General features: G+C 36.2%; 7 protein-coding genes across 13 annotated transcripts; 4 read left to right on the top strand and 3 right to left on the bottom strand.

The window, feature by feature from the left end:
• Nucleotides 1-15,676: 15,676 nt before the first annotated feature.
• Nucleotides 15,677-18,244, bottom strand: LOC119067907. The gene is made up of 11 exons (XM_037171199.1): nt 17,881-18,244; nt 17,562-17,804; nt 17,295-17,501; nt 17,102-17,229; nt 16,857-17,033; nt 16,726-16,795; nt 16,588-16,664; nt 16,457-16,522; nt 16,319-16,393; nt 16,138-16,260; nt 15,677-16,070 (listed from the first exon to the last, which is right to left on the bottom strand). Exons 1-11 carry the CDS (start codon nt 18,046-18,048, stop codon nt 15,968-15,970), a joined length of 1,437 nt encoding a protein of 478 aa, XP_037027094.1. The 5' UTR covers nt 18,049-18,244; the 3' UTR covers nt 15,677-15,967.
• Nucleotides 18,245-20,821: 2,577 nt separating this feature from the next.
• LOC119067906 (mothers against decapentaplegic homolog 4) lies at nt 20,822-24,803 on the top strand. Of its 3 annotated transcripts, XM_037171195.1 has the most exons (10): nt 20,822-21,209; nt 21,269-21,525; nt 21,589-21,928; nt 22,049-22,114; nt 22,239-22,367; nt 22,484-22,705; nt 23,622-23,816; nt 23,901-24,322; nt 24,389-24,512; nt 24,581-24,803. In XM_037171195.1, the coding sequence occupies exons 1-10, from the start codon at nt 21,101-21,103 to the stop codon at nt 24,793-24,795; spliced, it is 2,079 nt and encodes a 692-aa protein (XP_037027090.1). In that variant the 5' UTR covers nt 20,822-21,100; the 3' UTR covers nt 24,796-24,803. The 3 variants fall into 3 exon arrangements, with proteins under 3 accessions (XP_037027090.1, XP_037027092.1, XP_037027093.1); XM_037171197.1 differs by lacking the exon at nt 22,049-22,114 and having other exon boundaries at nt 20,831-21,209; XM_037171198.1 differs by lacking the exon at nt 23,622-23,816 and having other exon boundaries at nt 20,832-21,209.
• A 4,731-nt stretch (nt 24,804-29,534) lies between these two features.
• On the top strand, nt 29,535-32,435 carry LOC119067903 (vesicular glutamate transporter 2-like). 3 transcript variants are annotated; one of them, XM_037171192.1, is made up of 11 exons: nt 29,535-29,730; nt 29,789-29,981; nt 30,040-30,159; nt 30,639-30,763; nt 30,823-30,908; nt 30,976-31,050; nt 31,109-31,349; nt 31,413-31,546; nt 31,611-31,753; nt 31,812-31,932; nt 32,131-32,435. In XM_037171192.1, exons 1-7 carry the CDS (start codon nt 29,696-29,698, stop codon nt 31,144-31,146), a joined length of 672 nt encoding a protein of 223 aa, XP_037027087.1. In that variant the 5' UTR covers nt 29,535-29,695; the 3' UTR covers nt 31,147-31,349; nt 31,413-31,546; nt 31,611-31,753; nt 31,812-31,932; nt 32,131-32,435. The 3 variants fall into 3 exon arrangements, with proteins under 3 accessions (XP_037027087.1, XP_037027086.1, XP_037027085.1); XM_037171191.1 differs by lacking the exons at nt 29,789-29,981; nt 30,040-30,159 and having other exon boundaries at nt 29,595-29,730; nt 32,131-32,411; XM_037171190.1 differs by lacking the exons at nt 29,535-29,730; nt 29,789-29,981 and having other exon boundaries at nt 30,117-30,159.
• On the bottom strand, nt 32,335-36,648 carry LOC119067904 (cysteine-rich hydrophobic domain-containing protein 2). The gene is made up of 3 exons (XM_037171193.1): nt 35,985-36,648; nt 33,631-33,841; nt 32,335-32,968 (listed from the first exon to the last, which is right to left on the bottom strand). Exons 1-3 carry the CDS (start codon nt 36,095-36,097, stop codon nt 32,801-32,803), a joined length of 492 nt encoding a protein of 163 aa, XP_037027088.1. The 5' UTR covers nt 36,098-36,648; the 3' UTR covers nt 32,335-32,800.
• An 837-nt stretch (nt 36,649-37,485) lies between these two features.
• Nucleotides 37,486-38,831, top strand: LOC119067905 (short coiled-coil protein B). Its single transcript, XM_037171194.1, has 3 exons — nt 37,486-37,669; nt 37,977-38,159; nt 38,219-38,831. The coding sequence occupies exons 1-3, from the start codon at nt 37,609-37,611 to the stop codon at nt 38,359-38,361; spliced, it is 387 nt and encodes a 128-aa protein (XP_037027089.1). The 5' UTR covers nt 37,486-37,608; the 3' UTR covers nt 38,362-38,831.
• Nucleotides 38,832-43,121: 4,290 nt separating this feature from the next.
• On the bottom strand, nt 43,122-44,196 carry LOC119067902 (isochorismatase domain-containing protein 1-like). The gene is made up of 4 exons (XM_037171189.1): nt 43,968-44,196; nt 43,675-43,884; nt 43,441-43,541; nt 43,122-43,377 (listed from the first exon to the last, which is right to left on the bottom strand). Exons 1-4 carry the CDS (start codon nt 44,100-44,102, stop codon nt 43,218-43,220), a joined length of 606 nt encoding a protein of 201 aa, XP_037027084.1. The 5' UTR covers nt 44,103-44,196; the 3' UTR covers nt 43,122-43,217.
• A 1,123-nt stretch (nt 44,197-45,319) lies between these two features.
• Nucleotides 45,320-68,482, top strand: LOC119067874. 3 transcript variants are annotated; one of them, XM_037171141.1, is made up of 10 exons: nt 45,320-45,922; nt 59,490-59,644; nt 59,736-59,921; nt 59,992-63,219; nt 63,327-63,848; nt 63,941-64,609; nt 64,741-65,615; nt 65,706-65,804; nt 65,878-66,016; nt 66,101-68,482. In XM_037171141.1, exons 1-10 carry the CDS (start codon nt 45,799-45,801, stop codon nt 68,111-68,113), a joined length of 8,010 nt encoding a protein of 2,669 aa, XP_037027036.1. In that variant the 5' UTR covers nt 45,320-45,798; the 3' UTR covers nt 68,114-68,482. The 3 variants fall into 3 exon arrangements, with proteins under 3 accessions (XP_037027036.1, XP_037027035.1, XP_037027037.1); XM_037171140.1 differs by having other exon boundaries at nt 59,989-63,219; XM_037171142.1 differs by lacking the exon at nt 45,320-45,922 and adding an exon at nt 58,114-58,525 and having other exon boundaries at nt 59,989-63,219.
• The last annotated feature ends 2,544 nt before the right edge of the window (nt 68,483-71,026 follow it).

The raw sequence follows: 71,026 nt of genomic DNA, 5'->3' as shown, positions 1-71,026 counted from the left end.
TATCGCATGGTCAGAACGTGAGGCATTTGTTGTACGCCCACAAAAATTGCTAGAATGTCCATCGAAATTACCACAAACGTGAAATTTAAAACAAATTGTACAAATGACCATCGTCTTTTAGCATGGAATTGGAATGCATATCTTCAATTCACTAATTATTTGTATAACATTGTCCATATATCATCAGAGTCAATTTACCCACCAAGACAAACCAACAAACAAAGCAACACATTGTTGTTATCTAACAACAATAAAAAGGAAGCATTGCATTCGTTTTATTTATCAAATATATCGCAACAGTCGCATTTCAGAAGAACTAAAAAGAAAATAGAATATTGTTAAATACAATAACTATTTCGTGATATTGGAATTTGTTGTATATTTCAGAATTCTTATCTATATAGTCTATTTTGTGAAATGTAACGTTCTATATCGCCAAGCGCGGCGGTGCGCAAAATTCTCTCAATTTCTATTTCAATGCAACAACATTTAACATTTATGATTATCTTTGTTTTGTGCATCTTTGCTTTTTGCGATGTGTTGTTTGAATTTGCAGATAGACTGAATAATAGAAGTTTTCGTTATGGTTTTACATGAACGTGTACATACTGCATAATAATAGTACGAGGTTACAATGTGTATTTGGTTACTTAATGTGATGAGCAGTGACGACGATCCTACCAATATTACATTAATAAGAGTGTGTCAATTTCGAGCTATTGTCCTTTACATCCGTGATATTAGTGTATCATAAACAAGCAATGCATTTTTAATGATTTCAATGGTCATAATTGCAAATAACCGAATTCATTATCAAAGCTTGTTTTTGTACAGTAAACTTTTGTTGGCCACAGTTTTTTTCAGCACTCCATTCTTTAACCTCTATTTTCGGGTGAAATAATTTCACTATGGCAAATATCCCAGATATGTCATGGGATATGTTCACAAAAATAGAGCGATAGCTCAAGGTTCTGAAAGAACAGGTTAAAACACTTACGAAGGCGGGTGAAACACACATCTTGACAATTTAGACATGCATATTGTTTGAAAAGACATATAAAATTTTCCAAATCTATAGTTGGCGCTACAGGAAAATTTTGATTTCACCGCTTTCGTGATCAACTCGAAAGTGTCTTAACCTGTTCTTTCAGAACCTTGCGATAGCGGACATTAGTAAGTCTATGATGAAATGTACTAGAAATGTAATAGAATTATCTAGAAAATCTATTACAATTGAGCTCTAGTTTCTAAACACCATTTCCCTTTATATCGCTCATTCCCGTGTTACCTTCATAACATTATAGAAAATTCAACAGACATTCCTTCTGCTCTCGTAGAACTTTGTGGTACTTCGTAGTATTCTGAGAATTCATTATATGAACGCTTGAATGAGCCATATAAACCAAGTTGACAGGTTTTCAAAAGAACAAGAAACTCCTATTACTCAAATTATATTAAACGTCCTCCCATTGCTACCATGTAGAATTTTTATACTAGAGTGTTGACAAGACCCAAAATTTAAAATACCATCTTTTATGGAGATCCATGTCATCTGTTATCGAAAACAAAGATAAAAATAAGCGACGAGCTTCAGCTCTTGCGGTCTTTATAAGCAAAATGTATGTTAAAATTAGTGAAGTAAAAGATTTTGTACCAGTTTGTCAAAAGACTTGCATCAAAAGAAGTTACAGATTCAATAATTAGCGTGTCGCCCGTAGAATATTAAGAACATTTTAATGAAAAACGAAATGGGTCGACACACGTCTGACCTGGAGTTTTAAATCACACAGTAAAACATATTAAAACTTAACAAAGGCTTCGACCTGTTAGTTCCTAACAACCAGGTCAGAAGTGGATCGATCCTTAAAAGATCAAGATCAAGATTATAGGTTTCATGAAAATGAGGACGGAATTCAAATTCCAATCTAAAAAGGCTAAGATCTTGATTTATATTGGGATATTCGTTACTTGCCGAAGAGCTTGGGCTAGTGTTTGGGAAAGAACAAATGATTTTCCCTCGTTTGGCTTAAAAATTTGAATAAAATGTAGTTCTCGGTCTGTCCTCGCTCTTTTGTGGTGGTCAAATTAGTTGCATGTTGAACTGAAGAAAATTGAGTCACATACAACGAGCGTGAATAATTTTTAGTTTACGCCACACACGATTAAACATTTGCAGCCCAAGCTTTTCGGCTAGCACACCTCCAATCTTCATTACTCCGTGAAGAACACTCCAAGATCGTTCAGTAAAAGCATTTTGCTTGTTTTTCTGTCTCATTATTATTTACAAAAAAAAATCCTCAACAAAACATTTATAATTTTATTTGTATGAATGATCCAACTGCATACCTACACACATTTGACTTAATTCAATTTCTCTGACGAATAATAAAATTCACGAACGGATCCCCTGCGGTAAAATATTCGTTCAAAAAAGAAATTACTTAGTCGAATCAAAATTCATTTAATATGCATAATTTGCGGATGCCTTGCTCGAAAATATAACTTTCTAATAACGAAAAATTCTTTCAGTTCATGTGAAAAAGAATCTTTTCAAAACCGTCGCGAGTTATAAAATGCCTTTTGCCAATTTTATGTATTTAAAACAAAACTGAAAGAAAAGCGACGTAGAAAATATTAACATCTCATTGTTATTTTACGGTAGCGGCATTAAACAACGTATCAGGCAACACATATATTCGAATATTATAAATTATAATGATTCAAAAGACGGCAATTAATATATCATTCAGTTTTGACTGAAGTCTCATTTTCATGCACATTCTGTAATTTCGTTAAATTGATTAATAAGTTCAAACGATTCTCATACTCTTTTTTTCGAAGAAAGCCGTCATTGAGTATATTTATCCGGGTGCTGTTTGTTGATGCCGATTTCAAAATAATCCAAACAATTAAAATACAAAACATAAACTCACAATGCACAAATGCATAAAATAAAATAAACTAAGAAAATATGATAATTAAATATAAAATTAACTACTTCCGATGTAAATCTCTAAAACTTCGAACCACTTCATGAATTATGCCTTCCTTTCTTTACACGCCGGAGTGTATACCCATGATATAAATGTACAATGTAAAGCGCAAAACTCTAACCATTTCGATACATAAATTTAATGTTTTATCTGAAAGTTATTAGGTATGTGGAAGAGGCTTCTTCCTTCTGGGGGCAACATTTTGTTGTATAAATTATTATTGTCACGGTATGGTCTGTTCCTAGTTATTCTAATCTTTCGTTTTATTGTTTTATCAAGGTATGTAGCTTGTATTTTTCATTTATTATCATTTAATTGGCTGAACTGTAGATGTTAACCAATTTTTTTTATTTTTCTAACAGAATGCGAGTTACAAATGAACATTATTATATACCACCTCGCTTTCGGTGGATCGGCAAGTAATTTGCAATATTAAATTATTTACTTTTTTATTTTTTGGATTGCAGCATATAATGCCCACCATACGTGAGTTATAAAAAATAAAATATAACAATTCAGTGCTGTGCTGCTTTGTAGGACGTAGATTAATTTTTTTTTTGTGGCTAAAAGATTTTACAAATTTCTCTTAATAAAAGAGTCGCATCGTTAGAAGTACTAAATAAATTACATCAAATAGTTTTCGCATTTATATGCATTTCGGTTCTCTAATAGGATTACATTTCTACAGCCAGTATAGAATGATAAAACTGCAGAAACTGGTGATTGTACGTAGAACACAAATGAATGTACACATTTGTTATGTTGAGAGAAATTTCTTTAATATAAAAAAAAAACGAAACAAAACAAAACTGTACACTAAAGCAATAAATTCCAATGTGTATAAGTATTAATATAAATTATTACAGCTCATACAGCCGTCGCAATTATCATCGTTGAATATTTGTTATATCTATAAAGAAGCGTGGTAAACTAGACGTGTATTTGTTTTTAATCAGTTCATTACCATGGCTAAACACGTGTTCGCTTTACGTCTAATATAATTATCTGTAATGACACAAGAAAATACTACCGAGAAGAGTCATTGTATGTAGTACAGAATAACTTTTCATTTCCATGCAAAAAATGAATTATATGCACAGTAAATTGTTTTTGATTAATATTGCGTCCATTAGGTAAATGGTTGTAATGGCTGCAATTTCTCCGTCATATACATATTTTATATTATAATAATGTATAGAAGATCAATGATCTTGAAGATGCTAATAGTCTTCGTCCGCACCTAGCGGTCGAATATTTAAATGTAATTTATTTCAACAAAAACTACGCTGGTACATTTCATTGTACGTCCAATTTGTAACACTTGTACTCGTTTTCCATTTTTATTATATCGTATACGGTGTGAAGGTGTTGTTAACGTAATAAAAAATAATGTCCCAGTGATATAATGAACTTGCAAAAGCACAATTATATTTGTAGATAGTTTAAGTAACGTCTGACTGCGGCGTAAAACTATCTCATCCATCACGCACCGAAGCTCATGCTCGTTATGACCTTTCACAGCTGGCAAACATATCAACAGTTTTACTATCGAATCTATTACTTCATTTGATCTGTAAATATTTTCAATAGATTAATTTCAAATCTTTTACTTCACTTCTTTGAGCATGCTTTTTGGTGTAGACGACTTCTAAAGTCATAGGAGAATGGAGTTTAGAAATTAAGGGTAAAATCTATTACAATTTAGTGCTTTTCTTCATAAAAAGACTGAATTATTTTTTCATGAACAAACTTCACTGCTGTGACATTTCATGGGAACGAATCAATGTGAAGTTGTTACACAAAAAAAATAGTACAGTGAGATTGAAGTACTATAAAAGAAAATGTGGCACCTCTACAGGCCAACCGACTAGGCGAATAGCTTTTCGTTTATTTTGCAATTCTTTGTCGATGACAGATGATAGCCGTCCGTCCGTAACTGGCGGATACTGATATTCGTTTGTCGTGTTATGTATCTGTGGTTCAACGACAATAGTGGTCATGCACTATTATTTCAAAATAAAATTACTCGATGTATTATCCATCATCTTATAGGGAAATGCTGTTTGGATGCTAAAGCTTAGATGAAATAATTCATTGACTAGAAGTTATATCGCTTGTTTGACCAAGCAAAAATGAAAACTGCTTTGTTTACCAAACTTCAATTTCTTTTATTGTTCGACCCCTTGCATTCGGTCATAAAACTGACCATAATCATGGCTAAAAACAATAATGAAAAGAAATGACAATGGTGGAGCATCTACAGGCCAACGTAGAAAAAATAGGATATTGGCAACCGACCATTAGAATATCATATGAGTAAGTGTTACATAGAAAGCGAATGAAGAAAAAATCATCTTGCCCAGCCGCGGATTTGAATACGGGTCCTCTCGAGAGCCGAGAGCTCTAGCGCCAAAGCCACTGGATCAGACAAAATTATATTTACTTCGAACGCCTTTATGAATGTTGTGTAGCATGCTAGATTGAATGTGTAGTGTGATGTGTGAATTGTCTGAGGTAATTTTGAAATTACCCAAAATAAAAATGACAAAATCCAACCAGACAATTCGAAAAATGTGTGGAAAAAAGATTACAAATTATCGCAGCAATGTAAAGCATAGTAATAAACCAGCTTCGAAAAAACGAGGGTTGGAAGAAAACGTGCTCATGTCAGTTCGATGATTAAAATTTAAAATTAATTTGCAAACAATTTGTCGACCACTGTGTGGCATCGATTGACCTGGACATTATTAAAAAGCGGAGATGCACCGATCTGCTGCATCCATAAGTCACAGCGTTCTTGAAAATTAATCACTCTGGATATAAGTATATACGGTAATACCGGTGTCTAATGTATTTACCTGATTAATCCAATTATATGGCTATACCGCAGGCAATTTCTTAACGAAAAGGATTGTGTAGCTGGAATTATTAAACAATCCATTGTAGAAAGTAGGTATACTCCATAGATCTCCTAATAATAATCAGATAATTTCTGATTATTTAATGTATTTTCCGTTGCATGCAACACTGGGAAAACATATTAGACCACCATTTGCTTGGAAAGAAAACAAATTGCCTATCACCCACAACACTCCTCTTTGTGTTATTGGCAAAAAAGAATCACCATGATTAATTGAATGAATTACCGAGTCAAGTATTATACTCGGATTTAACTAAACTAACAACGTACAAAACTAACCGATGAACTACTGGCTAAACCAATTTAACGTGAACGCAAAATCTGGCACGAGTAATATTCAAAATGTAATAATATTTTGCTGTGGTTTTTTTTTATGGGAAAAAGTTTGCTGTATTCCATTGAATTGGTCATATGAAAAAATGATATTTATAGAAAAACAGCAGCTTAGCTGCTGTTGCCGTTTGGTTAAGATAATAATTTCAATTTACGTGAAACCAATTGTAGGCGTTATGTCGTTCATTTATTAAAAACTTTAGTTAAAGAATTCATAAATGCCTATTCTTCACTCAACGCAATCACTCTTCTGTAATTAAATTTAAGTCCAAAATTTATGATCTCTCATTTATTTTAACATAAACATTAATATTAGATTATGTTTGTTTGCAATTATTTTGGTCGGAGAAACAAATTTTTGTTTGTTGTTGCGTTCGCTATTACTTCTGCTTTCAATTTTGCTGTGCATCACCACAGAAATGTTCAATGTAACGTTTGATGTGCAATGGCTAATAAAATGTTCGCATAAAATGAAATTCCATAACACAATGCATTTTCCATCTAAATTGTTTGAATGGTTTTCCCATAAAATGATTACAGTTTGTTTTGGAACGAAAATTGGTGTTTAGAAGTGATTTTTTTGCACTAACCGTGATTGACAATGGTCTTACCTAAACTTACCTTATTGACAATGGTCTCACCTCTATATGAGAAAAACCGATTTTTAAACGAATGAAGCCTCAAATTCTTTCCGCCGCCTTTCCAGACATATGTGTTGTAGAGCGTTGGAGGATTTTAGCATATTATGTTGAGAAGAACTAGCTCATCATCTAGTGTATCTAAGCAAGATACAGCTGCGAACAGCATCAATATCATCATCTTTTAATGCAATTTTCGGGAGTCGATTGCATTACAGAAGTCCAATCAGCAAGAGAGATGAAAAAAAATCACTCACTAACCATTGAACAATTATATTACCACGGGTTATGTAATAGTAGCTACGTAGATGTGCACACAGCATTACTGGCTACCTGACGGATGATCAGGCGATCTCTGAAGCGAAAGCGACAGTTAGAATATTTTCATCACCAGATCTGCTAATATAACACATGCGGGTATTGTGGTATAGCGACCACTACGCTGGCTGATTTATACCAACAAGAGCACTCGGATTAACCTTTTTTTGTAGTATGAAAATAATTATGTGTAAAAGTCTGAACCTATATTAAGTTAGTTAAGTTAAGTTCGGTTTATTAGTTAAAATAACTACTCAAAATTCACATTCTAGACTTTACATATACACTATTCATAAGAATACTTTATTTTTACGAATTCTGTACAAAAATTCTTATACAATTTCAAATCATTTTCATTTTTAACACTCAATGGTACTTCATTATACATCTTGACACCATCGAACATTAGGCTCTTTTGCGTTAAACTCTTTCGAAACAATGGAAGCCGTAGATTACCATGATTACGCAGCACATAGGACCGTCCTTCCTTCGATTGGAAACAATTGGCCAAATATCGCGGAAGCAAACCCTTTTGTACCTTGTGGATAAATGTCACCACGTCCATAGCAATTTGTTGTTGTACTGACATAAAGTTCAATTTCTCCAACATCCATTTGACGCTCGTTCTCCTCATCTTCATCAGAATGATCCGCATGCATTTATTTTGCAACTTTTGGATGCGATCAGTGTGCGTTTTGTCAGACAGGAAGAGAATCGTTGAGCAGTATGTCACATGTGGCTTGATTATTGTGTTGTACAAATATTTAATTTCCCTCACTCGCTCGATCGCTGCCTGTCCAATTTTTAGTTCGTTTACACTGTCAACCTTTTTATGACCCAATATCATATACTTGGTCTTTTTCGCATTAAGCTTTAGTTTGTTCATGTTTAACCAAGAATCAAAACCAACCAATTCACTGTTCATCGTTTCGACCATCTTGTGCATGTCTTCATGTCGCCCGATGGCCCGTCCGGGCCTGGATGTAGTAATACTTGCAATTGTATATTTCGACTTCAATAAAGATAAAAATTGGAATTTCATTCAAAAACAATTCATGACTCACTATTTAATGACCTTTGCCGATCGGAAGATGGGGTCATGTAAATTGTGATGCAACCTACGTAAGCATTCAGTAAGATAAGACTCTATAAATAGGAATTCTGCCACTCACATGTGAAATTTTATCGAAAACGTGCTTTTGGTTAAGACCGGAATTATATCGATTTGCTATTTTTATTGTTCGTTTATCAATTTTATCGCCAAATGTTAATCACTCCAGAAGTTCAATTTTTTTTAGTTAAAAAACAAATCTTTATCGATAACTTAGCAGTATTTAATGAAGACTAAAAGAGACAATAAGCAACAGCCGTAACAGTACAACGAAATAAATCAAAACAGAATGTTTCTACGGATACTATTAGCGAGTTTGATATTAGCAACCGTAATTGTTGAGGGAATACCAACTAGTAGAGAGACACTCGGAAACAAATACACTGAGCCTGAAAGTTTTGTTGAATGGTTAATTGAACAATGCCAAAAAACGAACGAGATAATTACCGATCAAACATTTCAACCACTCATTTCGGATGATGTAGCTGCATATTTGGCTAAAAGGTGCAAGAATTTAGTACCGTTTGAGCCTAGAGATATTCAGGGCTCAGAAGAGTTCACATCTGAAGAACAACAAGCCTCTACTAGAAGAACAGTAAGGCCAACGAGAACAGTTCCAACCACAAGAACGACAACAAGAACGACAACACGAACAACAACGAGAACGACAACGAGAACTACGACGAGAGCCACCCAACCGAGCACACAATTCACCTCAACGATTTCTACCAATGCGACGAGAACAACTGGTAATACCACACCATTTCCAATCGTCACGCCAACAACTCGTAATCCCACACCATATCCAATCGTCAATCCACCCACTTTTCCTCCGAGCAATGCAGCGAAACGCAAATCCGTTAATTTGAAAATCATTTCTACTGTTTTCATATCAGTGATTGCTAGTGCGAAGATAAAATCTTTTTAGTGCGGACCGATTGATAAGATAATGCTTAGATAAAATGTAGCAACACAGTTTTAATAGAAATACATACAGTGTGAATAGAATGCAAAATCGAAAGGCGAAACATTTTTTTACGACCTCGAGAGTGAAGATGCAGAAGGAATATAGTGAAAAGTCGGTTTGTGATTGCTGGCATATTAAGACAGAGAATTTCGCCTCAGGTGGTGACGACATAAAAGACAGCCCGTGGTCTACCATAAAAACATTTCAACTGCACACCCAGAACCCGACAAAAATCCAAAAACTAAATTGTAACCTAAAATTAATTAAATTGAATTAGAGGAAACTGCAACCTGTATCTAATATTTCACGTGGACTCCAAACTTCCATACAAATCACACATCAACAAATCAGCTGAATAGCGAACACAAGTCCACAAGTGTTCAAAAGCTTATTCGTTCTGTCATACTGGCATGAATATCCCGACTGTCGATCATCAAGAAAAACATTATCTTTAAACCAATATTCGGACTGATAGTCACCAGTTTAGCAACAAGCAGCTGGTCGTGCAAAATACATGATTTACAATGATCAGTGCACATCTCTGGTGGTAACGGGACTTCGCAATTAAACTGAATATCTTAGGGTCACAGACTTCATACAAGCAATATCAATCAGATTTACTGACAAATGTGCCGATTCTGGAAACGAATTCATTAAGGATTGGATTATCGGATTATGACCATGCCTTATCATGATCATGATCAAGCCGTTTACCTGGCTACGAATGGAACTTCAAGGCAGAACTTGCTCGACAAAAAGTTGTTTTAAAGGATTCGGCTACTTATGTCGTCTTTTTTTTGTAATGTTCACGCACCAGACCAGCAGCTAATATCGTAACTAAAAAAAAACTTTTTCTTCTTCAACTATTTTGATTTCCCAATAAAATGTAAATGCGTTTGCCCGCACAATAAGATGTTTGTTTTACTTTTACTTATAACCGCCGTAAGAATTCCATGTAAAGAATTTTTGAAACAACATAAAAAAACCTTACATGTTTCATAAAACTGACCTTTCCTACGATCATCGATTTCCGATAAAAATCGTACATTATTTTCAAATTGAATTCGTGAGATTTAAATGGGTCAATATGACCATATCAAAATTCAAATTAAATGCTGAATTCGTTTGTTTCGACCATACAACTCCCGCAACATTAATATAATACAACGGAAAAGTAGATTTTATTCGGAATAAAACTTGGATTTCGGATGGAATTATTCAGTTGTTGCAATTTTTTTTCAAACTATCATTAACCACATTCCATCCCGTTGTTTGGTTTCGATGGCAAAACAGTGCACTCACAATAACAATAATAACATATTTTTAAGTTGTATGCTATTAACCTTCATGCATATAAACATGTTATTCTCTTTCACCTGTACTAGAATTAGCAAAGATTCAATTTGAGCTCAAAGCTAGCGTAATAATCGATGAATAAATATAAGTATATGTATGAAAATAAGTTGGTGGCACAAAGCGAGTCTGTACCGTTTGAATAACTTGTTCTCCTATATGGCATATTATTAGAGAAACATATCTCACTTTAAAGTTCACTTACATTTTTTAACCCAGAATATGGAAAATCGGAATCGCTGAATATTATGATTTACATTTATAAAATGCCTGAAATGTGCATGTGAAAATAAGGTTAATATTAATGGCTATCTTAATGGAACAAAATTATGAGATTCGGTGCAATATCATACATGTACGGGTCTTTGAAATTGAACCGACCGAACATGAATGCCTTCTTGTTCGAATTACTGTACATTTCGTTAATGATTTTACTCAATTCGAAGTCATTTTGATAATTCAAATTTCTACTCACTTCAGTTTGAATGATATGAACAAATCGTAATGTGTTTGTCACATGATGGAACGCTGCAGAAAGTGTGAACGGTTGGTTTCGGAAGCATCTCCACCAGCATAACCTCTTGTGAACAAAATATTCTCAATAGATTATAACACATGTTTTTCACAACACTCATATTTCAAGGCGAAGAAAATGCAAGGAAATTTTTCGAAATATAAGTGAGCGGCAGTCAATTTTGTACGGAAATTTGTATGCAATGAGTCTGATTGTTAGAGGTACATAAAATCAAGTGTAATGCTTGATTTCCTCTTACGCCGTTTACATTCCGTTTACTCTTTAAACAATCAAAAAGAGGCGTGGTTTAGTTAACGGGGTAAAAGGAAATGCTTAAGGGAAGGTAAAAGAACCTAAAAAAATTCAAAATATTTCAGACTTTCCTAAAAACATGCTCTGAATAGCACAGTTGATGTGAAAATCCATGAAAACTTTTCTGAATTGGAATTGGAATAAAAGTTAAATAGTTTCCAGACAAGTTCAAATCGACAGCTGAAATCAACAAAATTTATTTAAAAAAATTTACTTTGACAGGTTGACACACGGATTGTACGCGCTTACAAGATTTTACTACCTGACTGCGAAAGTTTTTTTTATTTTTATTTTTTTCCATGTGAAAATCAACTTTTGCATGAGACAGGTAGTTAACCAGAATTGGATGCTGCTACGTACTTTATTACTTCGTATACTTCGGACACAACTTTGCGTAACTTGCAAACTCACTCATGTGTTTTTGAACAGCTTGCTTCGGCAATTGTAGTTATATACCTCGCCTTCGGCTCGGATCTACACTTGCCGTAAAGACAATAACCGAAGCTCTTTGCACAAAAACACACTTACTTTCGCAGCCTCGACAGACAGAAAATTACCAATATCATGACTTTTACGTATGTGTATGTGTATCTGTATTATATCATGTATATCGCATGTTAATTGATTAAAATCAATTTGATTGTATTTTTTCAGGCCCGGACTGGCTATACTGGGCGATCGGGCGATGTCCTCTGCTTTTTGGCGGTACTCAGACCACTAAAGTTTATTTAGGTGCCTCTGAGCTCTTTTCAGCCATTTCGCCCGATGCGCCCTTTGGTAGCCAGTCCGGCCCTGTGTATATTGAAAATGTGATTTGTTTATTTTCTCGCAATATACAACCAGGCCTGCTCTGCCTCCAGAGAATGTGGGTAACATAGGTTTCTTCCAAGTAACGGTTAGGCCGAACAAAATGAGCCGAACACGAACTGATGTCATCCATAGAACTACAACCACAACTTATTTTCCCTTGTTATTTTGACAATTGCATTGTTATTAATGTAGAGCTTATGGCTCTATGGATGACAGTTTGACATTTCATTGGACCCGTATCTTTTTTTAGAATTTTAAAAAATAGTTTAGGCATTTAAAAATTTGGAATCTCGGCCGTCATGTATTGCTTGACCTTAACTGTAATAAAAAAAAATTGGAAATCGTATAGGAAGTTCTCGAATTATCGTTAACAAAATTAGGATTTTCTAGCTGTACCTGCTAGATTGGTGAAAGACTGTGTTGTGAGTCATTTAAAAAAAACTATGGAAACGGTTGGAAAACTTACAACTTCCATAGAAATTCATGTTGAAGTCATTTACATTAATCAAAGAATTAACAGCATGGTGCACACAGTGCACTGTAGTGAACGATGATATCTTCTTGAATTGAATTAAAACAATTAATGTAGTTTGGAACGTCAAGAACGTAATAAGTACTCAATCTGACCGCAAAAGACAAGTAGAATACGAACACTCAAGTTCAAGTTGAAGAGTTGATTTTGTATTCAGACATTTTTTGAAGTCATGAGTCCTTCCAATTTCTACAGAACCCTATTCAATCAATTCCTCAATCTGGAACATTGTCAGGAAAAATTATTTCAGTAAAATTAGGAGCGAAATATCATTGCAAAAATGTTCATATCGAACTACTGATGTGACCCATCGGAGTAAAGTCTTTTTTTAACCAAACAAAAAACCTTTTTTTTTAAATGACGACGTTGCTCTATAAAAACTGACTAAGAGAAAAAAAACGAAGACGAGAAGAATCAACAATGGAAACGAAACGGTTTTTTACGACAAATTCATCCCACATTAAACAATTTTTATTCTATTTTTGTTGCACGTTTTTGCATAAATGTAAATACAATATTATCAGTAGGTGCATCGAACTTAACTGCAACAACTTAAGTCACTTTATCAGATTCATCATCCACATTAATTTTCTTAAATCACCTACGATTTTAAAATGCTTAAACTCGATCTGATTTCTTTATTATAAAATTCCTAAACTAAACTCTCTCGTACATTTATACATACTCGTACTATAATGACCAAATAATTCAATAAAACGCGTTATACATCTTGACCAATGCTATTCCGAGTGCTGGAAAAAGTGAAAATTGCATAACACGTTAACGCAGATAACAAAAACGGAAAATAAATAGCTAAACTACCACCGAAACGTATATATAAATAATGTTCTATTAAGTTCTGGGACGGATTCAACAAGTCGTGTAGCTCGACTCTCTACACAACACTAAACCGAATTCAAAAAAACAAAAACAAAACAAAAAATGCAAACGAATTACGTTTGACGTGTCACATTATTTAGATCGGGAATTCCGATAAAGATCTGGAAAATCAAATTGTTGTTGAACATAGTCAATAAAGATAAGGTGTTGACAATACTAATCGAGGCCATAAACATATTTGACAAGAACAATGAAATAAATTAGTTTTAGGACTGAACGCTAAAATATTTATTGCATTTTGTTGAATTATTTTCTGATTCGAAGAGTTAATGTTCTATACCATACACATATCTGAATGATGTTTATATTGACTCTTTTCCGAACTGTTGTTCATGGGCGATGTAATGAAGTTGTGTCGGAATGATACAGCAAAAAATTGTAAACACGAGCAATTTTTTGTATTTGGATACACGGATCGGATGGATACAAATGACAATGAGCAATATTGAAGTTCTGATTTTTTGGTGCACAAGTCGGACTATTATTACACAGAAAAACCACCCGAAGTGATAAGGTCCCAGATTTATCCATACCGTTAGCTCGTTGTCTTGACTGGACTTCATGCATTCAAAACTAGTCTGCGCACTGTGCAGAGATTTGACTCCGCAACGTCAAAGAGACTTACATACTACTTGTTTCCTAACAGCATTCTTTCATTTTTAGATGATATGGACCTTGCCATACGTTGGATCATCGCACAAAACAAATCAGAAACCAGCAGATTTTGATGTTTAACATGTTGGGTAGACCACTACACAATATACCTACCATAATGTCACATCGGTTATAATAATGGACGATTTGAACAACCTTAAAATTGTTATTTCTGGTGCTTAAATATTTGTGATCAAAGCTCTTCTTCGAGCTCTTCATCCAAATTTAAAACTAAACTATCAGCCCCATGAGAAAGTTGACCATCACAAAGAACTTTGCCTCCAGCGAAAGTGATCCATTATTTGACGAATATGTTCGCTTTATCTTTCGTGAATTTCTACGTGATGCAAACCTTCGCATGGGGCAGTTAGTAAATCAGAATACATTGGATGCTGCTACGTAATAAATTCCGACAACAATCTTATGATATTCGATTCACAAACTCACTCGAGCGTTTTTGATCAACTTTGCATCGGTAATTGTTTTTCGACAAGTATAGCTGTATGCCTCGCTTCCGGCTCGGGTATACAAAACATCGTATCGCATTTGTGGCTGTGCTTTTAAAGAGCTTTCGAGAGCTTTAAGCTTCTCTTGCATATCACAGAAGGATCTCACTTTTCCAATGGAATTCAAAAGAAACTCAAAGCATTTGAAAGATCACCAAAGCACACAAACAGTGCGATACGTTGTTTTGGCTTAACATGTCAGTTATTATATAGTAATAGGTCAAACTGATCTTGATCACGTCTGAAGCATTAAATAACTGAAGACTGCATTGAACACAACCATTGGTCCTTTTGTGAAGATGTACAAACACAAAATTGACATGAAGACAAAAGAAAGAGAGACTAACAGTTAAATTAAGAATGATTAAACTTAACAGCTAAGAGGATTTGCTGTACCTCTTCGTGGCTTACTCAACGTGGCACTTTTAATTTGCAAAATCTGTTACGTACGGACGGATATCATCGATATCATCTGTTATCGATAAGGGCTCAGGAATAAACGACAAGTTTTGACTAATGCCGTCATATGTACCTAAAATCATAGCATGTTCAAGGAAATGAAGTAAAAGATTTGAAATCAACTTCTTGACATTATATGAAATGAAGTAAAAGATTCAATAGTAAAGCTTCTGATAATTCTTGCCGCCTCCGAAAGGTCAATGCTATCATTTCCAACAAATCATTGAGAAAACATTAAAATCGAAATGGTTTTGGCGCCGAGAATATACAAATGGAAGCACTAGTCTGCGACCAATTTCATAAAGAGAAAACTGATTCCTGTTCGTCCCATAAAATTTCATTGTAAAAACGTCGAGTTCAAACGGAAAATTAAAATATTTATTTAGATCCATACATCAGGAGGATTAATGTTATTTTTTTCTGACGGGGCATATACCGCCCCATTCAACAAACAGCACTACAAATTTTATTGTACTAATTTTAAAATTGGCGAAAAAAGGAAGGAACAATCAAAAATGAGCAAATTCCAAAAGTGTGGCACTCAACTTAAACTCTACGTGGAATCGAACGAAATTAACAGAAATTAACGAAGAATAAAATGGAATTTTTTTTGAAAATAAAATTCGAATGCCGATTCGCTTTCCGAATCAGTAGACCTTCAACAGATTATTTTCGTCAAAGCCGGCTGATTGACTAGCGTTGCGCACAACAAATGAGTAACCGTCGAAGTGGACCCGTTTATCTTGGCGTCTAAAAATTATAATTTCAAATAAAAGGCGAGAAGATTTGAAATGAACGGAAAAACGAAAGTTCTTACCTCACGAACAAGTGCGGAGTCTCGCTTAGCGAAGCAGTACAGTGAATTTGTGGAGTGGTTAAGGTGGCACAACAATTTCGAAAACTTGTTCGGATCAGCCACTGGTAACTTGAACGTACCACACTGAAATTTGTCGGTAAATAAATTGACTTACCGAGTTTAGAATGTCTACTACACTTACTTGACAACGCCATCACCTGTTTGTATAATGCGGAAGTCGTTGATATGAAACTCTTCTGTTCCGTCATCGGCACACCTAAAAAGAGGTTGAAGTTTACCAAGATGTCGAATCATGTATGTTGTATTTGCGCAAGCTTACCAGTAAGTTGAACGACCGATGACTGAGACAGCATCTCTTATATACATAGAGCCATGTCTAGAACCACTGAAATTTACAATTGTGTCAGTGTCAGACAATGAATGATCTGTTAAACTTGTAGTAGTACTCACGCTAAAAACACTGGAATGCTATAGTCGGTTCTCATATCAGCGAATGTATCACTTGTCGTACGTGTTCCTGCTGAATCCTAAGAATTTAAAGACAATTTGTAGTTCATCTGGAGAAGCAACGAAATCAACGAAACTTACGACCAAATAGACAAGGGCGCTACTCTCACTTGTAAAGCTGATTCCTTTATGCCACATCTTAGAGTAGCGGCTGAAAATAACCAAAATGACTTAGCCCAATAAAATAAGTCGAACAGGCAAGCGATACTCACACGTAATTATTTCTCTTGGTTCCGTCATAGGCGACAATTTCAACGCAAGTCCCAATCTGATGAATTTTACCATTAGGATGAATCATAACAGCCGACGCCCCATTACAAGACAATGAAATGGTTATCCGACTCCGGCTATCAATAACACATACAGCTTTGTCCAGCGTCATATCAACACTTGAAAATTTATCGAGATCGAATGAGAAGATGATCTCTCGGAAATGTAACAACAACAACCATCCTACCTGATACCGTTGCGTAGACGAACTTTAATAGTTGCATTGGGCAAGATGATTGGACCGAAGGAACGGGGTGATTCCAAGAAGTCGATGTTATTACGTCGTCCAGATAACAATCGGGATGGGGATTCCACCTGGAGGGAGTGTAGGAAAAAACGATATTTTTTCGATGCCAAAAAACACTGATAGTTGGACCCACCGCATTCCTTTCGTTGAATTGAGGAGAGGATTCGCCGGTCGAACCTTCATCAAGTACAGAATTGGAATAACTGCGACTTTGCTTCACATCAAATTTCACAGATGACGGACATCTATCGCGAGACACATCATCACGATCAAGTCTAGGTACATTTGGAGTACTGCAAGCTTGACGGATAGTAGACCGCAAATTTGTCTTCGACTCGGTCTAAGCGGAAGAGATCCGTAAAAAACGTTAAAACAAAGACAAAGTCAGTAGAATTCCTACCCCGGATAGTGTGAACAAAGACTTTGGCTTCAGCTGACCAAGATTGCTTGTTTCAGTTTCAGACGAACGTGCGGATATACTCTGCCAAATTCGAGGATTGCATTTGATGGTGAGACCATTAGGAACAGTTAAAATTGGAGATGAAACTGAGTCTTTGGCAGGATCCGTAGTGGTTTCATCTTTCGCACAATAACTGACTCGTTTCGGAACGAATGGCAGAGCGTTCACATGATAGTCACCGATCTAGTTTTTGAAATTCGTAATTCCATTTTGAGTAAATAATTTACGAAAACGGTTCAACTAAACGATAGCGCCTCACCTTTGATTTAACCTTTACACTGGGGTGATCCCCGTTATCGCCGCCTCCATTTTGAACGTTTTCCTTTTCCACGGAATCAACCAGATCTTGTCCATCACCGCCATTTCGATGTTCAGCAGTTTCATTTCGTAATTCTTCGGTTACTTCCAGTTTATTACTTTCTTCCATTTTTTTAAGATTTTAGACAATCTTCTGAATTTATTGAACTAATTTTCAAGTTATTTTTAACTGATCGCCTTAAACGACAAAATTTCTGGATTTTTTTTTATTTTTTCATTTCTACACTCTACACATAGCCGTGCAACTGTGATGTTTGCATCGGGAATAACTGCTAAGTGAATTTTCAAATGAACGATTTACTTTTCAAAGGCTACTTGGATTAAAGTGAGATTATTTTTGAACGTATTGAGAATCGAGTTACCTTATTCTGGCATACATTAGGGAAGATAATGGGTTGATTTCGATTTTCACTTAAGTAGAACGTGAAATTATAAGTAATGGAGAGTCAACTTGTAATTGTCTAGTCTTATGTACGTCAATTACTAATTCCAAGTAAAAATCTCAATATCCATGATACTGAGAAACATACGGATAACATTCGATAACAATTTACCAATTTACGTACGTACATAAATGCATTTTAAAATTAATAAAATATTCATTTCATTAACATAAAAACTGACTTAGCCATAGATTTACACTCGAGAGGTGGCATGGTGGCGCTGATGTTAATCGGCACCCAAAAATTGCATAAGCACCCAGACATGTTTAAAAATGACAGCGCCACCATGCCATCTCTCGAGAGGCTGCGCTGATGCTAATCGGCAACCGAAAATTACATGAGCTAAATAGCCTCAATACGAACAACACACACTCTCCGTAGAGTGTGTGTTGTCTGTATTGAGGCTATTTAACATCCCAAGTAGCATTTCAGAAAAAATAACTTATTCGTTAAAATAACGTTGTAGCAACGTTGTCACAACGGTTTTGCAACCGTTGTTGCCCGGTTATAGTTTAACCTAGGTCAATTAACCGTTGGATAACAGTTAAACAACGAAAAAGTTAAAAATTTAAGGTAGAGCAACTATAATTTTTAACTTTTTCGTTGTTTAACGGTTATCCAACGGTTAATTGACGTAGGTTAAACTATAACCGGGCAACAACGGTTGCACAACCGTTGTGGCAACGTCGCTACAACGTTATTTTAACGAATAAGTTATTTTTTCTGAAATGCTACTTGGGATGAGCACCCAAGAATGTTTAAAAATGATAGCGCCACCATTAATACTATCTTTCTCGAATGTAACTCTATGGACCAAGCAGTACAAAATAAAATTGTTCTCATCACAGCATGAAAATAGAAAATATTTGGAGGCTGATGAAATCGCAGTAGCCACTGCGCTTTATTTGAAAAGACAGATGACTTGTTTTCATTATATGTTTTAACTCAATCTAAGCAATCCTAAGCGGTAGGCAATCCTACATGGTAGCTTACAAACGTGACGCTTGTCAATTCAGTGTTCAGTGCTGAGAGCAATGCCGTGTGTTCATATGTATTTTTCTGTACGATAGCTCTCACCATGAATTACAACTACAAACATTTCGTATCAAGTCCTCCCGAATTGACAGAAGTTCTGAAACGGAATTTGGATCTACAATTGCTCGTACCGAATAGAAATCCATGTATATCTGCCGTAGCGTTCTACGGACTTGAACCGATTGGAATGGCCGTCGCTTATAACGAAATTGGAAGACATTTGTACATCAGCGATATTCGCGTTGATAAGTGCCATCAACGTAAAGGTATCGGTACCAAACTGTTGCGAATGCTCGAAGAAGTAGCGAGGAAAAAAGGCATCCACTTAGTTACGTTAACCGTACACGAAAAGAACGCACGAGCCAAGCGTTTCTACACCAAACTAGGATTTTCAGAACGAGTACTTCATGCTACCCCTTGGGCAAACTGGTATAAAAACATAAAATAATTCAACATTTTAATTTGAAATATTATCTTTGTCACGTTTCTGACATTAAATTACAAAACATCTGCGGAAAATTATAAAAATTACAAAACGTCTTTTAAAACCCCCCGTTTTTGGGATAAAAATACAAAAGGGGGGATATGGCTATCAAATGGAACATTACGAAAAATTTAAAGTTTAAGTTTAAGTTTTAATACTTTTCAAGCCCGGCTTCAACGTCCTCGTCGTGGTAGCTGGAAACGTTAGCAAAGTGATTCAATTTGAAAGACGTTCTAGACAGATTGTGTCGACGGTACGCTTGTATCACGAACCGTAAAATTGTTTCCAAATACTAAAAAGTCATTCATCCGGAAGCTGTCGAGAGAATGGGTGCGTGGAACTCGAAAGTCGTTCTGAATGTTACAGGAGATCGTTTCAACTATGCGCTCGTATCGCGTATATGATTTAGGAATTTCTTCAAGTCAATAGCATCTGCGTATAATCAATGCGCCGAATATTCGTCGAACCAAATAATTTGTAAAATCCACATTTCTTAACCGATTTCGATGATCGTGGGAGTTATGGATTTGTGACGACTGTCAGGTCGAGTATTCCGTTCATATCAGGTCAATATAATTTCTTCCTTCTGGGCCAAAGGTGAGAGAATTTTGGAATTGTTCTGTTATTTATTTGCGCGAAAAGCTAGGACGATTGATTTTAGGCACTTTTAGTCACTTTATTCGGGCTACACCTCCAGAACCTAAAATTACCTAAAAACAACGATGTGACGTGTCCTGATATTTTCAGGTTGACAATACCTAGTGGTAAGGTCGATGCGATTATTTTCTAAATTCAATTCAAATTTTTCGAATAAAATGCGCCATTGCACGATATCAGAAACATAAAACTTATTCACCAACATTTTTCTGGTGATATTTTTTGCAGCATTGGTAAAATTGTGTGAAACGTACATTCGTCTCTTTCTTTTTCTGTCAAGTTAACAACAAGATAAAGAATTATTCTCCATATTGTTTAGCTAGAAAGTGTAATTGCCAATTGATGGTGGAGTGAAATCATTCGCATTGCGAAATCAAAACACAATATTGCCGAACGGTGATAGGCTTTGGTATAAAAAATTTGCTATCGTTCGACACCGATTGTCGGTCAACTTTGGTTGTACGGTGAAAAAGCATCACGGTCGTGGAACCGTTTTAGTTTTTATTCCGAACCGTTCCATCTACACAAAAAACGGGCCGTGGATGGATAGTAAAAGCGGTGGTCTGGGTGGTATTCCCCAGGACTTTGCCGGAATGGTTGGACTGTCCAGTGGCGGACACATTTATGCCACAAACATGCCACCACAAGAAAGTGAGAATCTATTTTCTTATGCACAGCCGAAATCGATTTGACGCGAATTTTCTTTGTAGTACGGGATATAAATCCTATGCCAAATACTGCCGCACCAACGTCGGCCGATGCATGTTTGAGTATTGTACATAGCTTGATGTGCCACCGACAGGGTGGAGAGAGTGAAAGTTTCGCTAAACGCGCTATTGAGTCCTTGGTCAAAAAGTTGAAGGAAAAACGAGATGAATTGGATTCACTCATAACCGCAATCACCACGAACGGAGCACATCCCAGTAAATGTGTAACCATACAACGAACTCTGGACGGCAGATTACAGGTATGTACACGAGAATTGTGATTGTTGTAAATCAGTTACATATCATATCAATTGTGACGTTAGGTTGCTGGTCGGAAAGGTTTTCCGCACGTCATCTATGCTCGAATCTGGCGCTGGCCCGATTTACACAAGAACGAGTTGAAGCATGTCAAGTACTGTCAGTTTGCGTTTGATTTAAAGTGTGATTCGGTGTGCGTGAATCCATATCACTATGAGCGGGTTGTGTCGCCGGGTATTGATCTATCGGGATTGACATTGCAGTCGGGACCGAATCGAATAATTAAAGATGAATACTGTGCCGGTTCGGTTCTCAATAGTGGAATGGACATAGACGGAACTGATATCGGAACGATACAACATCATCCGGCACCGACGTCCGGATATGGCTATCAACAGGGATCGGGTAAATTAATAGTTTCGCATTTCTGTAAATTTCTTTCTCTCTATTTTTCCTTTATTTTGATCTTTGTTTGCAAAGTACTCAATTTGCGGTTTTTGATTTCTCAATTTATTGATTTTGTAGCTTCAGAGATGGGTGACAATTTTAATCCTCACAGAGTTCTTGACAAGCTAGGCCGAGCCCTACATCGTAAGAGATTTTGTTTTGCTTTGTACTTTTAGTTTTGTTGTTGTTTTCGCGTATATCTTATATACGTTCACCCGTTGTCAATGCCTAACCGTGCGTATAATGTAATTCGATACTCTATTTGTAGCAACAATTCCCCATACAATGACAAATGTACCGATACAAAATACAATCAATTCAAATACATCCATGCAACAGCAACCGTCTACGGCGACAAACCAAGTGTCAATATCCCAAAATGTTACTGGAACATTAGGCAAGTAATATTCCATCATTCATATTCATAGTTCAGTGTTCCATACGGACACGGGGCATACACGAACAACACGTCCTACGTTATCGGGTTTAACAAATTTTGCAATCAAATTGTAGGCACAACTCAGTCAACGTCTGCTTCGTTGATGACATTAATGCCGGCAGCACAGGTGCCACAATCTCAGCAGCAGCAACAACAACAACAGCAGCAGCAACAGCAGCAGCAACAACAACAACAGCAGCAGCAAGAACAATCACAACAACAAACTCAACAGCCCGCCCAAACGTCCACCTATTACGATCACCAACTAACCGATGGACCCGTGGCTGGAACGATATGTGAGTACGATCAATATTTCATAATTATGCATGTCATTTGCGTGCTAATACAGAAGTCAAATGGTCAGGTCAGACGGAAGTTTTTCGTTCTTTATTTTCATTGCTAGTTTTACTATACCATATGATGCCCGAGTTCGTTATGTGCAATTTAGCACTATCTTAAGTTGAAAGAAAAAGAAAAGCATTTCGCGTATGTATAAACAAACATTGCGTCGTAGTTAATTCGCTTATAATTGTTTGTTTACTTCAGTTCATATATTTCTTTGCCATTGGTCATGACTCAGTGACAGTTTTTTGAATGTTTTTTTTTTTTTTTGATCGTTTGGTTCTGTGACGCTGGTTATCTATTCTATTGGTTTGCATTAAGAATGAATCATACTTGACAACGAATGTTAAAATACGGAGTCCTAATTCGGCAAATCGTTCTTTTGAATAGGAATCAATCCCTTCGTTTATGCGACACGAAAAAGATTTTTTTTTAAATTGAATTATGTGCGCAAACTAAATGGCAAAGGCAGACTTTACACAAAGCATGTTGGATGCCATTAAAGACCTTTTCTTTAGCGATTTCCTTTTAATTATTTTTTTCGTAGATCTTTCAAACTGCTTCTCATCCTTGACATTTCCTTTCGAAACTGGTTTTAAACCATTCCGAGCGACTGAGACTACCCAGATGAGAACTATTTTTTTTTGTCGTTGAATATATTATTTGGTGTACCCTTTCAGTTCCCTTGAAGGATCGTACCCTTCACCAATTTTTTTTATATTCATTTTATGTTCCCAATGTATCCGCCAATTCCGATTTCTGGAATGATTTTTTATTTGAAATTTGTTTTGTTATTATTTTCCGCAAACAATTTTTATCATTGTTTTCGTTGTTGTCTTTGTTTCTACAAAGTTACTGAACATTCCACAGTTAATTCGCCAGTTTCACCGCATTTGCAACAGAATGGCTATGCATCAGTTGCTAATAATCAACCTAATCAAATCCAACAACAGCAGAACTATACCCCAAATGGCGGAGTTCAGGGAACATGGAAAGGTTCAAACACCTTGACTTATACGCAATCAATGCAACCACCTGATCCTAGATCTCAACACAATAATTACTGTAAAAATTACACACAATGCTTACCACCTCTGCAACCATCACACTAACCGTCGATGTATTTTTGCTTGTTTCAATATGTTTTAGGGACTCACGGCAATCAACCGTTGTCGGGTGAATTGGCCGGTCAACAGCGATTGCTGTCCAGGCAACCGGCGCCCGAATACTGGTGTTCCGTGGCATATTTTGAATTGGACACTCAGGTCGGTGAAACATTCAAAGTACCATCGAGCAAACCGAATGTCATTGTTGACGGATATGTGGACCCATCCGGCGGTAATCGATTTTGTTTGGGTGCGTTGAGCAACGTTCACCGAACCGAACAATCTGAAAGGGCTAGATTGCATATCGGTAAAGGTGTGCAATTAGATTTAAGGGGCGAAGGTGATGTGTGGTTACGATGTCTTAGTGATCATTCGGTGTTTGTACAAAGTTATTACTTGGATCGAGAGGCTGGCCGCAGTCCAGGTGATGCTGTTCATAAAATTTACCCGGCTGCTTGTATTAAGGTAATTAATCGCAGAGATATATGACCGTTAACTTGTTCACATCAATGATTGTACTCTCGCCGATAGGTTTTTGATTTACGACAATGCCATAGACAAATGCAATCACTGGCAGCAAACGCACAGGCAGCAGCGGCGGCTCAGGCAGCTGCAGTCGCAGGAATACCTGGATCTCATCAAGCTCCTTTGAAAAGTAAGTCCAATCGTTAGTTGGTTAAACATTCAACCGATTCAATCGTGTAAATTGTCGACTGATTTCAGTTGGACTCAATGCAGCGGCTGGTATTGGTGTCGATGATCTACGACGTTTGTGTATACTACGGTTAAGTTTTGTAAAGGGATGGGGACCAGATTATCCACGTATTTCAATAAAAGACACACCTTGTTGGATCGAAGTGCATTTGCATCGGGCTCTGCAACTCCTCGACGAGGTTTTGCACACAATGCCAATCGACGGACCTAGAGCAATTGAGTAAGATAAAAACAAAAATGATGGGGATGTTTATTCGTAAACTTTTAACGCATCTACACCATTCACTTATTTGTTAAGTCATGAGATCATGAAACGAAGATTTTATTTAATCTTTTTCAATGAGATTTATCCGGTAGAAGACAAAACTTCAAAATATGTGCTCGAAATTTTGTATTTAGGTAAGGTAAGCCGTAAGCTAAAATGTGTAGTTCCGAGTTAAACTTGTTGTTATATTTTATTGAAAAACATTGATAATGAAAACCAAATTTAACGTAAGACAAGACAAAAACACAAGAAATTTAACATTCAAATTAAATGAAATGGTTTAATCGAATATAATGGTTGCACTACATTTAGCGATTAGCGCAATAATTAGAACGTAAAATTCCCTTCATTGGTTTTTACAATATTCGATATTTTAATGACACAAAGGACAAAATCTACCTCAGAGCAACATTTTATCGTAAATTGCGAAAGAAAATGTTTAATGAAAATAGTCGAGTAGACACAGAGGAATCGTTGCCGTTATTGTTAGGTTTCTTCATTACAGTTTCCGTATTAGTCATTTACATAACAAGGGATGAAAAGTTGAAAAGTCCAGTTTTCGTATGTATTTTATTGATCCGAGACGAAGCCGAGATCAACAAACACACGAACGTAATAAGTCACTTTCGACCCTAAGGAAATGGTACATGATCTGTGTACTTGTGCTTAAAGAAGATACCAGCTGATAGAAAGTCTGTTGGTGCCGACGGTCCTTGTATAATTTTTAAATGTACTCTTCAAGCATTCTCCACATAAGAGAACTTAATATTGTGTTGAATCAGCTCTTTGAGAAGCACAAAAGTTCATTCTTGTCAGTGCGTTCACATAGAGGCAACACACCAAAGCCGCTCTTACTGGAATGGATACAAAGGATCAACATATCTGTGTTTCGAGTTCTTCACGATCGTCCCAAAGTTTGGGACCCAGACTGATAAATCTAGGCCGCTCTTACTTAGGTTCTACTTCTTGGTTTAAAGTGCGTTGATAAGGTTTCATCTTGTCAAGAAGAAATATTATGAGAATTGATTTCAACAATCAACAATTGAACTAAGAGAGCTTTCAAAATGATAGAGGACATTCATAAAAGACGTGATGAGATGAAACGTTTCATAAATTAGTTTTTCTATTGCTACAATTTTCATGAGAAGATTTTGTTCAGATGCTTCGCGAAAAGTTATGTCACCTCGTTGAAAATCCCAAAATTAGTGTCCTTTCACAATAGGAACAATTGGAACAGTCTCAACACGTTATTCGTTGTTATTGACAACAGCTTCAAATTGGTTCCGTTCTCAGTGAGACAGGAATCATCAGTCTAGTTTGAATGTACATTTTCGTCACGAATTCGTTTCGTTCGTAAGTGTTACCGTCTTTAATGATTGCTTCACTTTATTTTAACTTTAGGAAGGCTTCATAAGATGACGAGAAGAAGAAATGAATTAGTTTTACATTATATTCCACTTAATCGTCATTAATTGAAACAAACACGTAATTTAGCTAGAAGAATTACCTATCGTACTGATAAAAAAACGATAATATCATGTCCAATAGTTCGTACGGAAACGACGTTCTCTTTGTAACTCAGAGGTAGAGATACGTAAGAAATTTATTGAATACAAAGAACGATGAAATTGAGGGAAAGAAAATGTTGACATTAAAATCAATCGCAGTAAAAAAATGTCTTGAGATTTGTGCCATTTTAAATTTTGATACGCATTGCTTTTAAGACAAAAGTCTCGAGAAGTTTGTATTTTTCATTTTTTATTTCTGTTGCGGGGAAAGTATTGAGCAAAGAAGGATAGAAAGCCATTCAAAAATAGCCGACAATTTTGTACAAATTTAACTGAAGCGTTTGACAGTATAATTTGAAAGCCAGACAATGAACGATTAACCACTTCACTTATATCGAATATTATGTTATAAAAGACAGCTATAGTTACATGTTATAACACAGCAATTTTTTTAATTGCTGTTATTAACACTTTGATAACAAGAAAACTATATACACACAATACGCCATTATCTATACAATTTTCAGTCAAGTGCCATTACAATATTGCTTCATACAAAAAAAAAGAGAAAGAGAGAGAGAAGAAACAAATTACTAAGTAAGAATGTGAACTTGTGCAATTACGAAGAGTTTAAAATTTATATTTTCCAAAATTTATTGTTTTCTTGAAATTTTCCGATTTTTTTTTTGTTTTTGATTTTTTTGCTATTTAGGCGGTACCTGCTCATGAATTGTAATACACGGCGCATTACCCGATATCAACGTTTATTATCTTCCCCCAAAGTTGCAATCTGATTTTTAAAATTCAGTTCGTGACGTTCTGTTAAAAGTCTAGCTTTTATCTCCACTGAACGTGTGTATCTGAGATCCAAAGTGAAATCCGAGGTCGGGTTGTTGACACTGACAGTGACAGTGTCTGTTGAAAATTTCTGTACAAGCGGACTGTACAATGTGATTAAAGCTTTTGGCATATATACTGGCTTGAAAGAACAAATTTTTTTTTTAGATTTTGAAGAACATTTGTCGTTCCATAAGGAACAATTTTAAAATCCTAAATAACGTTGCTCTAATCGAGGGATGAAGCGTGGACGTGATTTGTACGTTTAATTTTTTCATTACTTGGTTTTTTTCATTTATGACTGGATAGATGTTATACGTCCAAGAATTGCAATTATTACCGAACAACTCTGACTGCTCAATGGTTTTTGCTTTGCTCATATTGATGTTCCGAGCTGATTTCCTTCAATCTTCCCTCGCCTTGAATCCAGATTAAAGATTTCAGTTAAAACACATTGGAAATTTCGGTTTCGTATGCATTAAAGTTTGAATGTGAGTTTAAACCCGACCTGTTCCGAGCTTTCAGTTCTTTTATTTCATTTAAAGTAAATTGTCTTGAGTTTTCCTGTCGTTCGTTGGGTGAATCTTAACGACCTCTGAGAATGAAAATGTCCTTCGTACGATTCATTTTGAGCAGAAAGGTAGAGTCTATAGAATGATTTAAATGTTACTAATTGGTGGTAAATTGAATAAAAAAAATATTTTTAAAATTGAAAAAAAAAAGTTTTTTTTTTAAATTCGATATTTTATTGAAATTGCTTTTGTGAAGAGAAATAAAATGAAAAATATTTTTAATTTGTTTTTGGCTGTGAAATTGATAAAAAAGTGTTACAAAAAGATGAAAAGAGATATGGAATTTTTGACTACATTTTTTTTACATTTTTAATTTTCTGATAAAATTTAGAATTAAATTTTTTAGACTTTCGTAAAAAGATTTAATACTAAGATTGTACCTACCTAAAAATAAACCAACTTCTACCTAATAAATTTACTATTAACCGCATAAAATTGATGAAAAGTATATGAAAAAAAAAATTTTAAAAAATATTTTTAGAAATTATGTTTGTTAAACTTACGAAATAAACTAAGAGAAAAGATAAATGCATTGCACAAATAAGTAAAACGGTAGAGGAAGAAATGAAACATGCTACTAAAGATTAATTGAAAAAAGTAAATATTTTGTATGATAGTCATTGCAATAAAAATAATTTGTGTTTAAATAAACAAAGAAATGAGTTTCCATTCGCACACAAGTGTCCAAATTCCACAATTACACCAAATGACACGAAATTAAATTTTTAGAAGAATTTTGCTTCATTCTTCTTCAAAGTATGGTAAAATCCAGGGAATATTTTGAGGAAAACTTTCCCAATTTTTCCAATTTTCCTGTTTTTTTTTTATTTTCGCTATTTTCCCTAGTTTTCTCAATTTTCCTTACTTTTTCCCAATTTTTCCAAAAATTGGTTTCTACCTGCAGTTGAATAATGTATCAATCAAACAGTTTTTAAATTCTTAACTATGAAATTTTATGTAAAAAAAAACATTTTGTGAGACATAGAGACGCTGTTCCATCAAGTACAAGGACACTGATAGACAACTTCTATAGCAGCAAACACTTTTCAACAATATCTACGCGCATACGAACATGTCTCATTTAGTAGAGTTTGATCCAACTTCAGCTACATTATTGGCTTAATCAGAAGGAGCGTAAGCCAAGACATGGAACAAAGTCCACCGAACAAGAAGGAAGGAAGTTTTCCCAGAGGCAAAAGATAAAACACGCGATATTTCTCGCATTATCAAATTTTAATCGTGTTTGAATACAGTGTTATCTACGATTTCTCTCTACATTCTCTGCCTACAATTTATTTTCCTAATTTTCCCGATTTTCCTCTTTTTTTAATTTTCAATGTTTTACCAATTTTCACTATTTTTCGTAGTTTTCACAATTTTTACTCATTTTCCCTATTTTTCCAAAAAAAATTCCTCAAAACAGATTATAAAATCTCTAAGACCGGGATAGTCGACGACTTTCTTGCTTTTTTGTACAATCAATGTCCAATGTAACATGTTCATGTTCTATTGACATTTATCAACATAAACATGTTTCTGATGCGATTTTTTGAGATGATTCGAAGAATAGTCATTAAATCGTGTCTTAGCTCTGTCAATTAAACTTACCTTAGATTCGTTTAACCTTTTACAACGGGCAGGTGTTATGGCAGTCAAATGATTGCATTTATAATTTCCATTATTTAACGTATTTTATTTGACATTGTTGTTATTCGATGTGTAGATGTTTGCGAAATTGAATTTATGATTAAGACTCCGAAGAAACCTCTCAAGCATCCATTGTCTTAGATAAGATTAGCTCACAGTTACACTCGAGAATTAGGTTTAAGAAACACATCTCTTCTTCAAATGATTAAATAATCAGTTAGCAGTCGGTTTTCGTTTTGTTAGATAGATTTCGTTCACATAATTTTTCTCTAAGAGACGTTCGCGTCCCTTAAATATGAACAAACCGGAAACGGGAGATCCAGATCCAAGGTATGACGGATAATAAAACACAAAGTCATGTTTCCACCTAATTCTTTCAATGATCTAGTTCGCTGAAGCTTGTAAAAGAAGCAAAACCTTTAACATGGAAGTTCTGGCAAAAGAGGCGCTACATAATCGTCCTTCTTGCTTTCTTGGGTTACATATCGAATTACTCATTACGCGTTAATTTAAGTGTTGCCATTGTAAAGATGACAGAAATTCGAGAAATTGTGCACGAAAACGGAACAGTAATAGGATATGTATGTGTTGTATACGGGATCAGTCGAAAGAAGAAATAATATTCGAAGTAATTTTCAGGAGCAAGACTTTAACTGGAGCGCACAAGAACGAGGACTGATACTCAGTTCATTCTTCTGGGGCTATATATTTACACAATTCGCAGGCGGTGTGTTTGCAAAACGATTTGGAGGAAATCTGGTTTGTTATCAATGACGTTGAGAAAGATATTTTTGTTTAGCAATGGAAAATAGTGAGCGAGCACCTGCAAAATTTCCGATGGATTTTCAATTCCTTTTTTCTTTTCAACATAACTGAATTTCGGTCGATGTGTTTGAGTATTATTTTAAACTCTCACCTGGTCTAATTGTATTGCGCAGCTGCAGACATTTGTTGTTGTATATATGAATCTTCCTTATAGAAAAGAAACGTTTTTCGTGACTGATCATAATAATTTTCTTTTGTTGGAAAGTGAATCTAAAACAAAAATTGATTCATTGCACAGTATAAGCAAATTTAAAATTTTCAAAGCCATATCCATTCCGTTTCATTGTACAATGTTAGATGTATCGAATAGGCATATGCCAGCTCTATTGAAGAAAGATGTTGGCGAAGGCTGGGTACTTTCAGAAATAGTCTCTGTCTTTATTTTAATCACAATCTTATACCGTTTCGTTCAGATTTTCGGCCTCGGCATTGGTTTGACTGCTATACTGACCTTGCTGACACCGCTATTGGGCAGAACTGTAACATCTATGATAATCATTCGTGTTCTGCAGGGCCTATTCGAAGGGGTCACATACCCGTAAGTTACCAAATATCGTTGAAAACGGAATGTTACTGTTACTCTGGTAACCTCTACAGGTGTATACATGATATTTGGTTTTACTGGGCGCCCATTCCCGAACGGTCTCGAATGAGTTCAATAGCTTATGCTGGAATTTTTATCGGTATTAAATGCCGATACTACTTGCTCGATTTTTGCATAGTAAAATTTTTATTTTTATTCGTGACAAGGAACCACTATTACAATGCCCTCCAGTGCTTACCTGGCAGAGTCCTTGGGATGGGAGAGTGTCTTTTATGTTTTCGGTAAGTTTATGTGACGAATTTATTGTCCGAACCTAATAACGTGACTCACAAAATAAAGGTAGCCTCGGTATACTTTGTATGGATAGTAGTGGTTAGATCTTCGCCGGACAAAGATCGCTACATTTCAAATGATGAATTGGTCTATATTCAAAGTACAGTTACTACAAGCAAAAATAAGCGAATTATTCCGTGGAAGGCTTTATTAACATCGAAAGCAGTGTATGCAATCGTTGCCTCGCAATCAGCTATGAATTGGTGTTTTAACACAATGCTCACACAGATGCCTACATTTTTGGCCGGTTAGTATGCGTATTAACTGCTACAATTTGAATAGATCAACCATTGATGTCGGGCTTATTTAGACACGCTTCAATATGATCTCGCCAGCTCTGGATTTCTGTCAGGCGCTCCATATCTGACAATGGGCATTTTCATATCCATAGCTGGATATTTAGCTGACATGTTTGTTAATAGAGGGTACATTTCGATACGACATGTATGTTCCCCCTGTGAAATTGGTATACCCAGTACATGATGATATTCACACCGACTAAATTTAGATACGAAAATTGTACGTGAGCGGAGCATTACTTGTGCAAACAATTTGCATGCTTCTGGCCGGTTTTCTCCTCGATCCTGTTTGGAGTGTCGTTCTCATTATAATTGGTGTTGGTTCGGGTGGCTTTGCATCATCTGGTTATTCGTAAGTCAGTTTTGAAATGGTATTCGGATTTCGAACCAAAAATTGGATTCAATTCTAGAGTAAATTGTCTCGATATAGCACCTGAATACGCAAGCGTTATATTGGGATATTCGAATACATTCACGTCGTTAACTGGAATAATAAGTCCGGCACTTACTGGTGTTTTAGTGACGCAACAAGTACGTTCTATTTGCAGTTCTATGAAAAGAATGAATTCAGATCAGTCAAAATTAGCTCATCGCCTGACCGAGGCGAAGGCAATTGATCGAATTCGATCTATTGCTTGTGTCGTATAAAGCGATTGAGTTAATTTTGCATGACCCGAATTTAGCGCTAGTTCTTTTGGCTAATGACTTATGATCTTGAAACAAAACCAGGCGGTAGAGGAATGGCGCATTGTGTTTTTTATAACCGCTGGAATGGATATATTAGGAAGCATCGCGTATTTCTTTTGGAGTTCGGGAGATGTGCAGCCGTGGGCCTAGATTTTCGTTATAGCAGTGGAAACGAAGTGTTTAGCGTATTTGACGTTTTATTAGTGTCGAAAAACCAACAATTCAACTACTTAGCTTTTGTTTTCATTTTGTTAATGATATCATTCAATTTTTTTTTCTTCATTTTTTTATTATTTTACAAATAAATTAGGATTCATGGAAGGGATGAAATGAATTGTAAAAAAAAACTTTTTCATTTTGTATGGAGGAAAAATGCCACAAATGAAAAATAAAAAATTTCTTGCGATTCGTGACGGCAAACAAACTTGAAAGTAAAATCGAATAAAAACTTAGGTCTGTAAAACGAAATTCTTCACTCAAAGTTCTATCATTTTGCATTATATACACACCGTTCCATTCAAATTCCATTAATTCCTCCAACGCAAACAAACATATTCTCTGACTCATTTTGTTTCCATAAAATTAATTCGCATTTTCTCTTTAAACATTACCTAAACTAAAATAAATTGGCATATAAGGGTTGATGAGATTGATGATAGGTGTGTGTGGTGTTAATCATTGTTGCGAGGTTGGGACGATACTTCGGGAATGATTAATCGGGACGATAAATTGGTGTCTTAGGTACAAATTCTATTAACAAAACATATTCCATCATTGAATTGGAGTCGCATTGTCGCTTTGTGAGTCGCCATCGCAGTCCAAGTTTGTGGTACAGATGACTATTTTCCCATTCCAGCAGTTTATTTAGAGTATGTTGTGTCTGAACGGAACATTAAAAAATTGAGTTTTATTCGCAAAACGAGGTAAGAAAAACTACTCTCTGACGACATGTGTGGCTTTTATTTCCACAGGGCTTCACGAGTACATGCTTATCAATGGGACAAATTATGGAAATAGCATTTTGTGTGAAATTTACCGAGGCACACAAGAAGTCATTTCCATCATTTGTCCCATAGACAAGTGAGGCACTTTATGCTCAAAAACTTGAGGTAAACTTTCGCCGGCGTCAAATTAATTTGCAAACTTTAGATGCATCTGTGGCATAAATGGTTGTATGAATCTCTATGCGAAGTACTTCATTAGGTTCACGATCTTTATTATGACACACGGTCTGCGGCTCGATGTCATAAATAACCATTACCGCACGTTTTTGAGCAAAATACCTAACGTAATTGTTTGGACTTTTCCATTCTGATTCATGGGATTAGAACCCTTGTCTTGACTTGTGGGATTTTAGACCTTGTCTTGACTAGTGGGATTACAGTCCGTGACTTGACTAATGGGATTACTTCACTAGAGGGATTATATCCCGAGTCTTAACATCAGGTTACGAACTTCCCACTTGTTCAAATAAACATGTCCAAACAAACACGTAGCCTACAATTTGTGTAAGGTAAAAGCGTAAATGTAATCGTAACTTACTCGTTTGCTTAAACATATCACAGGCCACAATGAACAACCTAGAGTGCAACAACAACATATGCAACCGCAAAATAACCATTTCACATTTAATGGTAGTGTTTTCTTTAGTACGCTATTTATCCGCTGTATTGTGGCCTTGAACTCTTCGGGCGCTACACGAGAGACCAAACCAGCTGGAAATTCGACGTTGAACCGATTACTTAAGCCAAAACTGAAACGAAATTTTAGATTTTCAATAAATTGTTTTTGTCAAAACGAAGTACGGACATGTCTTAATTGTATACTACAACCCGGAATCGACAATTCTATTTTAAGGCTAAGAGCGGTTAAATTGTGTAACGTGATCAATGTGATGGATTATGAAATTACCCGTACTGTCATCTTATAATGGTGATGCTACGGACATTAGAGTCAAATCAAGTAGCAATTACGCAATTTTTCACTTCCATTTAATCTTTCACCAAGTCTTACTTGTTCCATCAAAATTAAACAATCAATAGTCGAAAAATACATTTCCTCTTGTTCTTCATTTTTGTTGCAATCGGTAGATATTTCGCTAAAGAAACGTTGGCGATTAGTTCACTAGAAATCTGCAAATATGGACTAAAGAACGTGGAATCCATTACGGAAAAAATATTGTTGGAAGTTCTGTTGTTGACGTGTTTCAGCAAACAACGTAATATTTTAATAATATTTAAGACCGTATTTTGATGAGAGTACATTTCCATCGTTATGTAAGAGTACCCCGGGCGGAGATTCTAAGAATAAACATAACAACAAATATATAAGAACGCTGGTATAACGCTGGAGGCACATAATTAATGGGTTTCGCATTGATAAATAATACAATTTTCGGTTATCACGGTCAAAACTATCGTTTCTGGAATATAAACTCTTTTCTGCAGTGTTCAGAGTATCATTTAGTGACTGAAATTGCTGAATGAAGATGTTGCTAAAAAAATTTAGCGTACACCTTCCAAATACGATGAAACTTTGTGGATTAATAAGTGTTAACATCCGGTAACATTGACCAATTAAATAATTAAGAGCCCGGTCTGTGCACTTGAGCAACACAAATTTGCTACTTGTTGTTTCAGCAACTTAAAAGTTCGCGCAACAAGTATGCCACTCGTGGCTACCATGTATCAGATAGAAGAGATCCTGAAGGATGAGGGCTTGTTATTTATTAAGGATGCGAGGGTTTTGTGGTAAACGAGAATAGAATCATAATTCGACACATATAGAAATTTACAATGAATAGAAACGAGCGCAGATAGCTAGAAACAAAAGCCCCTCGTCTTACCGTTTCATCTGTAGAAAATCTAAACTTTTTAAAGAAACAATTATTATCTTCCAGTCCAATATGCGCTATGTGACCATGGTACGGTCTGCTGATTATCATAACAATGAACTTTAAACTCAACAAAAAAAACTTTTGAATATGATAATGGGTCTTTCGTGGCATTTTGCTAAAACCGAATTGCACCGTCTCACGAACAATTTTCTAAATTCAGAGTGAACTGCCAGCAATCTTCAAATCCGCTAATAGCCGAATTGATTGAAAGAGATCCCGATGCGGTGACTGGTCGACCATGGGCTGAACGCTTTCGTCGATTCCAATGGTATGTACAGTTCATGCAGTAACTGGACACACAGAAATCACTCCATCACCGCCAATCAAAATCATCATCATCATCAACTTTGCCTTAATTACAAGTGGTTTTTGGTCATAAGACATATTCTGCTGAAAGAATTCCAATATGAGTAGACGATGCAACCGAGTTAATTGTCTCTTAAAGTGTTCAACGTTTATTGTAAAAAGCTGCAGGGGTTTGTCTACATCTCTTTGTTATAATTTTTTTTAGACGAATTAGACGAATTGTGAAATAATGAAGAATGGAAATAAACCGATCAATTATCTAAGCCCCCTCGTTTCCATAAAATAGCTTCCGCTGCACACACAGTAAAAACAAGTTTCAACTAAGTGAAATTTGAATTATTAATCACCGAACTTTTCAAAGTTTACAAACCTCAATGACAAAACGTTGAGCTTTGAAGTCCTGGTAAATTTTTAATAAGATGAACGAGTGCTCACAGATTTTGTCTGTAGTTGCACTATCTTTCTTAAAGCAAAAAAATAATTTAATTTCATCGTTAAACAGACAAGTCAGACAGAAAATGTCTCTTCTACCCTCGTCGGTAAAGGTGATAAAGGAAATGACACATGTTGCCAGCAGACGACAAAGGAATTAGAGTAAACGACAATTTGTCAAGACAAAAACTCAAAGCAAAATAAAATGAAAATCGGACGGAGCTTATGAATGAATAATACAAAGAACGATTCCGCTACTTACACAGTCATGTTTCCTGCCCCGCGTATAACGATTGGCTCCGGAGACAAGGCAACAACTTCTTCCAGGACTTCGTCAACAATTTCATCTTGATAGATGGCATCGAAGTCTGCCATGATTTTTGTCCAACAACAACGAAAAAGAACGGATGAAGAATAAGTTGAAAACGAAATTGATTGAGCAACAGAAGCACACGATCTTTTTGTATTAATGAAACTCAAATAGAAAAGGATTCGTGCATGGAAATGCAATCAAACCTTTTTATAGTTTTTGTTCACTAAATGTTTGCATTATTTTTATTTTCACTTTTTTTATCATAGTTTTATGATACGATCAACAGTATGCAGTTGCAGTCCTTTCTGTGCAATCAATTTACTTTTTTTGTAAACACTATAACTTTAACATCCATCGGAGTCTGTCTTTTCTTCAACAATAATCACTACACACAAATTTCGGTACTGTCATCATCAATTTTCCCAATTCAAAGCTCAGTATTCACGGCAACGATCTATCGGTGCGAAGATCGTTCTATTGTGTTGGTAAATTTACAAATTATTGTTTTTGAGAATGCATTTTGAAAATGAAATTTAAGAATGGAAAATTAAAAATAGTTTCTATAGAAAGTGAAAAATATACTTGAGATCGAAATTTTGGACTTGTATGTTGGTACTGTTGATTTGACGTATCGAAACGAACGAATCGTTCATAAAGTACAGGGGTCGTTCACAGATAAACTTTTTCATTTGAGGCTATAGGTTCAGGAAGAACAGGCCTGAGTTGACCACGAAAGATCGTGGAGAATTCTCTACGTACTAAATTTATACTTCCACTTGAGCCGGTCTGCTGCTAGCTACCTTCATACAAGTCTTAAAATGCTCTATTGGAACATAGCTTTGAGGCATCGGATGATTCTTGATAGAATTGTGATATAACCAAAACTTATGTACTTGTCTGGCGCAGATTGTCATTGTGACAGGAGGACAACAATCTATTTTACATTAAACTAGACTGAAATCATTCTTCAGAACGGTGAATCCGTTATTCGTCTCCCCCAAGTCTACCTTCTTTTTGCTAGGGTCCTTTCGCAATCCGTTAGACTAAATAGCCTCAATACAAACAACACACACTCTACGGAGCGGCAGAGTCGAAATTTTGCTTGATTTTTGCAAGTGGTTCCAGGTGGTTCCGGGCGATTCCCGTGGTCCAATCGAAAAGTAATGTATGGAAGGTGCCCCTTATTTTTGATAATGAACAAGTCGTCCATACATCATTTTGTCCAAAAACTTCAAATTTAGCCGATATAATTTTGGGTCATTTTGTCTCTGCCGCTATTATCCATAGAGTGTGTGTTGTTCGTATTGAGGCTATTTACGTTAGACCATTTTACCTAAGTTCAGGAAGAACAGGTCAAGACATTTGCGAGCTGGAGGCAGAGAGCAAAAATCACAGCTGTCCCAATCGGTTCTTTCGGTATGTATTTTATGGACTTCACCTCTTACACAACTGTCACTTGACATTTTAGGTGACGCATAAACGTAAATATTCGCTTTGTTTGGATTTTCTAAAAAAAATTTCCTGGAAAAATCTCAAAATTTGCACAGTTTTTCGTAGTTAAAAACCAACTAAAATGTCCTTGACTGGAAAAATCGAAGATGATAACATTCCATTAGCCGACGACGATCCACAAGGTAATTATTGTGAGACGAAAACGAAAATACAGTCGGAAGTGGTAAATTGAGTTCAATCACTTGTGTAAATCGTTTTTAATTATTTATGAAACACGAACGTGTTGACTAATCAAAGTGTGTGGTATTTCGACATCGTAAAATAAGAATGGTTTCACTGATATCAATTTCATAAGATATCTTTGCTACCTCTAAGTTAATTACGAATGGAACATTGTTTCTTTGCTGTGGCGAAAACATTTCACTTTACACTGCACGCACGCAGGCGACACATTTATTTCACTCCACTAAATTCTATTTCAATATTCAGCAATTATCAATGAGGACAGCGGGGATGGCGGTATGGCTAACGGTAGATCAATGGATTCATTACGAAGTTCATACACGAACAGCAGTTCCAATTCAGAGCTAGACAATGACATTAATCCAGATGATAAGGAAGAAAAGGCCAGGTTGATATCACAGGTCTTGGAGCTACAAAACACCTTAGACGGTTAGTGTGCACTCTGTGTTTGCATATCTATGCATCGTAACTGATTTCGATTTTTGTAGACCTAGCCCAGCGAGTAGACAGTGTTAAAGAGGAGAATCTCAAATTAAAGTCTGAAAATCAAGTACTGGGCCAGTACATTGAGAATTTGATGTCGGCATCGTCCGTGTTTCAGTCGACAAGTCCAAACACAAAGAAAAAATAAAATCAAAATTTTTTTTTTTGTAAAAATCAATTGTGTGCTTTGGATGACTGGGACAAACTGTATAGGTGGTGTGTTCCAGAACACATGGCGTAATATTTGGTGATTCCTCCGCAACATAGAGCTTAATATTTAATTGTATTTTTTCCAGTATTTATTTATAAATTGCTGCATTTTCTTGTTATAACAAAAAGCAACAACATTCTCATCGATGGTAAAACAAAACTAAGTTTAGAAAGTCTCGACATGGACAAATTTTTTATTTTCACTTGATCTATAGAAATTTCTATTTGAATTTAGTTTTGATTTTGAAATTTCGATAAGACGTTGTCTTCTGACAGATCAAGTTTTTGATAAAAAATATTTTTTAGTGCGCTTATTGTCACCTTTCTATCCGAAAAGAACAAAAAAAAATTAAATAATTGTTTGTTATTGTCTATGAATCGTTCAAAATAAAAATGCTTATAACTAAACACCTAATCTCTCTTCTCTATTTTGCTCAATAAATAATCATTCCATTAGGCCGAAAACGTAGGATGTATTGTGAGTTGCTAAGATCGACAATGATGCTGCGTTTTCCATTGTGTAATCCGATTTCTAACATATCCTGAATCAAATTTATGTACAATCGGCGACTTTGAAAAATAAGTGACGCATTGACGCAGTGTCGCACATGTCGGTTACGCGTAAGGCGTATCGGATGTTAGGTTTCATTTTCCGATGTGGCAAATTCTTTAAGAAACCGGAAAGTATGAAAACTCTCTATAACTCGCTGGTGAGAAGTCGGCTTGATTATTGTGCTGCTGTTTGGTCGCCAATCTATGAAAAACATATTAGTGTTGTGGAGAGAGTCCAAAGGAAATTCACCAGGATGTACTTCTTTAAATTCAATTGGCATAAGACGGAATACGATGATCGTTTAAGGCAACTTAACATGACCTCGCTGCCAGCAAGAAGACTGATATATGACGAGATCATACTTCACAAGATAATACATGGGTATACGGATACAACCTTGAATCAAAGCATTACGTATTATCATCATGGCAGAACTACGAGGTTGAACAGACCTGTTTTTTACACTCCGAATTATTCGAGTAACATAGTCCAAAACGAGCCCCTACACAGAATGCAGGATAACCACGATAAATACTTCTCCGAATGCAACATTTTTGAACAGTCACCGAGTGCTTTTAAATGGTGTGTCATGAAGGCAAAGCTGACCATTTAAGGCAGGGATGTGTAATACTTACACGACTTGATCAGTGATAAGTTTGGTTTATGTACTTTATCTTTTTTCTATTGTTTTTTAGTATATATATTTTAGTGACAGATTGATATGATATTGGGTTGAAAGACCTGTTTATTGATCTATAAACAAATAAATAAATAAAGAAATAAATAAATTTCGTTGTACTTGTTTTTTTAGCTGAATCACTCACTCGTTGTTTTACATCGTCCAACGTTGTTACCCCAGTGTGACTATTTCACTTGTTGTTCCATTGCCTTTATTGCGAAAAATGTTGTATACAACTCGATGATAAATGCTTTTTCGAATTCATAAACTTGAGTTGATTTCTTAACCAGTTAGAGACGGCATGTGATCAGTATTATTATCAGTTGATTGATTTCAAATCTTGTACTTCAATTTTTTAACATGCCATATAAACTATATAAAGGACCATATTAGCCAGAGCTTGTCATTATTTTTGTTGTCGTTATCAAAACATATATTATGGGTGGTCGATTTTGTGGGATCGGAAATGGACCACTTCAAAAAAATTCTAGTGGCCCATAGGTACCAAAAAGCCACATACAAACTTTTTTCTTGATCATCTCCAGGTGACGAAAAATCAAAATCAAAGACCACCAAGACCAGGTTGTAAATTTTTTAAAACCTTAAATCAGCATTTTATCCTTTTATGAGGTCTCTTACATTGAAAAAGTATGCTGACCGAGTTTTTGTGAGTCATCACGTTTCGCCGAGGTCCGATTTTCCACAATTTTCAATATGAAAAAATCGATTTTTTTGGCCAAATTATTTATAAACTTGTCTTGCGATAGCTCATTTGAAAGGTATTTCCATAGCGGATGCAGAAATAGAAACATCCCACAAAATCGACCACCGCTAATATATATGATTGGTAAAATTTCCAAAAAACATCGAAAAAATTGGAATTGGAAAATTCAGTGTAAAATGAATGTCAATGAAAAATTGGCTGGTCGAGTCACGACAGGTCATTCTTTTTCAGTTAGCAACAGTTTTCAGGTTAAATCAGTTCATATGTTCAACAACGAGGTTTCAGATATTTCGGGTCAGGTTTCAGGTTGACATAGTACATTCGTCGCTCACTTCCGCGACATTATAAATAAAAACGTTGGGGCACGGAGGGAATAAAATTAATCAACGAAATCGGCAAGAAACTGAATGAGACCACAGGAGAACGTCGGTCGAAAAGTTTCCTGATTCCAAGGATCAGTATCGCGAATCAACGTGGAAACGCTGCATCGATTCTCGGCACTATCCCTCAAGATACCAACAGATTGGACGAGATTTTCTATATCGTTCAATGATTTGAAATTTTGTACTTATTTTTTGTAAATGAAGATAAATGAGCATCATAAAAAAAAACGTTGTTAGGCGATAGTTACTTATGTCCTGGATTATAACTTCTATTTTGCCAAGTGTGGGGTTTGCAGCTCGAGCCGAAATCGAAAGATACAACCACACAAAACAAAATACAAAGTTCCAAGTTCGCTTGTTGAAAGTCAAAAATATGAGAAATTATCGAGGTCGACCGTGTCAGTTAAATCTCATAAAACTTCGAAGAACAGGAAAAAATTGTTAAGTAAATCAAAGAATTTTTTATTTAAATCAATTGAATTAGACCGTCTAGCGCCAGAATGTGAAGGGTGAAGAGGAGTAGGTCGCCCTAAAATGTGATGGATAGATGGCGTCGAATCAGATCTTCGGGCGCTGGGAATAATGTTGGCAAAGTGTATCAAACGACCGGACAGGGGAAAGAAAATTTTAAAACTTAAATACACCACAAAAAAGAATCAATCAAGAACTCTATCCGAAATGTCTCTAATAAACAGTTTTTCGATCTGAATACTGATGATCGAATAAACACTTGGCTGCATTCCCAACAGTTAACAGCATATCTTACAAAAAACGAGAACAAACTTACCTTCACCGACACGAATGAAAAAATGTCGAATGAACGAAAGAGAAAACATACAAGCAACTTGGCCTACTAAAAAAATGGGGCCTCTGTAACAGTAACGCGGCCTACTATAAGACTGGGCCTCGGCAACAAAAAACAAAACTGAAAAGACGACGATGGCCCGGAAGGCAATTACGTTTCAGAAACGGGGAAGTCATCTGTTATCGGCAACGACCACCAAAATGAGCGCTTAGCTCTACGTTGGATTTCTTATATAGAAAGATCGTGTTACAACAAATGAAGTAGTAGATGTCTTATGGAGCCCAGGACGAAATACTTCGAACAAATGAAGTATCAGATTTAGCAAAAATATGTCGATATGTCCGCCGTTTCTGAAAGGTGTTCAACAAAGATCACCAGTAATTGATATCTGGCGTTTAATAAACCGAACGTCAATTCCGTTGTAAACCTTAGACCTCAGGCTTAACAGCAGCGATTAAACATTCTTCGAAGCTTTCCGCAGGAACCAAAAAAACGAAAAATCGACCAAACAAAAAAATTTCCAATCGAAATATTTTCTTGTTTTGATAAAATGAAAACAAAATAAAATGATCGAGTCTGGTTTTTGACAATTGAAACCAGACTCGATCACTTTATTTTGCTTCTACCTTATTCTTACACGTGATACCTACTGCGGGTACTGCCCTCTATAAGAACCACTAAAAACATTTCTTGTCCACGAGAGGTCGAATAAAAAATTTTCAAGCTCCATTGGAAGCTTCCCGGATCCTGGAAAACAAACACGGAGTTTAACGCAAGTCGTGATATTTTGTTTATTGCGAAAGAAAGAAATATAATTTAAAATGATGTTATTTATATTCCATTTTTTTTTTTAGATCTTACGTATGATGTGATGGTTGAGGTCAATTGCTTGGACCTAAGACATTGTCCATTCTCAATTAGTTGAAAAAATCGGTTAAAATAAATTAAATTAAATAATTTTTGGGAAAATTATCAGTCAAGGTCAAGCGACCTGACCCTCCTAGTAAACTGTATGTGTAGGTGTATCCCAACATGATAAATATGAAAAAGGAAGGAGTAAATGCTTACAATGATGTTTACTAGCGTCAGTACAGATGCGCGGGAGACACCCAACTTTTTAAGGACAATTTTTTTTCACAAAACATCACCTTTGCCATGATGATTGCTTTGAAATAATCCTAAAAATTAATTGCCTTAGCCTCAGCATCTTTATTTTCACGCAGCAAAGAATTTCCGAATACTTTTTCTTGAAGAAAATAGAAAAGGTGATATGTGACCTGCACCAGTAGCTTCTGTAATTCTTTAATATGAAACAAACAATCAGTACAAGATACGACGAGTAAAAATAAAGGACCAATTTTAGGGAAATTGATTACTGTCAACACCAAGGACAAGAATGCGAGCCTAATTTAAGAAAATGATTGCAAGAAAGATCTCTGAAAAGTGTAAGGAAAAATAAACTTCCCAGACAAATTTGTGAACTGAGACCGTTAGTCCCTAAAATCCTCGGCCAATATAAATTTGTGTGTTTTGCCATCGGCCTAAGTGTTAAGAGAACCTCAAAATTTACCCAACATTTTTATTGTGCAATTTAGCCACATAACAATAAATTTCTCAAGTAGTCTCTCTTTGATTTTCAATCCTTCAATTTTACAACTTGGACAGTCCAGTATCAGCCGAAACCTCGGAAACATACTTTCTCACATCATTGAACTTGGGATTATCTTTGGTTTTCAGCAGTTTAAAGATGACATTTTCGCTTGTAGTTACGAAACAGCCAATTTGTTTCAATCGTTCGAATGCCAACGTCCTGAGGATAATGAAATAAGAATAAAAATAAAAATCGCTCAAGTGAAAGCTAAAGCATTTTAACCTGTCATCGAGTGAACGAGACAGTGAACAGTCCGCTACTACATGCACCTCGATTCCTTGTGCCCGAAAATCCATTGCGGTTTGCTCCACACAAATATGTGCCTATTCAATCACGCAACATTAAATGAGGAGAGATATGCATGAGCCGAAAAAAAATTATTTGGGAAATGACGTGATATGACGGTTAGTGCATAACTCTTTTGAAGGAAGCAATTCATTTACTCGAACGTCTCACCTCAATTCCAAAGATGACAACGCTCTCCAAATTGGAACCAAATAATTCGTTTATCTTTGAATTGATTTCTGGAATGGCCATGCTGAATAGGGACTTTGGATAAACGCCACTAGCATGTTTGATGTCCAGCTCTTTAACAATGTTTCCGAGCTTTTCAGGATATTGTTCGGTGCATATTAGCGGCACTTCAAGACTTTTCCCAGCACTAATCTATAAGCGCAACGTTTTACCAGTTACGGGGTCATTCAGCTGATAAGATTACACTCGAGTACGGGTGATTTTTTGCAACTCACCAATTTTTGTGTATTTTTCACCATCGAATCAAAGTTCTTGATCGCCGGACGAAACTTTTCTTGGACATCGCAGAGTAGGAATAAGGTTTTCTTAGAATTAAGGAAACCAAGTTGCTGTACCAGTTGTCGTGACATTGTTTCAACGAAAAAACGAACTTGAATTAGTATTTTCTGCCGCAGTCCGCGAACGAAGAAATGTAAATATTTTGATTGAAATATATTGTGACATTGTGAATTACTGACTTTATCGCGTGAGGTTTGGTACCTTAGCGCGGTAAAATTTTGATTTGATTTTGGGGATTTTTCGTGGGAATTTTATTTGTAGGAATCCGAGGCGATGCCGAGGTCAATAAACGAAAGTATGACTGTCCTTTTGCATCATCCAGCTATGTAATAGTACATTACCAATGGGACACATGATACTTCTTCTGCGAAATTTACCGATCGAGCCGAAGCTGAAACATGAACCGTGAAAAATACGCGACACATGTAATTCCTTGCTTGGATATTATTTTATTGTTTTCACATATGCTAAATTTTATAAGGTTGTGACAACAACAAATATCAAAACAAATATTCTTGCTTTCGATAAAGCTTTCCGTCTTTGGAAGGAAAGTGTTTTATTCGATAAAAGCTCGTGTACCGGACAATATGTCTATTGTCTAGGAAAGAGCTAAAATTGTTTAAAAAAGAAAATAGCTAATTTATGTCCAGAGAGGGCAGAGCCTAGCTTTAACAGGTTCTATGATTTTGAATGGAGTCGTAGCATCATTGTGCTACAACCATCGCAATGTTCAAGTTCACGCACCAAAAATATTAGGTTCTTTGACGTCTCAAACTACAAGTGTTATTGCCATGGCGGAACTCGTCTGAGATAACCATCCAGAGACGTTTCTGGCTTTGAAAATAGTATACAAGCGAGTCGCCAAATCGGTGATTAAGTCTATTGCTTCTTTCAAAATATCGTCTAGTGTTTTATTACATCTTCAGATTCACGCAAACTAGGCTTATTCCATCTTTTTACTTTTCTTTGTCAGTGTCAGTGGCAGTGTCATCGAAAATAATAACGTTTTTAACGGACCGCCTGATTTTCAACAATAATCATAGTTATTGGCTGATAATCCTTCTTGAAAATTTTACCACCGCCAAGTCTCACAATTATAATTCGGCTAAAATGATGGTTCCGTAAAATATTTTCAAAATGAGTGCTTATCAAATGTGTGCGTTTAAAGTGCACATGGAACAGACCGAATTAATCAAACGTTGTGTAATGAAATGAAAGTGAAACTCTTTGACAAAACGTAGAGAACGGCATAATTTTCAATGTTGCCAACACATTAACATTAATGGCCGTACCAATATGGCAACAGTAATTTTCAACCATGATGGTTATAGACGCCACCACAGTTTTATTTAAATATAAAAGCGATTGTACTTAATTGATTTACTTAAAAAAATGATTTTATTGTGTAATAAACCGTGTGTCGTTAGAATTTATTAAAATTGACTGTGTAAATTATGCAATATGTAAATAAATGAACGATTTTTGCATGCATTTTGTCATTGTTCCCCAAATAAACATTAACAGGTGTGCCAAATCAGAGAAATAAAATTTGTATTGTTGCAAAACGCAAAAATAAATATATAAAATTTCAATGTGACAGATTTTAAGGTTTAAAAGTCTGCCACAACATCACGAGTGAAAATAAATAAATAAATACGGGAGAAAAGTAAATAAATAAAAAAATTCTTTAAATGAATCGTTTCACATATAAAGGGAAAAAATGCAGAAATTGAATAACACTCAAAATGTGGAATATTAATACGTTTAATGGAACTCGCTATGAATGCGGGTCGTACATTCAAAGAAGGTGAATCGGTTCGTCCTGAAATACTGGGCGCCGAAAATAATTCTAGTTCACTAATGCGAAGACAGTCATTGGAAAAGCCACCAGGTAAATTTTTTTATCAATTCCATTTTTTTTAGCAGAACTTATTGCAACACCAGTTTTCACCTTTCATTTTGACGGCTTTTATAGCAGCAAGAAAAAAAAACTACTCTCTGTGTTGTATAGCTACTTTCCGTGTTGCACAAGAAAAATTTATTATTCTTTTCGAAATAAGTGATGTTTGTTCGTTTATCCGCCTAAAGTTTTGCATAATCCAATCATGATCGTCACATCCAGTTTGATCGCAAACTGATCGTTTGATTTGGTTTTGTTATGGTCGGCTGAATGGTGTTTTGATAATCAAGACGTCTTTTTCGCTATACAAAAATAGAAAGTGCCGCCACCTATTCATATTCCCAATTGATTTGCCAATAAAAATAGTCGAGTCGAACGCAATTGTGATATCACACTGCAACGTTTCCAAAATCCTGTTTTCCCATTGCCGCTTATATCACTCCCAAACAAACACTCTTCGACCAGAATCAAAACAATCGGCCGGTCTGTCACTTTAGCATGAAAAACGTTCTAGTGTCGTAAATGAAACAATCAATTGTCCGAGCCCTACAACAGAAATATTTTGTAACACAAATCGATTGTTGTCGAAATGATTTCTTGAAAAATTAAAGAACGGTCGTTCAATTCGAACTAATCGGCAACAATAAAATCTGTTCTAATTTAAGTATATTAGGGATCTCTGCTGTTCAGAACTCAAAATTCAAAATCGCATAATTCCGATTGATTGTTTAATCGGTTTTCATATTTTATTTTTGTTACATTTAATTCATTTCGTGCAAAAAATTATCGTCTCGTTTATATCATTTCGAAAAGAGAAAGTTTTCTGTGTGATGGCAAAAGTGATGCTGTGTGTAAATTTGTATGCATATTTTTGTTGACTCTTTTTTTTTCGATTCCCCATTTCTCGTATACGGTCTGAATGGAAAAACTCTGAAAACTAAAACAAACGATTATCATTTTCGATGAACTACAAATTTTACCATCAGTATCAATCGTTGTGATTTTATTCCAACCGTTTTGGTGAACCGAGACAACACAAACATTCGTTTATCGGATATTTAGTTTGCTATTTAATGGTTTAAGCAGGGGTGTAACTTAGAACATTTTTGATTTTTGTACCAGCCCTGTTGAATGTCGTTCAAAAACATCGACTCGTTTTTTAATTTTCTGAATGTTATAGTTTTCGGCAGCAACGGATTTTAGGTTATAGGTAACTTTTAATTGTCTTCGGCAATTGCCTATCATCGATGGTATTTTACCACAATTTTTATGGTAAAGTGGTACACCCGTCGTGGTTAAGATATTTAGTTTGCTATTTAATGGTTTAAGCGCACTTTACCATAAAAATTGTCGTAAAATACCATTAATTTTAGGCAATTGCCGACCGAAGACAATTGAAAGTTACTATAACAGAAAATCGTTGTTGCCGAAAACTGAAACATTCAGAAAATTAAAAAACGAGTCAATCATTTTGAATGACATTCAACAGGGCTGGTACAAAAATCAAAAATGTTCTAAGGCAGCGACAATAAAAATTGTTCTAAGTTACACCCCTGTTTCAAGCATGTGGTTAAATTATATATTCTCCTGTCTATTGATAGAAATTGTGACCTTGCGTGTATGTCTTCTCTTTCGCTCGGCGTTAAACGTTAAATTCGTTTGTGTTTTTGTGTGTAAAATCGTTTAGTGTATTTTTATAATTAGCAAATAGCTTTTGGACTTGAATATGTTTCGCAAAATATCGATATAGAATTGGGACATACAGCTGGCTTGAATTGAACTAGTGGATCCCTATTATCGTGACAACGAGAAGATGTCTCAATCGACAGTCGCAATTTGCAAATAAATGAAACTTTTGTAGCACTTTTATCTGGGTGCCTATGGCTAGGTTGTATGCACAATTCTGCATGTACGTTTACGTTGCGTTTAAACGAGTTCAGATAAATATTCAGTCTCTGACAAGTCAAGTCAATTACGGAAAGCCATGCAAGTTCTTTAAAATCAATTGAATCTCTGCCTTGAGGATTGTGTGATTAATTTTGGGATCCTAAACGTATCCTCCTGACAGATTTTGGAACTTTCCTCTTAGAGCCAATTACAGATCCTGTTTCACTTTCCAAAACCCGAGCTTAAACCATAGAATTGAATGATATCGTATCGACCATATTTCGTTCACATAATTGATTTTTCGTTCTTCATTTCCATATCGAATACATAAAATCGACTGAATGTTGACTCGATTCATTCACACACCAAACAAAAAATTCAATTCACCTATCTATATATCATCATACGGTCGAGTAATTCCACATAGATCCACTGATCCAATCTTTTTCCTTAATAAGGTCCGTAATTATACAGATTTAGATAGAACACGAAAAACTGTTCCAAACTCTTCTGAATGGATACTTTCTCGACCATATTTCCGAAAACGATTTTCACAACCAATTTCTGTCGACGAAAACTGACTAGGCAATACCCCACTTGATACGTATTGGACAACACACTATGGGGGTGAACGCTGATGAAAATTATGTTTTCTTCCCGGGAAGTACGGAAGCGTAAGTCTTGCCGTTTTGTTTATAAATATTTTCAGTTTCTGAGTTTTGCATCAGATTTATACATAACAGTTAGAACTTACCGGGAGGGATGATCTCATGATCCCGTACTATTTCCACCAGCGCACTTCAATGATAATATAAAAGTTCTACGACCGTCACTCGATCCCGTACGTGTCAAAAAATATGTCAAAGACAGTTCACATGTTCACGTTTTTCGCGCTGCAGTATTTCACATTCCTGTTTGTTATTTATATTGGAAATGGTATATGACTTCAGCGATGCAAAAGTCGAATATACTTACATTAAAACGTTATGGTGTTAGAGCACATAACGCAACGGTTTCATTAGCCAGTAGAAAAGGTTTTAATGCATTTTTTTCTGTGTCTTATGATTTTCATGACTGTCCGATCAACATTGAAATTTAAATAATAAATCAAACATTAAGTGGTATGAATATGAATACTGATGTTGCGGATTCCTTATAGCTTCATATAAATTGGAGAGCAGTAAATTTTACCTGTAAACGTAACAATAATTCTCGTTCGTCTGTTTCGGGTCAAAGGTGAACATTTTGAGTGATTCACCATTTCTAAATTAACATAGACCAACGGAAATCAAACTTAAGTCAATAATGTCAATTAGGAATTGTATCGTATCTACAGTTATCATAAATGAGTTTATGGTCTGTGAAATAGGTCTGTTCCATCGTGCTGTAAAAAAGATTTCTGACTACCCGAAAACGAACGAGAACAGAACCATAACTTCAATGCTTTTACGAACATTTCGTCAACAATCATTTTTTCCATTGATGACGATTTGACAGCTGAAACAACCTTGGAACAGACCTATTGTCTCATTCAACCCGAAATTTCAGCATCATTTTAGTCGCAGTAGTCGGTGTAGCAGGTTAGTCCAACCTTATGTGTTCAGTAGCAACTCGGGGCAGAAGTAGATTAAACGTGCGAACGAAGGGGTTAAATATTCAAACAGTTAGCGAGGCGCTCTAGTGAGAACAGTTTTAAGAATGAGCACACAGGCTAGGTAGTACTGGAAAAACAGGTCACTACAAAGTATTACGTTAATATCTCGAGAAGAAGATTCATAACGATGGAGACCTGAGACCACAGGCAAACCGCACGCAAACTTTAAACGGTTACATTCTTTCACTAGACGAAATTTGCAGCCTACCCATCGCCTGAGAACAGTAGTTAAAATGTGGCAACAGCAGGGACCTTAGGTAGAAGGGATTGACAAAGGATAAAATATAAATTTTAATATTTCAACAACAAGGATTGAGCGATGGCTCTTCTTTCTAATTTGTTCAATGGTTCAGGTTCCATTTGTCAAATCTTCAGAGCTCCTCTTAGAACAAGTTCCACGACGTTTACGACACTACTACTTGAAGGATGTGAGTCGTCAGTGTAGTAGGAACATCCTCAGAGTTGCGAGTTCTCTGCAAATTTGAGGAACCTCCCGACTGAACAAATGAAAAGTACCAGCGTGTTACGAATCCCCAATCTACAAGTGTGAGTATATCCAACACTAATCCTCACTAAAGTTTCCAATCATCGAGTTGTTTACAAATGCTTATAAATATGTCATCCACATTAAACGGGAAAGTAAACTCGTGACGAAGTTTACGGTATCACTACTCCCTTTCCATACCACCACAATGGTTTATTTTACCATTATTTCCTGTCGGTGATGCCATAAATCTGGTTAGCTGTTGTTTCAAGAATCTTGTTGTATTAGCCTGCTAATATTCGATACAGCAAAAGAACATCAACACTATGTTGCTTCATTGGAATCGTGGACTAGTATACGCTCTCGTATCGTTTATCTATTACTCGTTCTTCCGTTGCATTCAACAAAAATTTTATTTGAAGTTCGAAAATTTGAATTCAAATTTATCAAAACGAAGATAATTTATTAAACTGTTGTTCATCATAATATATAATACAAACGACCTGGTTTGCAATTCCGCTGCTCTATTAGCTTACATAATACCATATGGGTTGGAACTGGCATCTCGAATCTGATTATATATTGCGATATGTCCATGAGGATATTTTGCATCTTAAAATGAATAGAAATTCATGTTGTGTGGATACTGGATACACTAATTCATTTCACGTCAAGTTTTACTGCTCTACTGACAGGACTGAAGTGTCCACGATTATAATGCAAACATTTATTAGATAATAAGATAAATCGCCGAGATTGTATTATACTTGTTGCGTTGTATTAGTACTGTGACTCGAGCTATAGCCATACGTATATGTAACATAATGTTGCCTTTCTTACCCTAAATAGGGCATGATAAATGGGTAATCGTAATCGCTACGCTGAACTGAAATGTAATCCGTCTATCGACGACTTGGTATGAGAAGTAATCGGTGCAAGTTTTTGTCTCGTAGTTTTTTTTAAACAAACATTTGGATTGCCGGCTAATTGGCTTCCCACACTTACTTAATTTCTGTCTTGTCATGACCTCATAAAAATTCTCATTTTCTCCTAATTTTATTTCTGGTTTTAATGAGAAGTACTTAATTAAGTAATGTTTTACTGTTACGACATAAACAGGTATAAATCTCTGTCGAATTTGGTTCAAAATGTTAGATTATACGTCCTTGTTTCCACCTATTTGTTTTGCGAAGTGGAAGGAGTAGCCGAAATAGTTGCTACTAGTCAAATTAAAATGTTCAAAAAATTACGTTAGTTATTTGACATGCTTCAGATACGTAATGCCATCATTACGGTTGTGTGAAAATGTGTCGCATGTTCTTGGGCTACAAATATCCCACTAGTGAAAACGACAAAGACCATGACCGAGACATTCTTTAAATCGTTATATCTACTGTACGTTTAAAATATTCATAATCTTCAAGCATCACTCTAGTTTGTAAACGCAATCGGTTTAAACACGAAAATTCCCGTGCGCAAATATTTGGTTATATGCCTTATGCCGTTAGCACTCAAACACGTTCGCTTCGCTGGTATCAGCCAACCCACATCTAGTGCGCAAAACGACCCCATTTACTAACTAGTTAACAAAATAGCTAGAGGGATTCTTTTGAATTTCGACTGACCGAAATCGGCGCTATTTTTTCGGGGATTTTTTTTTATATATATGACTCACTATGACCTGTCTGTGACCTGACTAATGCAATTATTTGATTAAATTATTATTTATTTTGAATGTGGAGGACCTCAGCTTTACAGCGATACCAATATGTAGTAGTTTGTCGGGGTGGAACACACAGTTAGGTAGTCACGTACTACATGTTGGTATCGCTGTAAAGCTGAGGTCCTCCACATAAACACATAATAAATAATAATTTAATCAAATAATTGCACTATTCAGGTCACCGCTGTTATTAAAGTTCACCGAAGTTCCATAGATTCTGAGAAATTTTCCGGAGGTCATATTTTCGTCCCTTAATCATCAAATTTTCTGAAGTTAATATTTGCCCCGGAAGTACTCGATGTCAGCTTTCCAGCGAGCCCATACAGGCACGTGTCCTTGGCAACTTATGGAAATGAGATCCGAACTACCAGGTATGGAAGATGAAAAATATCTGAGACTGGTTTTGGGGCCTAAGCACCAAGGCCTAACTAGGCATACATAAAAATGTCCCGGAAAAAATAGTGTCGATTTCGGTCAGTCAAAAGAATCCCTCCTATTATTCCATTGACAGTCAATGCTCTTCCATCAGAAAATACGGTTTGAAAGTCTATGAGACTCAGATCAGGTCAGGTCGGAACATGAATTTCAGGTCGACCTAAGAATATTTCAGTCTGAACTGAACATGTTTTTCTGACCTGAATTCATTTGAAATCTGAAAATAAGTAAAAGTTTTTGGTAAATCAGAATCAGGTCTGATTTCAGATGGAACTAGGATTTTTTCAGGTATACCTGAAATCTGACCTGGTTTACTTGAACTTTCAGTAATTTTCTGATTTCAGGTTGTGAAGTTAAAATTTTGAGCTCAAGTTCAATTTAGGTTTCAATTCATTATTTTGTAAAATGTATGAAGTGTTGGCAAAAACGGAAAATACTGAAATGTATTTACCTCTTGATGGCACGATAATTAAAATAAATAAATGAAGTGAATAAACCGAATTGAAATTGAAAATTCTGAACCGATTTCTAAAATGTTTGCTCTCATTCGACAAGGAATAAAATTCTTGAAGTCAAGTGCGCAATATCAATCTAATGATCTGGGAGGTATTCTTAAAACAATTTTGGTCTGGGGTTTTGATGGCACGATTACGAAATTTTGGGTTTAATCGATGAAGAATGCAATTTTTGGGGTCGTAGATGGAAAATAGCAGACTAGTAACATCTTAGTTATTCTTTAAAGATGTTTTGTCTCTTTCCTTGATGGGATGATAAACTGGGTATTTCTGAGTAGTTTCTTTCATTAAAGAATCAAATTCATGTGTTCTGGTTAACAGATGAACAAAACCGATCTAATGTTCTGTGAGTTATTACCGAAAGCGAGGGGGAAACCACTCTTTTTTATTGATGAGACTAACATGATTAACATGATGATGAATTGGTGATTTACCAGCATTTGACCGGGGGAATCGTAGCAAAACCACAAATAAACGTGAAATATAGCGGTTAATCAATGTTAATCACCGATTAACCGTTTGGATTCACAAACCTTATGTTTCTGATTAACTGATTAACCGTGTTAATCACAAAATAGTGGTTTTCCCCTCGACCGAAAGATATTTGCCTGAATTTTTGATGGCCCACAACCATATAGTTGTGAGCCCATTTTCGACGAAGTTTCTTATAATCAACGAAGGATGCAATTCATTATATATCGAGTTCACACATTTACCGTGTCGGATATCTGACAAATAACATCTGAGACATAATAGAGCCTTAATTTAGATAATGGAGTTTTGAAGTTAAATAAAAGAATGTTTCAATATTTTCTGATAACTTTGCCAGTCAAAGAACCTGAGTCACCCCTAAGGTAGGACATACTTACCACGTTTTACAAATGTAAAAACGTGTAGAAAACAACATGGTCTACTTTTTTGTACGTTTGCATAAAAATGAGCCATCATAGTTTTCATGGTAACGAAAAGACATGAAGAATGCATCTGCCAAAAATATAATGATATCCATCCTCTTTAAGAACCACCAAAGTTCTTACCATAGAAAACCCACATGTGAATGGGCGACCTTTCTCTGGAGTAACACTTATTTTACCCATTACGACAAGCGAATGGATTTTCAAAATTCTGAAACCGACGACTTTGGTTATACTTATGATTTACCATTGCTTTAATAGTTGTTAATTTAGATCACGACTTTTCAGCCGGTATTTCCGAGTATACTTCGGTCCATCACTATTTAAGCGCAATATGTTTTCGGGTCTGTTGATTGAGATAAAAAAAAACGACGCGAGTAAATGGGTCCTGTTCTAAACTTCACAAATTGCTGTCTTGGTGACACATAAATACACTTGTCAATCAACCGGTGAAATCGATGCTAAGTCATTGTTGTATAACACTCTTTATGGAGATATGAAGTTTGAAACTTCATCGTGGATTGGTTTGAAAAAGTAGCATACATCGGTGTTGGTTTATATTACAGCAGAAAGGAACGATTTTATTAGCTTTATACTCTTCGAAGTTCAGTTATATCGTAAAAAAAAAACAACTCATTACTCGATGTACGTAGAAGCTTAGATATAGTTTCAACAACTTATAGTCTTTATGCATATGCACACTAACTGTAGGAAATATGGCTCGGATCGGATTCGGGTTCAATTGTTTCAATTCAGGTTGACCCGAGCCTGAACTTTTGGTATTGAACCTGAAAGTGAAAGTTGAGATTAGTGTCAGATTCGGATCGAACCAATTCAGGTTCGGGTTGAACCCAAAATTGAAAGTTTCAGGCTCAGGTCAAGTTCGGGTCGAGCCGAATATCTTCGGTTAGGTTTGGGTTCCCCAAATGATTTTAACAGTTAAGCATCCTATCTTAGAAATATTTGTACCCCCTTCAGGACAATTAACTATTCAGCATCATTGAATCTGTTGCTTCTTCTGTCACTTTCATCGCCAACTCTGAATCTTTTACTTCATTCGTTGGAACAAGCATTTCACTATACGTAAAAGAACTTGTTGATAACAGATGACCATCCTTTTCTGAAAGGTACCTTTTATTGTTAGCGGTTAAAACCGTAATGGTCGTATCTCTTTTTTAGTTTCAGCACTCCCAAGTCACCACACAGTTTACTAATAACCGGTAACACTCATTTTTCAACGCTTTGTCGCTCCACTTTCTTGTCAACCGATTCCACGCTGTTTAACAAAAACGTAAGAAAAACGGCGGTAAAAAAAAACATTCGATAAACAAATGTTTCACTCGAAGCATTCAACATTACTCACAAATATACTCGATGAACTGCCAGCCAACACAAATAACCGACCATAAATAATACTACTTGCGACAAAAAAGAAGCAGAAGAGTTTGTTCGGTCAAGTGCAATTGAACTTTATAAAAAGCACGTGACTTACAAATCTAATTCTCGAAACGATTGTGCGTGAACAATGCTTAAACTTTGCAGAAAATAAATTCAATAAAAGTTACACCAGAGATAGACACGTTGGTGGTGTTTGTAGTCGAACTGTAGTCAAGGTAAAATTATTCAAATTAGATGTACCTAAAACATCCGTACGATGTGCTTTACTCATTATTATTTTTTGTATTTTTTTTTTTGTTATTTGTAAAGTAGACGATATTGTCATTAAAATAAACATTTTGTCAAAGAATTTAAATAATAAAAAATTATTATTACCTGTACCAACGACACTCAGAGAGTGTGTGCGAGAGACGGAATAATTATTAAGTTATTTATGCAACCGAATGATAAATGCCTTTTTTTAGACACTAGTGTCCAATAAAAACATTTATCACCCGTTTGCATAAATAATTATATTAAATATATATTCAGGATGTGCAGGCCGCCCTTCATTATCTCTGAACTGAATAAACTTTATTCTACTAACCAATTAAACTAACTGTATCATTTTCTTTGTGTACAGACATTATATTTTGCCTATATATCACTATATATACGTAATACAACACCATTCTATACATGATTTTCTACAAACAACCCGACAGCACACTTTACGTACATTATTTATGTACTTGAAAAAGTGTTTTAAAACATTATTTTTATCATCGCCAAGTTGTTCCAACTGTTGTTGGTTCGTGTCATATCACCTCAATCTCTGTGTCTTTAATAAAACAAACCATAACTCGATTCCTGCATACAACAAAAAAAAAGTTCATTCACAGATTCACTATACCAAAGCAAATTGTTCTAGAGTTCCTCAAATTGTATTATCCAACGATTTGAATGCAATTTTTATGTGATGGAAATCGGTTTTGAGGTCGAATCTATCAGAAATCATCGTCGTCTTGTTCACTTTGAGTGACTTCAGAATGGGGATTGATACAAAATAGAGAATGTCCTAGGTTCGCTATGCACTGAAAATAGTTTACAGTGACACCCCTATTCATTCATTACAGCTGCAAGTTTTTGAATCGATAAATAAAGTAGCTCCCCGAAATAAAAAAAAAAAACTGAAGAAGAGATTAATGTGGACTATTGTATTGACGAAAAGGGTGCGTTTAAAGAACGTCGTCTATCGTGTGGTTATATAAGAAAAATACACAAGTTTTTTTTCTCTTTTCGCGTAACAAATCGATAATTTTTCATATTAAACTGCAAGCAATATTCTAATGTCTCTTCGTATATTTCATCCGTTTTGTTTTATTACATATATGAATGTATTTATTGAGAATTTCGTCTCATGACGAATAATTCATTAATTGCTCTTCCAATTCTACCCCTTTCTCAAAAATCGTTCGCTGACATTCCGTCTAACAAACAAAAAAGAACGGATCTACCCGATTCGCAAATATGAATGTATAACATCGACTACACATCTATAAACACGCACACAAACCGACACACACGATATGAGAGTAAAAACACAGAAAATTCAATAAAATTGGTATGAGACAAACTTCACAGGTATTATACGATGGTTTTGTGTTATGATGTTTTGAACGCAAATCGAGGTTTCTCCATTTCATGTACGCTCTCCATTCAACTATGTTTTCTTTCTTCTGATTTTACTCTTAGAATTCGTTTAGGATATCTCTCACATTATCATGGCTTTTCCATTGATTCTCTCCTATTAAAAAAATGAGATTACATTGAAATCTCCGCCGACACTTGTATACTCCATTGAAATTTGATAGTACCGATTGCATGCAGAAAAAAGATGATTTACGAAATTTGTTTTAAAAGAAATGGTCAAAACGTTTATTTAACCGAATACCGGTTTTGTTAGTTGGTATGGATCACCAATTGAATTAGAATTGCATTTTTTTCTCCATAAAATTCAGTCCATTATTCCTGACCACAATTATCTGATCATAAGTATAAAATAATTGATTCGTTTTGATAAAAGTCATGTCTTGAAAATGGTACATGGAACGACGGGTTCTTTGCATGAAACTATATTATAAGCATCCATGAATGAGACGAAAAACCGATGGTTACACGAATTTAAACGGAATAATTGAAATTTCATGTTGTTGATAGGATGCAGTTCTTCTGTACGTTTTGTAATAGTATTTTTTGTCGGAACAATTGAGCTACCTGGACCCATTGTATACTCAGTTTCTCAGTATTTCAGTTGCATGAAAGCGGAACTACTGTTTCAATTTAATGATGAGATCTGAAGGAGGAGCATTAGCGTTATATGCTTTATTACGATATACTATAAATTGTACATTTTGAACAATTATTGGAATTTATCACGACATTGTCTCGTCGGTGATTTATGGGTCATGAATATATAAAATCTAACTAGACCATCGAATCGATTAGAATTATGGTTTGGTCAACAGGTTAAATTACAGGTGCGTTCCGGTCACCCGTAATTAAATAGATCATTTTTGTACCAATTAACTTTCCTTTGTTCCGACTACACTCATTCAGCTCATTCAAATTGATTGCAAAAATTTTATGATGTGCGAATGGGAAAACATTCATAACCGCCGGGATATATCCGAAATGACGGAATCAATAACTTCGGTTTATAATTGATTTTTACGATGTAAACATGCAACGAACATCATACAGTCCCATTATTGCGTTCGTCTACCATATCACTAGTCCAATTTACCATATCATCATCATTCTTCTTCCATCATTCAGTATTTATTAACAAAAAAATCACAACATAGAAAGGTCACTCAGGTAGTGAAAGAGATGTGAAGTACAACATACATCTATAATATATCAAATCTAGTAAAAATAAAGAGTCATTCATATCTCTGCCAGTCGTTTTGCGCTCTTAACTACATTTCAATTCGAATTGTACAATACATTTGTGCACCCATACACTGGCGCACGACTACAAAATGAGAGCATTTCAGCCTCATAGGCTATACAATACATTGATAGGTTTTCGTTCGTTTTACACACGAATTGTATTGAAATAGACAATACACATTCACAATGTTATGCGGAGAACAAAAAGAGCCACCGAAAAACATTTACACGAAGAGTCTAGGTGTAACATATAATATAAGACGGTATAACAAGAAAGAGCCACAAATGTCGATTTCTTGAATAAAAAGTTACATTTTATTGTTTGTCTAATAAATGAAATTGTGATTGGAAATTGAATTAATTTATCGCCGATGTAATAATCGTGTTTATATACAATGAACGATATTATTATGGACAAAATGTGGAAGGCATTTTTTGTCTGCAAAAGTGTGAACCCATGAACTCATATAGTGCTTACGAATAAAAAAAATGTTTTTTTCCTCGACAGAGTTGCTCCGTGTGTTGTGTATGATTATTTTGCTTGTTTTTAGCCATTGGTAAAATTTTATAGGAAAGGAATATAGATGAACAGGAGGTGGAGAGCGCATAACAAGAATATTGTACATGAGTACATCATTCCTAGGTTTATTGTACGTGCATAAATCTATAATAAAATTCTCAATAATTTTTTTTTATTAAATGTTTGATGTGTAAAAAACTAAACCGGCCCCGTCGTCATTAAAATTACGTATAACAAAATCTAAAAAGGTGAAATTAAGTGTTATGGATGTTACCATTGCATTTTAATGTAATATTTCCATGTTGTTTTCCCCAAAGTGTTTGTTTTATTTTTATTCTGTCAGATTTTGGTTAGGATTTAACCATTCAACGGTGTGTCGGTGAAATATTATTATTATTGGTATATATTATACAATTGTCAATCCGTTGAATCTCCTATCAATTTCCACAAATTATTGATTTATTATGAATGCATACACAATCGTAACACATTTTATAAATTATGTAAACTTCCATTTAAAAAAAAAGAGAAGAAGAAGAAATTATCAAGCGTGGAACTATCGCCATATAAATATATAAATATGTCATGAAAATGGTTCCTTTCTTGTCAATTTACATTTGGTTTTTTTGGTGTGTGTGGTTTTGATGTTGTTTTTATTTCGCATATGAAATAAGTAATGCGATAACATCTTAAAACTTAAATTTTATCATTTCAATTAAATTGTATTCACTCGGATCATTTCGTAATATTGTCAAACGCAAATTCACAGATCGGCGAGGGTGGAATGTTGCTTCATACAAATCCTAGACAATTCGCTAATTTCTATCCAAATTTTTTTCCTCTTCACAAACTTTTCGGATTTTTTTCCTTCTCTAGTTCCCTCAAATGATCATTAAGTGGATTTTGTTCGTTAATTGCGTATAATCATCATTGTTTACTTGTTATACTAATTGTGATTTTGATAAAGTCAATGGTGGCCCAACTGAGTTGTCTCTCCAGCCTAAACTTTATTAATTTTGCAAACAACTTCGATATTCCCTTGAACCCAAAATCGAAGCAATTTTAACGACTTTTTTTTTCTTTCTTCCAATTAGGAATACTTTCACCTCCAGGATCATTTCTTACGCCAAGCCCATCACCGTCAATACCTGCTAGCCCAAGACTTCAACCATCGCCTTCATTGTCACCTTTTCCGCAGGATGTAATATTAGTAACAAACAATACCATTACTAATACAACTCAAGAGCAGGTAAATATTTCGCTAAAAATTAAAATTTATAATTTTCGGATTAAATTCCTCCATTTCCGAGCTAACAACGAGTCATTTGTCCAAATAATAGGATCGCAAGGCGGCGACGCCTGGCAGACGAACATCAATACATCAGCTAAGTAATAGTCCAAATGCTGGCACAGTGGTATTTCGACCAAGTCCAACACAATCACCTGCTGCAGCAGCAACTGTCGGAGCAACTGGTAATGAATTCAATACGACGTTAGTCGGCTCGAACAACATCTCGTTGCACAAGGTACGTTTTCCCCTTTACCGTAAGCAAATTGAAGCTTTCGCTAACTGTAGCATCATTGGCATTCCAGAAGGCTGGTAAACGTGTTATTCAGACTCATGCTGGTCATGGACATGGACCAACAACGACGGCTTGCAGCCCAAAAACGGCGTCGAAAAAGATTTTATCATCAATGGGTGGCAGTCCGATAGCAAGCCCCAGTCCCATTGCTAGTCCGAATAGCACAACGACGTTACGACCACCGACTCCACAGCCAGTTTTACAACAATATCCGATGATGAGCACGAACAATCAACTACTGCAATTCATTCAAGGACAGCAAATATTGAGTCAACAGCGACCGCACATAATTAGCACAACACAAACGGTGCAACAATCGATAAATCAATACGTGCCAACATCGACAACAACCAAGCACAATAAATTACCACAACAAATTTTGCCAAAACCTGCGTCGAATACAATTGCCGGCGGTTCACTGCAATCGTCGGCTGGAAAAACTGTGATTACGCAAACGAAATCAGCTGCAATATCAATGCAAAGTCAACAACAACATCAACAAATACAGCAAGTTCAATCACAGCATCAACAATCCATAATGACAGCGACACCGCAACAGACGCAGGGGACACCTATAATCTTGCCAACGAATAATATGAATCAGCCTCTGTTGCTAAATCAAATGCCTATGATTGTTCAGCAGAATACGCCGCAAGGAGTCCAGTTGATACTACGACCATCTGCACCACAATTAACACCACAAGGATTGGTCATCCACAATCGACCGCAGCTTCAACAACAGCAACCGCAGCAACTTTTACGAATTCTCAACACTAACGGTCCTATGCAATTAGCAGCAACTACGCCAACGTTTATTGTATCTTCGCAAGCGAATTTAATTCAACAGAATCTGCAACAAAGCATCAAAACACATACGGCCAATCCATTACAACAAATACAAAATTTGTCGGCTCAACAGCCGCACTTGGCTGCAGCAATAAACAGCCAATTGCTTGGTAGAAGCATGGCGCAAATTCAAAATTTACAACTGAACGGAAATTTAACACACATTCAAATGCCGAATGGACTGAACGGTCAATTTATATCACAATTACCAACGCAGTTCCAACAGAGTTTGGCCAACTTCAATCCGAACATAAACTTCAATCAATTGAGTAGTGCGAATTTTCAGCAATTAGCTGCTGCAGCAGCAAATGCCACACAAACGTTTCAGTCTCCACCGCCAACGCAAACAGGTGACGTTGTAGTTACCGGTCAAAATATTCAATTCACAACGCAACAACAACCACAAACCAATTCAATGAGTGTATCGTTAGCGCAAGCAATACCATCGTCGCCGATAATGACACAGCAGCCACAGCTATTACCATCCGTCACGCCAGAGCCGATACGGAATCCAACACCAATATCTCTGCCACCAAATACCGTTGTAATCCAAGACCAAAAACCCATTCAGCACATCGAACCGGAAATAATTCAGAAACCACCGAAAAAACCTAAAAAACCGAAAACTAAGAAGATCGTTTCACCGCCAGCTATTCAACATTCCTCGTCAGCGTACAGCACCAATTCCAGTACCAGCACAACAACGACAACAACAACTAACGCAACCACAAGCACGGGTAAACTGGATTTGGCTAATGTCATGAAATTATGCGGAATTATGGAAGATGATGATTTCATGGACACCGAAGAACCGCTGCCTCAGCCATCACAGCAAGCGCCGGTGGTCGATCTACCGGTTGAAACTTCATCAAATTCCATAGCTCCAACAATGTCTAGTGGTGATATTATGGTGACCATTCCTTATTCTCAAAATTCCGATGTTCCTTTTACGTTTACTATACCGACGAGTGTGTGCAGTTCGGGTGATTCGAACACTAAGACTACGGCAAGTAAATCGGCTACCATAATGTGTGTACCAACATCTAACTCTAACGACACCAACAAGACTGCCAACGACCAACAGTTCATGATTAAAATTGATAATGTGGATGTCACGTCTGGCTATCCGCTTACAATATCTATTCCTCGCAGCATTAGCGACAGCAGTGGTGACACAAAAGTGAGCACTTCCAGCAATATCGTTGCAACAAATGCATCGAATATGGTTAACATGTGCGTGCCAACATTCGTCAATAATGCTCTGAATAGTGCGGTGACCCCGACGTTACAGAGTCAAATCAATGAAATTCAAAATCAATTGATGGGTGTTGTCAATCAAGCTGGAACAATTATAACGGCATGTACGAGTACCGGATCTGGTGTATCAATGCCGATTTCAACTCCAACGATAACAACAACACTACCGCAGACCGTGTCCCAGCAAACACCTATTGTAGCAACGGTAACAACGACGAAAGCCAAAAAGAAGCAAGTGAAAAAGAATGGAAAACGGATCGACACAATTCCTACCGCATCGGGAAACGTTCCCAGCCAGATTGGTAACATTCAAATATCCCAGATCGATGCCAGCAAATCGTCCATAACGACCAACAAAACAACGATTGAGAATCAAATTCAAATCACGCCAATCATTGACACAAAGCCCATCATCAGTCATCCCCTACCTTCGAATGCCATTGTTAATACAACTATTCAGCAAGCACCGACACAACAGCAACAACAAACCATTCAGCCGAATCCGTTAGCCATAAACTTGCAGCAAAATGTTCAGATTGTGACTGCAGCCTCATCCCAACAAACAATTTTACAAAATCCTGGCCAACAGCAATCGGACATGATTAACACACAGCAACTTCAGCAACCGTCAATTCAAACTGCCAACACGGTGCAAAATCTACAGCAAGGAACTATTGTCAATACAAACGCACAACAACAACAACAACAACAACAGCAGCAGCAACAACAACAGCAGCAACAGCAGCAGCAGCAACAACAACAACAACAGCAACAGCAGCAGCAGCAACAGCAGCAGCAGCAGCAACAACATCACATTCAAGTATCTCAGCAGAATTTACAAATGCAAATGTTACAGCAACCACAGCCACAACCAACCATTCCTCAACTAACCGGTAGCTTAAGTTTATCACTGGTCGAAGATGGGCGGTTAATCTTAAGACATAATCCAAATCTGCAACAAGACACACAATCTCAAGTAATTTTGCAAGCAATACTGAGCGGAGCTTTGTGCAATGTAACTTTGATCAACGAACCACTAATTGAAAAGGCACCAAAATTGAATAATACAACCAGTACGAGTTCAGTGTCCAGAGCTATAGCGTCAACAGTCACCACAACGACGAACAAAAATGTTGTGGTAAGTTAAGCAAATTTTCTAAGCAATTTCTTGACCCAGGGCTTTAAACTGCAGATTGTGACTACAGTCGGGATTTTTTTTAAATTTCAATTTTAAATTATTTCCAGGTCACCGGACAGCCGCAATTCGTACAGCACAACATATTCACAAACGCGGTCCAAACTCAATCGGAAAGCCAAGTATTCTCACCTCCGCCACCGCAGCAACAAATTGCATTTCAACATCACCAATTGCAACAGATGACAACCATGGTTCAACAGAATCAGATGTCGCAACAACCCCAACAATTGATTCAGCTACCACAGCCACAGCACCATACGCAGCAGCAAGCCCAACAACATCAATTGACACAAATCAAAAAGGAACCAGCTCCAACAGTGGTTGTGAATCCAAATGCAGCTAAACTCATCGAACTGCCGAAAATCGATGCGAATCAGCAGCTTTTTTCGCTGAACACATTAACTAATCAAATAACGCAATTGAATCCCAGTTTAACGACGGCTAATCTCGGACCAATGGAACGTTTACTGATTGTACCGGCCGGTATTAACACTCAACAGTTAGCGCAATGTTTGATACAAGGCCAAATTCATTTCAACAATATTGGGCAAGCAACTGAATCATTGAGGGTAGGTTTCATTTCTGTTTACAATTTTGTCGAATGTCACAAACGTTGAGCGGCAAAATCGAACTCTCTAAATGTTTGTCTCTTTTCACACAGCCGCAACAACAAGTCAAACCTCAGCCAAATGTCCAGCAAACTGTATGTGATAAAAATAAAACTACCGTCGTAGAAACGAAACAAAAGAAAGTGAAAACGAAAAAGACTAAACCGGAAATAGTGAAACCTGTTCGGCCTGTACAAATGCCTAAAAGTATTCCCCATGCTCAAGAAACCAAACCGCAACTGATTCATCCGGACGAAAAGCATCTCATCGCCACGTCGCGGCCACCATCAACGTCGTCCGTGTGCAGTAACACATCGATATCATCGAATCAAAGCTCGACGCAAAACCATTTCAGCCAACCAATTGCTCATAACGGACCATCTAATTCAAATGTACAAATTGTGCGACCATCCGTTGCACCAAATAACGTTCACGTCCGGAACATCAACACGTCACAGTGCAATACGACGCCCAGCAATGTAAATGCCAATTCTATTATATCGACCAATAATACCATTCGCCTGCCATCGACAACGGCTCAACGGTCACCGCATTTACCGCATCAGAATCAGCAACACCATTCAACAGGTGCTATATCGCAGGCTAATAATACTACTGGACCTCATATGCAACAGCAGCAGCAGCAGCAACAACAACAACAACAACAGTTACAACAGCAAAATCAATCAACTATCATCAACACTAATCAACAAGCCTTTCAGGCAAGTATTCTTTAATGACTCAGTAAGATCACTAAGAATTCTTGCAATTTTCGCCACTTTACTTTAAAATTCTCAAGAGTCACCACAGTGAGTTAGTTATTTTAATTGCAACTTTTTGTTTTCTTGTACAGAAATCAGCAGTGTTGCCTAGCCAACTCGTTAGTCCATCTCTATCGACACAACAACAACAACAACAACAACAACAGCAGCAGCAACAGCAAATCAAAGTACCAGCACCTCAATTAACACCGAATTCAGTTCCACCATTGGTGAATGTTAATTCAACGCAACAAATGCCACGAGTTCAAACCATTCAGTTAACTCCACAGAAGCAGCAATTGTTGAAAAATGTTCAACTACAAATTCAGACGTTATCGTCAAAATTACAAAACAAAAGCTTGTTATCAACACTGTCATTTCCATCCGATTTCGATGCAAACAATCCTCTGTACAACAAACCACTGCCGCAATTCAACATGAATAACTTGATGAGCGATGCTGACATTCATCAAGCGTTGCAGCGTTTATTTATCGAACAGCAAAAGATTCTAGCCACCGGAAAAATAATACCAACTCTACCCACCGGTCACGGTTTCACGACAACAGCTGCACGGGCAATGTCCCCGATCACGTTAAATAATCCAATTTGTATTGCACCGTCGGGAACATTGATATCCCCCATTCCGACTACATCTCCGAAAATCAAGCAAGAGCCGATAGCATCAGTGAACACACCGAGTCCAATCATTCAGCCAGTTCTGAGCAGTTGTTCGTTACAAGGTCATCAACAGCAGTCGATGCAAATAAGCAATAATCAATCAGCCGTGTCCACTGTCGATGTAAAGCCAACACTTCCCATTCAGCTTCGACCCGATACTTCTGTGCCACACACCACCTCGTTCGCCGTATCAAAAACATTGTCAGATCCAATCAAGTTGTTAGAGCCACCGACGCCACCGTCTGTTAAGCCGACCAGTCCGAAGATGAAAGTGCCACGGCATTGTTTGTGAGTTTGTGTTTCACAATTTTTTTTTCTTCTTTCCACTATCCTACCCTGTGTTGCAAGTGAATTTAATTGAATAAATTGTTCGTTCAGGTTCGAACAGCAACTGGCTGTTGATCAGGAGAGCTGCAAAAATCCCGATTATCAAAATCCGTTTCAGAGCAAGGACGATGCCGTTAAGAGATTGATCAGGTTTGTTAGAAATTAAAAACAAATATTTTGCTGCGATCGAATCTCTCATTGCATCAATTTTTGTCTCGTCCAGATATCACTGTTTGTATGCTCAAGACGAAGATGTTCAGTCAGATGAGGAAGAGTATTTCCAGAGAACAGCTGACTGTTTTCAACTGCAATTCAAGGATATGATCAACAAATATCAGTCTCTCTTAATGAAAGACTCAGTGGTAAGTGTTTGACTTGTTCACACATTTATAATAAGAGCACTGAGCCGATCAAAAATTTGTCATTTCCCTCTGTTTCATTTGCAGATGCATGTGAAAACGTCGGAACTGATGATGATCGATCGGATGTTCAATGGCGACATTCAGGAGGAAATTCTGAATATGCAAATCGACATAAGTAATTCGATGACTAATGCCAATTCATACTGCAAGCCACTGCCGACGCATAACATTCCACGTCGGGAACATGAGCAGGTAAATTTTGTGCCGATAAAGGATGAAGTGAAGCCACAACACTTCACAAAGGACTTACATCATCATCACCATCAACAACAACAGCAGCAACCGCCACACCAACGATTAATCCAACAACATCAATCGAATCAACAACTGCAACAGAATCAACAAACAGGCAAATCCGAACCAAATTTGACAAGTGAAATAAAACCACTGCCCGGCGTAGATATTGTAATACCAAAAAGTGTTGAGTCCATTCCCGCTCAGAGGACTACCAATAAAAATGTGAACATTGTGCCACCGATAAAAACTGAACAAAAAAGTGATAAGTTCTGCGTTCAAGAGTCTTATAACAATGTGATATCGCCCAAAATGAATACGAATGTGAAAAAGGAAGTTGATCATTTCGATATTGAATCGGAGATAACTCCTAACATCATATTGAGGAAGTGTGAACCAACCTACCGTGTCAGTCCGGTCAATTCGGACTTTAATATCGATTACGTTTGCAATTCGAGTGGCAGCAGCCAGTCGATAAATAATCCGGTCAAGAAACGGGAAGAGGATGTTCCAAAGGAACCGTACGACGAATGGTCATGCATACAAAAGGAACTGAGCTTAATGGCTGAGAAACGTGCCGAACAGAATCGTATGAATGAGATTTACAGTCAACCGACTTTGAAGGTTAACGTAGACAATCATTTGAACGACCTGTTTATCGGTCGCGCCGATAGCCTGAAATTGAATGCAGTCGCCCAGAATTCGCCATTATCGGAACTATTTAGCACAACCGATCCGGTCAATCATCATTCGAATATGAACCACAACAAATCGGTGGAACATCGTTTGGATGCTATGTTTGGCGACGATTCCGATCTGGAGAAATCGAATGATTTGGTTGAGACGCGTCTGGATGCATTATTCCACGGTTCGCCCATTTCGTCAGAACATCATAACCATCAGCAGCAGCAGCATAGTCAACAACATAGTCTGTTGTCCAGTTCTGACTACGTAATGCATCACAACCAACAACACATCCAGCATAACATTCATTCGAATTCGATTCATGCAAACCCTAAACGGCAATGGAATAACAATGGCGAAATGCTATCACCGTCATCTCCGCCACTATTCTCGTCGAAACGATCGTGTATGGTTTCAACATTTGTTGAGGAGCATGGCAATCGTTGGATGATGGACTGTCAACAGCAACCGTTCGATTTCATACCAAATAATGCCAATCACGACATCAACAAACGTTTATGGAACGGTGACAGCATCGATCATATGCCCAATAAGAAAATATGCTTCAATAACGTGAACAAAGGGCACGACATCGACCGAGAACTGTTGAGCCTTTCGTCATCGCCTCAACCATTAGACAATACGGCCTTAATGAATTTACATCAATTGCACAATGAAAATGCATTCGATTCATTGACATCATCGGCTATGGGTGGAGGCAGCAGTAGTACAGCCAATACCAGCAACAATAGTATCACATCGAACTTTGACGATGACATAAATCGTCATGTCCAGAATGCCATCGATAGCATACTGAATCTGCAAAACAGCGAAACCGATTCGCTTCACTTTTCGCTGGATCAAACGATGAATTCATTTCTAGCCGACAGTCCACTGAGTGCGTCGGGCATGACAACGACCACACAGCATCGTGCCCAATCGTCCGTACGGCAACGGCGAAACAATCGCATGGATGACATCAGCGATTGTTTAATTAGTGGCGTCGGTTCGGGCGACATGATGATGGACTCGCCGCCATTGCCATCGTCGTCCGGTACTAATGATTTTAATATGACTAGTGGAATTGATGAAGCTATCAAATCGATTATAACGTCTTGACAACTTTCAATTGAATTTAGTACGACTGCGTTGTGAATTTTCGGTTTTAGAAGCAAAAGAAAATTTATTTTTTGAATGATCCACGGAGGGGGTGGAGGCGAGTTTCTTTGTTTGTTTTCTTTTCTTTTTTTTTATTTTAAAATGGAAAAATTTAAACGGAAAAAATTTGTTTTTAAATTTTTTTATTTTACACTTTTTTACTTTGATTACATACAGTTTACGTATTACGAAGCAAGAAAATAAAGTCTCAAATTTGGTGTGTAGATGTGTATGTACATAAATATATACAAAAAACAAAAAGACAACGGTAAGTTAAAACAAAGCAAAAATGTAAAAAATTTAAAAGTAAAAAATAAAAACTAAAAAAAAATTATAAAAATCAAATCAAACGAAATACTGTACATACTATAGGAAAAAACGTCTTAAAATAATGTAAATTATAAACAAAAACAAACAAAAAAAACTTGATAAAAAATATTTAAATTAAAAAAAAACTTAGTAACCGAAAACGATTGAGAAAATTGAAAAGATTTTTACCAATTTTTTTTTCTCTCGCAAACTCATTTATAATAATTCAATTTTCATTAATTAATTTAACGATTTAGGTATTTTTTTTGTTTTAGATAGTAATTTTTTCTTTCCATTGGTGTTAGAATGTTTTAGGAAAAGACGGGTGGGAAAACAAGAAAAGAGGCGGATTAAATGCGACAGTGTGCTGTTCTCACTTTTTTATTCTCATTTGACATTCGTTCGAAACACTGTCACTCAATCATTTCTCTTTTTTTAGTCTTTATTCATTCACTATTTTAACACTTTGCGTTGATTACAACTAGCAATAATGACGAAGAAAACCAAAATTCTAATCACATTTTCATATTGCCTTACGATTTCGTCTTTTCATTTTAATTTTATTTTTTTCCTCGTAGACATTAGTCTGACAATCCGTCTAGTTGGAATATGTTAAACTTTACGAATTATACAAGTTATGTATACGTGGAACTGAGTTTTCGTTTCAAAATAGCTCAACGATTATTTTTTCATTTTGCTGTCAATGCTTAACTGTAGCTTCACATAGCCAAGGTTCTGAAAGAACAGGTTAAGACACTTTCGAGTTGATCACGAAGGCGGTGTGATCAAAATTTTCCTGTAGGTTTGGAAAACTTTATATGATGATTTCAACTTAACAAAAAAAAAATTCAAGTTGACTTTTCAAACAATATACATGTCTGAATTGTCAAGATTTGTGTTTCACCCGCCTTCGTAAGTGTCTTAACCTGTTCTTTCAGAACCTTGCACATATCAACGCGAGTTTGGCATAAAATTCTTTTGTTTTGAGGCCTTTCTCAATTATTTTGAAATGTCGAACTTACAAAACTTATTGATTCATTTCAATCATCAAAACTGCGTAGCCTTCGCAAGTTTGACATTTCAAAACAATTGGAAGAGGCCGGAAAACAAAAGAGTTTTATGTCATATTCGCGTTGCTATGTAATTAGTGAACACTTGGCCACATATAAGCTTTTATACTGACACGGTAGCTTCAATAGTACAAAACACACATTCGTTGGTTTCAATCTCTTCTGGATTCTACGGGACAAAATTTGTTCACAATCTAATCTGATGTCATATGGTGGACTTTTGCGTTTTGAACTCAGGTCACCCGAGGTACCCACTTCACCGACGAATATCTCGATCAAATCCTTCATTTCTAGTTTTTCACTTGAGTGCGATCATGGAACATATTTTTTCAAAAATTGAAATCCGATCTAATCTGAGAAGTTGAACTGCCGAATTGGCAGTCCAATCCAGTCCATGTTCTGTAAGAGCCCTCTTGGCATTACATAATTCTGATGCAGTATTTACAGTAGCTTTGGTGCTTCGTTACATGATCTGCATGTGAAGGGCTGCTCCAGATCGTTGACTATGGCTTGTCCGAGCCTGCAGACATCCATCGTTTTATCCTCACTCACAGTAAACATATGACGAAAGTGATTTCTAATCTATTTTAGCTGCGTCGCGTCGGCGTCTTGTTCCACTTACATTTGCAATGTTCGTTCAAAAACTTTTCTTTTGAAAACGCTCAAAACATTCATGATATTTAACAGTGAATGTTTAAAACTTTTACAAATTCGATAATGACTGAATTGGAGGTCTGTTAAGAATTAGAAATTCCTCAGTAGCATAGACGCAATGGACATTATTTTTGCCAAGCTATCGTTTGAAATCTAACGCTGTGGTTAGTCAAATTTAATTCGATTTTAATGGATAAGGGGGGTTAACATTATCACATGATACTACGAATACGAATTCAAATTTTTGTCTCTTTTTCTATTCCGATATGGTTAGTGGTTTAGGGTTAGTCATTTTCTATTACAATTAGCTTCTCTATTTCTGCGGTATGCTTAGACCGTCTCATGTTTTATCATATTTTTCGATTTCATAACATTCATTTCAGACGCAGAACCCACCGTTTTTTCCGACTCTCATTGATACATGGATGGAGATAGAATTAAAAAAAAAACACTTTTTTACGGTTTTGTGAGAGGTACTTGGCTCCTAACGAGGATAGACCTATGTGACTACACATCGTAGAATATCAAAATTTGTGTCAATTTGAGCCAAATAAGGAGCGTAACTTTAACATAAAATTTTCGTTGGAAGGTCTGGCGTACCTCACAAGGTCAAATTTATGAGTTTTCAATTTACACAACAATTTTGTTTTTATATAACAATTCTGGCTTCGTTACCTTCATTTTGACACCAATAACGATGATTCACCTGGCAAAATGTTACAATATTGAACAGATCTTAAATCCGTGTATCGATGTGAGATGGCGCGCGGCACTGAAGAAAAATAGTTGAAAATCTCACCTGTAGCTGGTAATTTTGGCTCCAATCTACAATAGCTGCCAC

Source organism: Bradysia coprophila (genome assembly GCF_014529535.1).
Source record: "Bradysia coprophila strain Holo2 chromosome X unlocalized genomic scaffold, BU_Bcop_v1 contig_130, whole genome shotgun sequence".
Taxonomy (NCBI): domain Eukaryota; kingdom Metazoa; phylum Arthropoda; class Insecta; order Diptera; family Sciaridae; genus Bradysia; species Bradysia coprophila.
Note: the sequence above shows the minus strand (reverse complement) of the source record. Positions and strands in the feature narration are given on the sequence as shown.

Excerpts from the sequence above, each read along its gene's own strand:
- LOC119067907 (XM_037171199.1), bottom strand. The coding sequence starts at position 18,048 with ATGGAAGAAAGTAATAAACTGGAAGTAACCGAAGAATTACGAAATGAA. Across the intron at positions 17,805-17,880 it reads GTGTAAAGGTTAAATCAAAG|ATCGGTGACTATCATGTGAA; the intron begins GTGAGGCGCTAT and ends TTCAAAAACTAG. Across the intron at positions 17,502-17,561 it reads CTTTGTTCACACTATCCGGG|ACCGAGTCGAAGACAAATTT; the intron begins GTAGGAATTCTA and ends TCTTCCGCTTAG.
- LOC119067906 (XM_037171195.1), top strand. The coding sequence starts at position 21,101 with ATGGATAGTAAAAGCGGTGGTCTGGGTGGTATTCCCCAGGACTTTGCC. Across the intron at positions 21,929-22,048 it reads TGGCTATCAACAGGGATCGG|CTTCAGAGATGGGTGACAAT; the intron begins GTAAATTAATAG and ends TTGATTTTGTAG. Across the intron at positions 23,817-23,900 it reads ATCTCAACACAATAATTACT|GGACTCACGGCAATCAACCG; the intron begins GTAAAAATTACA and ends AATATGTTTTAG.
- LOC119067903 (XM_037171190.1), top strand. Across the intron at positions 31,051-31,108 it reads GAGTGTCTTTTATGTTTTCG|GTAGCCTCGGTATACTTTGT; the intron begins GTAAGTTTATGT and ends CACAAAATAAAG. Across the intron at positions 31,350-31,412 it reads GATGCCTACATTTTTGGCCG|ACACGCTTCAATATGATCTC; the intron begins GTTAGTATGCGT and ends GGGCTTATTTAG.
- LOC119067904 (XM_037171193.1), bottom strand. The coding sequence starts at position 36,097 with ATGGCAGACTTCGATGCCATCTATCAAGATGAAATTGTTGACGAAGTC. Across the intron at positions 33,842-35,984 it reads GGGGCAGGAAACATGACTGT|TTTTGGCTTAAGTAATCGGT; the intron begins GTAAGTAGCGGA and ends ATTTCGTTTCAG. Across the intron at positions 32,969-33,630 it reads TGATATGTTTAAGCAAACGA|ACACAACATACTCTAAATAA; the intron begins GTAAGTTACGAT and ends TGTTCCGTTCAG.
- LOC119067905 (XM_037171194.1), top strand. The coding sequence starts at position 37,609 with ATGTCCTTGACTGGAAAAATCGAAGATGATAACATTCCATTAGCCGAC. Across the intron at positions 37,670-37,976 it reads AGCCGACGACGATCCACAAG|CAATTATCAATGAGGACAGC; the intron begins GTAATTATTGTG and ends TTCAATATTCAG. Across the intron at positions 38,160-38,218 it reads GCTACAAAACACCTTAGACG|ACCTAGCCCAGCGAGTAGAC; the intron begins GTTAGTGTGCAC and ends CGATTTTTGTAG.
- LOC119067902 (XM_037171189.1), bottom strand. The coding sequence starts at position 44,102 with ATGTCACGACAACTGGTACAGCAACTTGGTTTCCTTAATTCTAAGAAA. Across the intron at positions 43,885-43,967 it reads TGAAAAATACACAAAAATTG|ATTAGTGCTGGGAAAAGTCT; the intron begins GTGAGTTGCAAA and ends TTGCGCTTATAG. Across the intron at positions 43,378-43,440 it reads TCTCGTTCACTCGATGACAG|GACGTTGGCATTCGAACGAT; the intron begins GTTAAAATGCTT and ends CATTATCCTCAG.
- LOC119067874 (XM_037171140.1), top strand. The coding sequence starts at position 45,799 with ATGGAACTCGCTATGAATGCGGGTCGTACATTCAAAGAAGGTGAATCG. Across the intron at positions 63,220-63,326 it reads CGACGAACAAAAATGTTGTG|GTCACCGGACAGCCGCAATT; the intron begins GTAAGTTAAGCA and ends AATTATTTCCAG. Across the intron at positions 64,610-64,740 it reads CTAATCAACAAGCCTTTCAG|AAATCAGCAGTGTTGCCTAG; the intron begins GCAAGTATTCTT and ends TTTCTTGTACAG.